Genomic DNA, 72,089 nt, shown 5'->3' on the forward strand with positions numbered 1-72,089 from the left:
CTATAGCATTTTGTTTCTCATGGTCTGAGAGTCCTTTAGGTGCCTTTTGGCAAACGCCAAGCAGGCTGTTTTTTATGTCAATTTGATTGAACCTTTACGTATTTAACTAGGCAAGTCAGTTAAGAACAAATTCTTATTTTATCATGACAGCCTACACAGGGCCAAACCATCCCCTAACCCGGACGACGCTGGGCCAATTGTGCGCCGCCCTATGGGACTCCCGATCACGGCCGGTTGTGATACAGCTTGGGATTGAACCAGGGTCTGTAGCAACGCCTCTACCACAGTGCCTTACACTGCTGCGCCACTTCGAAGCCTGTCATGTGCCTTTTACTAAGGAGTGGCTTCCGTCTGGCCACTCTACCATAAAAGCCTGACTGGTGTAGTGTTGCAGACATGGTTGTCCTTCTGGAAGGTTTTCCCATCGCCATAGAGGAACTATGAAGCTCTGTCAGAGTGAACAGCGGGTTCTTGGTCACCTCCTTGACCAAGGCCCTTCTCCCACGATTGCTCAGTTTGGCCGGGCGGCCAGCTCTAGGAAGTCTTGATGGTTATTGTATGTATTGTGATGAGTCTTTTTTATTTATTTAATCCATTTTAGAATAAGGCTGTAACGTTTAAAAAAATGTGGAAACAGTCTGAATACTTTCTGAATGCACCGTAGATACATATCTGTATGTGACTGTCATGTTACGGTAGATGAATGATGATGATTTTTAACAATGATTTTTAACACTTTTACTCATTCAATGTTAATGATTAAGATATTGCACAAAAGGCAGAACATCCACAGTAATTTCAGCGATTAGGGAATTCATTTATTTTTTATTGAACTGGCAACTTTTTGCGAGATGCTCAGGATTATTTCTACACCCATCCACAGCATCATGTTCTCATGGGCATTGTGCTTTGAACTAGCACAGAACACATTCATCAATTGTAATGTGAGAAACTAAACTACCTAGGCCTAATTGTCTACTCGTCATCGACTGCATGATAAACAGACATGAAGGGTCTAATGGTGTCCTATTGCATTGAATAACATCGTTATTTTCTTTCATAATGAATGGGTCCTTCATCCCACAGGCAATCTACTGTAGTAACACACAAATACACACACATACACTCTGCCGTCTAAATGCAAATTTACTATTCCATTTCTGGCAACAATTCTCATGAAATTTTGCCAAACAGAGTCCCCCCCCACACACACACACACACTACTAGACAATCCGTGCACCCTCTCTGAACTCCAATTCAACCAGGCAGGGCCCTTTGAACTGCCCAGAGAGATCAGTGATGAACACAGTCATTTTCCCTCTGAACAGCACGTTTTACCAGGAAACCCTCAATGAATAGGAAAGAAGCAATAGAGATCCTATAATTCTGTGAAAGAACCCCCACTAACTGTACAGGCAGGCAGATGGAATCTTACTTCTCATCTCCAGCTATGCTTGGCTGCTACCCTCATGGGCTGCATCTTTTGTCACATTATTGTTTTGAGCGTTCTTTAGGCGACTGAGCGAACATGTTAATGTTTCATCCAACGTGTGTACCTTTCTCGAGGGTGGATGGGGGAAGACCTTGTACATCCACTGCAAAGTCTACATAGTCTACTGCACTGAGTTAAATCCATTCCAGGCATTTCTTGAACACATCTGTTAATGCCATACCATTAGAATGAATGAATTATATCTCTATGCCCTGCCCTTCTGTTGAATGTGTTCATGCATGCAGAGTATCAGATGGTATCCGATGATATGAATGTCAGCAGGGATACAGGGATGCATACTTAAGCAATAAGGCACAAGGGGGTGTGGTATATGGCTAATATACCATGGCTAAGGGCTGTTCTGGATACAGCCCTTAGCTGTGGTATAATGGCCATATACCATAGCCAATCATCATTCAGGGCTCGAACCGCCCAGTTTATAAAATACTTTGTTTGAGTTGCGATGACAAGTGTACATCTCCAGCTACATTGACAATACAGGAAAGCTGATCGAGTATAGCTCTAGGCCTACTGAATAGAGCCCTCTAGTGACAATAGTTTGTTTCAGTGGTGTTTGTATATACCCCACTGCATCAGTCATATGATGCATTGTCACCTAGAGGGCTCTATTGAGAATGTCTAGACTAGAGCAATACTCTATCAGCTTTGGCTAATGTAGCTGGAGATGTACACTTGTCATCTCAACATTCGTAGCCTATCAGATTGTTTGACATCTTGTTTCAAAGCAGTTTTCTGTCATACTCTACACTTCAGGGAATGTCAACTCCTGTTAGCTTTTTGTAATAACATCCTCTCAGAACTGATAGCCCATTCAAAATATCATATAGTGCATAAGAAATGGCCTGTTATAAAACCACATAGATAGCGATAGTTTCCCAGGGTTGCTATATTGTAGCCTGTATCATTGATTCATATCATTCTAATCATTCCATTAGGCTTATACCTTGGTAATGAATGATCTATTCCAACTACTATTATCCACGCCACGCTCCTACTGGGATTTGGCAAATTCAAGAGTGCCTAGTTATAGGCTATAGGTAGGCTACAGTACATTATCAAGTCTTTATTGACATCTAGTGGACAAAATACCTTAGTACATTATGTTTTGAGCATGGTGGGACAGATCACGGGTTCTCTAATCTATCCCTTTTGTGATAGAAAATACATCAGGGACCCCCTCATAATCAGAACACAACTGGAGTTAGATTTGTTTTTTAAATAGCATACAAGGAGTTTTACTATGACTTCGGCAGTGAATGGCCAGACGAACCAAGTCTCTGATTACTGCATTGTAGGAAAAGAGCTTTTAACAAAGCCATTTCTCTGTACTTGTGCACATGACAATAACACTTGAAACTTGAAACTTCTGGTCCTGGGAAGGCCTGCCTATTGGCATCGGAGAGAACATTTTTGCCGTTTTCAAGCTAATTTCCTGCAATTCTACATATTTTGTCATGGGGCAGTAATCTTTTTTGCTGTTGTTGCAGTTTTAAAGCTAATATCCTGCAATTCTACACATTTTTTCATGAGGCAGAGAGAAAACCTTTTAACGTTTTAAATCTTCAATTACAGTGCATTTATGTATTCAGACCTTTTGCTATGTAACTCTAAATTGTGCTCAGGGGCATCCTGTTTCCATTGCTCATCCTTGATTGCAGTCCACCTGTGGTAAATTCAATTGATTGGACATGATTTGGAAAGGCACAGGGGTCTGAATACTTTCCGAATGCACTGTGTGTGTGTGTGTGTGTGTGTGTGTGTGTGTGTGTGTGTGTGTGTGTGTGTGTGTGTGTGTGTGTGTGTGTGTGTGTGTGTGTGTGTGTGTGTGTGTGTATATATAATTGGTGGAGTACTGTGGATACCAATATCTCTGGTAGCCTCGCAGGCCCATCTTGCCCAGAGTTAAGAACATAAATTGTAGATTCATAATATTACATTGTATTATATTACAACACAAAATTGTTTAATATATTCATTAATATTCATTAATATATATATATATATATATATTGAGATCTGACCGCAAACCTCCTGCAGTGAACCTCATCGGACCCCCTTTGAGAACCCCTGTGATAGATGACATGTACAATAAATAAACAGTAAAAAAAAAAACACTGATATTAGACTATTTTTGTTGTTGATTATTAGACTATTCGATCAATATTTATGGTTTAAAGTTCACGTATCCACGAGATGGCGCTTGGAAATCCCTTTTCAAAAATCCCTCCCTGAGTTTGACCTATCTTGACAATGATAATTTCCTGTTAGAAAAATGAGAAAGGGGCTGAGCCAGAGGGCTGAACCATGATCCTGTCTTGTGTGCGTGTAGAGGCGAAACATTCTGAAGCGGGATCTGGTGAAGTGTTACGTTGGAAGGACGTCATGCAGTGTACGGGACTGGTACATCCAATTTAAATAATTACGGATGTCGAATTGGGAAACGGGTGAGGAAAAATATCTGTAATATAACCGAAAACGAATAACGAAAGTGTGCTGTCATTTTGGTTCATTTGCAGCTCATTGGCCACTGAGCAGGTTGACAGGTCGACCAACTCAGGTGAGCCCTTTGCTCCGAACTATGATTCAATCAATCGAAATCTTTCCTCGGCCGCTGTGGTTGCAACATTTTGACAGTAGTAACATTGCAACTTTTCTCAGTGTGTTTGTATTACATTGTAGAAGATACAAACACAACGTAAGTGTGAAATGTTTGTCTGTCGCTTATTCTCTTCTCTCTATTCTGTGTAGAGTGGAAATGAGAAGAGCGGTGGCGGCAAAGAGTGGCGCTCAAGGAAAGGAGCCTGGAAAGACAACTTCCACAGGACCAGCAACGGCCAGGGAAAATGGACCGAGTTTACCAACAACCCCGATATCTCCAGTCAGCCCCACGACACCAATAATAGCCCCGGTGGATCTGAAAGATGATCCACAGTCTCCCGTCACAGATGCCACTCAGATGTTGATAAAATGTGCCAAGTCCTTCATCGTTATTTTCCCCATTTATGTGTTGGGATATTTTGATTTCAGTTTCAGTTGGGTTTTAGTAGGGCTTACCATCTTTTTCTGGTGGAGAAGACATCAAGGCCACAAAAACAACAGACTGACCCGTTCCCTGGCATTCTTGGAGCATGAAGATAAAACTGTCAAACAAAGTTTGGCGACCTCTGAGTTGCCACCATGGGTAAGAATGACATTATTTTGTTTTATTGAGTTGAACATTTTAACGGTTCTAACACGCCCAACTTATTCCTGGTCAGTTGTAACATATGATTAGGGTTATGAATGTTATTTACCCCACAGCTCAACTGTAATCAGTTGCACAGTATTTTTTTGTGTTGATAGGATAAGGTCATACAAAGGTTCTGGGGGAGTCATCGGCAATGTAACCTATAATTTTGTTCGGTAATGAGCCAATTTGAAAGTTGTGAAAATGGTGGTGTTTGATGCAAGAAACCACTTTACAAAATAGAATGCATTATTATTATTCCCATACCATTATTACAGAAAATCGGACAAATTATGCTACACTCTGCCTATTGGCTATTTAGGCCTGAATAAACTCTCAAAATACACCACTGCCCCTTTAAGACAAAAAAAGCTGATTACCTGACTTGCTTTTCAAAGATGTCTAGAAATGTACACATTTTGTGCTCTTGTAGGAAGCAATCACTACCCTATTGCTGACTACAAATGATCTATAACTGGGCTAATAACTCACTAACTAGTAAAGGATATTAACAAAATGTGCACATGTGGCTACATGCAGCTTTCGCTTTGATCTCAAAATAAGCAGGTCTACTCAAGACCACAGCTGTAAACACAGTCCATTTCAGAGTAAATGGCACAGATCCATATATGGCTATGGTCTATTTGCATATAGGCCTACTGCAGCTCTTTTTTTAAACGTATTTTATTTATTTCACCTTTATTTTTTATTGTATTTGTATTTCACCTTTATTGAACCAGGTAGGCAAGTTGAGAACACCTTTATTGAACCAGGTAGGCAAGTTGAGAACACCTTTATTGAACCAGGTAGGCAAGTTGAGAACACCTTTATTTAACCAGGTAGGCAAGTTGAGAACACCTTTATTTAACCAGCTAGGCAAGTTGAGAACACCTTTATTGAACCAGGTAGGCAAGTTGAGAACACCTTTATTGAACCAGGTAGGCAAGTTGAGAACAAGTTCTCATTTACAATTGCGACCTGGCCAAGATAAAGCAAAGCAGTTCGACAGATACAACAACACAGAGTTACACATGGAGTAAAACAAACATACAGTCGATAATACAGAAGAAACGTAAGTCTATATACAATGTGAGCAAGTGAGGTGAGATAAGGGAGGTAAAGGCAAAACAAAAGGCCGTGGTGGCAAAGTAAATACATTATAGCAAGTAAAACACTGGAATGGTAGATTTGCTGTGGAAGAATGTGCAAGGTAGAGATAGAAATAATGGGGTGCAAAGAAGCTAAATAAATACATACAGTAGGGGGAGAGGTAGTTGTTTGGGCTAAATTATAGATGGGCTTATGTACAGGTGCAGTAATCTGTGAGCTGCTCTGACAGCTGGTGCTTAAAGCTAGTGAGGGAGATAAGTGTTTCCAGTCTCAGAGATTTTTGTAGTTCGTTCCAGTCATTGGCAGCAGAGAACTGGAAGGAGAGGCGGCCAACGGAATAATTGGTTTTGGGGGTGACCAGAGAGATATACCTGCTGTAGCGCGTGCTACAGGTGGGTGCTGCTATGGTGACCAGCGAGCTGAGATAAGGGCGGACTTTACCTAGCAGGGTCTTGTAGATGACCTGGAGCCAGTGGGTTTGGCGAAGAGTATGAAGCGAGGGCCAGCCAACGAGAGTGTACAGGCCGCAGTGGTGGATAGTATATCGGGCTTTGGTGACAAAACGGATGGCACTGTGATAGACTGCATCCAATTTATTGAGTATGGTATTGGAGGCTATTTTGTAAACGACATCGCCAAAGTCGAGGATCCGTAGGATGGTCAGTTTTACAAGGGTATGTTTGGCAGCATGAGTGAAGGATGCTTTGTTGCGAAATAGGAAGCCAATTCTAGATTTAACTTTGGATTGGAGATGTTTGATGTGAGCCTGGAAGGAGAGTTTACAGTCTAACCAGACACCTAGGTATTTGTAGTTGTCCACATATTCTAAGTCAGAACCGTCAAGAGTAGTGATGCTAGTCGAGCGGGCGGGTGCGGGCAGCGAACGGTTGAAAAGCATGCATTTAGTTTTACTAGCGTTTAAGAGCAGTCGGAGGCCACGGAAAAAGTGTTGTATGGTTTGTTAACACAGTGATTGTTTATGCCATACGGGTCTGTGAAGAGGAAGGGCTGAGTCTTGCTTCTCAATGCAATAGAATCCTACTCCAATGTGTTCTGCCTACAACAAAATCTCTTGCATATTTCATTTTGTTATGTTGCATTAAAAGTGGTTAATATTTTGTTGTTTCGATCTACAGTAAACAGAAAAGTTGATGGTGATAACTAACAGGGGAAAATCCAGACAGTTGAGTGAAGTTCAATCTCGTGGTTATCTCCTTGGGCTGATATTTCTTCTGCGCAGCAGTCCTGGTGCTACCGCACTGATGCAGTTTAGAAGGAACATTGATCATCAGTCACCACCAGTCTCAGCTCACCTAATGCAAACTACTGCTTATCACTGAGGACTGGTCAAGTCCACTAAGGAGACAAGTGCCCAGTAACCAATTGTATTATTTTAGGCCCAGCTCTGTTGACATGATGTAATGATGACTGGAGACAGAGGTTACGTCCCAAATGGCAACCTATTGCCTATGTATTGCGCTACTTTTGATCAGAGCACTATGGGCCCTGGTCAAAAGTGGTGCACTATATAGGGAGGTAATGTGCCATTTGGAAAGCATCCCAGAGTATCCCTCCATTACATGATTTATGACTTCACACAGGCTCACAACAAATTAAGACCTAATCCTTGGTCTTTGGGTGAGGGTTTTCGATTATTCTGTTTGGGTGTGATGTACTCGCCCTTTCGTCTGCAGGGGTCGAGGTTGTTGGGTCTGTTTACTAGATGGCCATCTATGTCTTTCCAATTTTCACTTTTCTATTTCTACCCTGAATGCATGTTGTGGACAGCCTGAGGTTTCCTCCTTGAAATAGTGTTTTGGTGGAGGGTGTAGTCCTGTCACAGGTCTACATACTTGGCTGTTACGCTGTTGGGTGCAGTCTGTTGGGTTTTGTGTAGGGCTGTCAAACAATTAACATAATTAAGATGCAAGTAACATGACTAGCTAGCTAAAGAATGTTGTTAGTTATCAAACCAGAAAATAGCAGCTTGAGAGTATTTTAAAACGTCCTGCGACATGCGCATGAATTTGCAGCAGAACCCCCCCCCAGTAATATTGGGAACAACTTTACATGATTTGGGCTATAGGCACATGGTCATTGACTGTTAACTGGGTTCCATGTTGTGTTCTGCACTTAAAAGGGTCCGTGCAGAGAAACACGTTTGCTTAAAAGGATGAAGAAATGCTATGAAGAAATGGAGACCTGATGAACGGCGGCAAAAAAATGAACGCGATCAAAATGTCACGTGTTTAACGCGTAAACTTAGACGGCCCTAGTTTTGTGACGTAATATAAATTGTATTTTTGTGACATGAGATAAATAGCCTTAATTCAGAGTGAGAGTGTCGAGCAGTATGATGTAATGGGCTGTGAGTGGAACATCTTAATAGAGGTCGCCGATACCAATTATTGGAGGACCAAAAAAAGCCGATACCGATTAATCGGACGGTTTTTATTTATTATTTATTTATTTGTAATAATGACAATTACAACAAAACTGAATTAACACTTATTGTAACTTAATATAATACATCAATATAATCAATCTAGCCTCAAATAAATAATGAAACATGTTCAATTTGGTTTAAATAATGCAAAAACAAAGTGTTGGAGAAGAAAGTAAAAGTGCAATATGTGCCATGTAAAAAAAGCTAACATTTAAGTTCCTTGCTCAGAACATGAGAACATATGAAAGCTGGTGGTTCCAATATTCCCAGGTAAGAAGTTTTAGGTTGTAGTTATTATAGGAATTATAGGACTATTTCTCTCTATACCATTTGTATTTCATATACCTTTGACTATTGGATGTTCTTATATTGCCAGAGTAACAGTATAGCTTCCGTCCCCCTCCTCGCCCCTACCTGGGCTCAAACCAGGAACACATCGACAACAGCCACCCTCGAAGCATCGTTACCCATCACTCCACAAAAGCCGTGGCCCTTGCAGAGCAAGGGGAACAACTACTCCAAGTTTCAGAGCGAGTGACGTCACCGATTGAAACGCTATTAGTGCGCACCCTGCTAACTAGCTAGCCATTTCACATCAGTTACACCAGCCTAATCTCGGGAGTTGATAGGCTTGAAGTCATAAACAGCTCAATGCTTGAAGCATTGTGAAGAGCTGCTGGCAAAACACACGAAAGTGCTGTTTGAATGAATGCGTTTGAGCCTGCTGCTGCCTACCATCGCTCAGTCAGACTGCTCTATCAAATATCAAATCATAGACTTAATTATAACATAATAACACACAGAAATACAAGCCTTTGGTCATTAATATGGTTGAATCCGGAAACTATCATTTCGAAAACAAAACGTTTATTCTTTCAGTAAAATACGGAACCGTTCCGCATTTTATCTAACGGGTGGCAACCCTATGTCTAAATATTGCTGTTACATTGTACAACCTTCAATGTTATGTCAGAATTATGTACAATTCTGGCAAATTAATTACTGTCTTTGTTAGGAATAAATGGACTTGACACAGTTGAAATTCATGTTAATTCATATTAACTAAATATTCAGGTTTAAAAATATATCCTTGTGTATTGATTTTAAAGAAAGGCATTGATATTTATGGTTAGGTTTGGTGCAACGACAGGGCTAAATCATCACCCGTTTGGCGAAGTAGGCCGTGATTCGATGAGAAATTTTCAGGCACCGCTTCGATTATATGCAACGCAGGACATGCTAGATAAACTAGTAATATCATCAACCATGTGTAGTTAATTAGTGATTATGTGAAGATTGTTTGTTTTTTATACGTTTAATGCTAGCTAGCAACTTACCTTGGCTTCTTGCTGCCCTCGTGTAACAGGTAGTCAGCTTGCCACGCAGGTGGTTAGAGCGTTGGACTTGTAACCGGAAGGTTGCAAAAATGAATCCCTGAGCTGACAAGTTAAACATCTGTCATTCTGCCCTTGAACAAGGCAGTTAACCCACCGTTCCTAGGCCTTCATTGAAAATAAGAATGTGTTCTTAACTGAATCGCCTAGTTAAATTTCCGATTGTTATGATAACTTGAAATCGGCCCTAATTAATCGGCCATTCCGATTTAATCGGTTGACCTCTACATCTTAACTTTGCTTACTCAGACTTCAGCTGAAGATCATAGGGAGAGTTGTTACTGTATCTCGGAGGGATCAGGGAAGGGAAAAGTCCATTCACCTGATGAGAGGTAGTTGTCTGAACATTGTGACTGATTATCATTGTTCTTGGTTGGGATATAGTTGTTCCCACTTGTCATTCTTAGGGTGGATTTACATTTGATCTTACTAGACTTATTTTACTATCTCTCTTCAACCTCAGATTTGCAACTTTTCTGTTTACACTAGCCTTGGATGTGGTGTAGCCCAAGCCACATTCCTGCTTCATGTGTGAGTGCAGCTATTAGCATACCGTAAATACTAGGGCCGTGACTATCAGTATTGCGATACTCATTAGTATCGTGGCAAGGAAACAAAACATGAAGCGTAGTTAACTTCTTTAGTAAAACAGTCCTAATGTTGGAAACAAACATCCGTTTGTTGTCTTCCAGAGTCACATTTATTTATTTTCCAAACTATAGCACACACTATTTTACATACAGTAGGTTTTTAAAGGACCAAAGATTTAGGTTTCCTTCACGTTAAAATTTTTGCCTTTGAGAAATGATTGTGATACCTGCTATCTTCACAGCCCTAGTAAATACCATGGAATATAGACAAACAAATAAGGATAGCAATTCAAACTATACAGGAGCTTCTCATCTAAACCATATTGCATATAGTGTTGCACACTCGATTAATGCAATGATTCACAAATGTGTGGATATTTTAAAAGCCTTTCATTTTCAATTTGGCTAACAGAGCAACAATGGTGTCTACTGGTATTAAGGTAATTCTTGCATGGTGTGGGAGAGCCGTTGTCTTTGCACTATCACTCGGGGGGGTGTAGGTGGTATAGATGTCTACCTCCGGAGGCAGTGTCGGAGACATCTCTTAGAGAGATTTGTGTCTAGATCTGTCTCTTTAAACTACACAGGTATCACTACTGGACCTAGTTTGTGTTGTCAACAGGGGGGGGAAGTAGATTTAGGTATGGGCCTAATCAAATAATTACATATAGAATCTCTATTAATTCAATAGGATCTCAATGGGCCTAGTCATAAAGATTTTTCATTAACTTTTATAATGTGTTTTATTGTGGCATAAACACAACCAGTCGTGATGTTTTCATCTGATTTGTCAATCACTTCAAAGGGCTCCTGTACTAGGCTACCCGTGTACTAGGCTACCCGTGTACTAGGCTACCCGTGTACTAGGCTACCCGTGTACTAGGCTACCTGTGTACTAGGCTACCTGTGTACTAGGCTACCCGTGTACTAGGCTACCCGTGTACTAGGCTACCTGTGTACTAGGCTACCCGTGTACTAGGCTACCCGTGTACTAGGCTACCCGTGTACTAGGCTACCCGTGCACGTTCATCCGCTCACAACATATTACCAGCCTCCGATCAGTGGTGAAAGGGTAGACGTATTTTACAGCAAAAAGTGTAATCATATTTTGGCGATTGTCTTTAGGCCAGAAGTGATGTGTCCACTGCTGTCTATACACGCATCTCGGTGTCAGCCACTCATCTCTGCCTTGGCAAAATGGCAGTGTTCTCGTCGAACTACATCGCATTTTGAAGTGTAGGCTATACCACCTGTTTAGGTCCATTCGCAAATGTTTCATGCCTCTGACATGCGGTAATGATTCATAGCGGTGACATTTTGTTTTCATTATTGTGATGGGCTCATGTTTTACCGGTACGGCGTACCGACACTATTTATTTTGCCGGGACACCTCACTTTCACCCCTGGTCGGCGAAGCAGTGTAGTGTAAGGATGCCCTTATTTGTATGGGTACCCACTTAATCAGCCAGCTAGATCAATGCTGCTACTCAACATGTTTGTTTCTCAACTTCAAACAACAGTTCACTTTCCCCACATCACTGTGCTTGACAGTAGCTCTCTCTCATGGAGAGACTATGTAGGTCTATACTGGCCCCTATACCTATTAGGTCCTGCTGTGTCAGAGCAGCTCTGAAGGTCCTGGGGATGGGCTGATTTCCATTAGGTTAGGAGGGAGGGAGGAGAATACGGCTAAATTCTAGAAGACCGAGCTTCCTTCCGGTAATATATCGTCAGCGGAAGACCAACATGAATGCTGTTGGGATATTCCATCATTCTGACACTGTAGGGTGTGCAATAAAAAAAACACATGTTTTGAACAATGGGTAAAATTGCGTGTTAATTGTGTAGCTTGTCGTGTAAGAAACCAATAGTCCATACCTCATGTCTCCATCATAATCCGTTTTAAACTTCTTGGAGTTTTTACCCTTGTAGGATGGTCAGAATTAGGGCAGCTAATGTAAATCAATGGAGGCAAGAGAAAAAGTAGTCAAAAATCAGGAATATAGCGTCAGCTAGGCTGGATGCTGTGAGAGTTAAAGGCTACCTGACAGGCTGACCGTTGAACTTGTCATCTTTCTTGTCAAATCAGGAGGACATAATACAATATAGAGGTAAAATGGATTTCGATTTTGAGATATGACATGTAGAATTGCTTTATTCAGGTATTTATATGCCTTGTAATAGGTCCTTATTGTAGATCTGACAGGTTGACATTTCACTCTGACAGGTGGACAAGTCAGGGCAAGTACAGGCAGATTTGGTTAAGTAGCCTATACAGAACAATCAATTCCACACACAACTTGTCTTGGTTACTGTCAGAAACCTGCCCCTGTGTCTGACATTGAGAAAATCAGAAGTAAGCAGCAAGCACTCTGTCAGGAGGAGTGGCATTGATTGTGACGTGATCCACAATACAATAGTTTGAGCTTTATTTGAAAGAAATGCAGCAGGCCTTGCCCTCCTCTAGACTAGGACTGTATCCCAAATGGTACCCTATTCCCTAAATAGTGCACTACTTTTGGCCAGAGTCCTATAGGCCCTGTTCACTACAAAGGGAATTGGGTGCCATTTGCGACACAGCCAGACTAGGTCTCAGCAAATATGCCTGGAATCAGGCTTGAAACAGTGTGGGCTGCAACTCAGCCTGTTGAGCCAGTAATGTCTCATAGTGGATGGACAGTTTTTTTTTTACAGAAATGCACACTTACCAATAACTAGGCCTATTTCCTATATTTAAGGTGGCTTGCTATCTATATAGATGTCATGCCCGCATCTCTCTGATTCAGAGGGGTTGGGTTAAATGCTGAAGACACATTTTCAGTTGAATACATTCAGTTATACAACTGACTAGGTATCCCCTTTTTCATAGTCTATTCCTCTGAGCCAATATAAGCCTCCCTCTCTTTCTGTTTTGCACTTTCCAATGGTGTGTCATCATGGTGTGTCAAAAATGTGTTTGTTGAACAGAGAGCCTTGATTATTTCAAATGTGCAGACCCTGTGCTGTTTTTTATGACCGCCACTACCTTCACAGAGTCTCATGGGAGCGATGAGTGTTGAACACAGCCTTGTGCTGTCGAGTTTTGCCTCTGACTACAGGGAGAGGAGAATAGGCTTTGTTTGACTTTTGTTCAAACCTACAGTCATGGGATCAAAGTAATGTACTGCTGTTGCATATGACCCTAATCACCTCCACACACGGTCTCTTATAGGAGTGACAGGTCTCAGTGACCTGGAGAAGGAAAGACAATCCAGTCATCATCACAGTGATATGACTGACACATTTATGGGGAATCTAAGGACAACACACACAACCATGCAGGAGCTTTTACAAGGTGATTTTCCTCGTTATTATACCATGTGTACCACCACCCTGAGACACAATATATTTCCTGTGTTGCCTGTATAGTACAGAGCCGGTAGTAGTATAGAGCCGGATCCTGCTCTAGTTACTCTCGTGCATGTTTCCCCTATATACATTAAGCAGAGGTGCACCGCTTCCTAGTGGATGACCTGCTCATGGCATGGCAGATACTGTAGCTCATGTGCCACAAAGGCCTGTGAAGGTCTGTGATTTGATACTCCCCCGCAATGGCTCTCTCTGGTTCCTGTGGTGATTTATACGTCCCTCTCCACCCTACCATAGAGGCTGAAATATATGTGGGAACAACTGTCTTGTCATATAGTATGTCCTGTCCTGCAACATTTACCTCCCACCATTGATATAAACTCAGCAACAAAAAAAAAGAAACGTCCCTTTTTCAGGACCCTGTCTCTCAAAGATCATTTGTAAAAATCCAAATAACTTCACAGATCTTCATAGGAAAGGGTTTAAACACTGTTTCCCATGTTTGTTCAATGAACCATAAACAATTAATGAACATGCACTAGTGGAACGGTCATTAAGACACTAACAGCTTACAGACGGTAGGCAATTAAAGTCACAGTTATGGAAACTTGGAACACTAAAAAGGCCTTTCTACTGACTCTGAAAGACACCAAAAGAAAGACGCCCAGGGTCCCTGATCATCTGCGTGAACGTGCCTTAGGCATGCTGCAAGGAGGCATGAGGACTGCAGATGTGGCCAGGGCAATAAATTGCCATGTCCATACTGTGAGACCCCTAAGACAGCGCTACAGGGAGACAGGACGGACAGCTCATCGTCCCCGCAGTGGCAGACCACGTGTAGCAACACCTGCAACACAGGATCGGTACATCTGAACATCACACCTGCGGGACAGGTACAGGATGGCAACAACAACTGCCTGAGTTACACCAGGAATGCACAATCCCTCCATCAGTGCTCAGACTGTCCGCAATAGGCTGAGAGAGGCTGGACTGAGGGCTTGTAGTCCTGTTGTAAGGCAGGTCCTCACCAGACATTAACAACGTTGCCTATGGGCACAAACCCACTGTCGCTGGACCAGACAGGACTGGCAAAAAAAGTGCTCTTCACTGACAGGTCGTAGTTTTGTCTCACCAGGCGTGGTGGTCGGCTTTGCGTTTATCGTCTAAGGAATGAGCGTTACACCGAGGCCTGTACTCTAGAGGTGGAGGGTCTGTCATGGTCTGAGGCGGTGTGTCACAGCATCATCGGACTGAGCTTGTTGTCATTGCAGGCAATCTCAACGTTGTGCGTTACAGGGAAGACATCCTCCTCCCTCCTGACATGACCCTCCAGCATGACAATGCCACCAGCCATACTGCTCGTTCTGTGCGGGATTTCCTGCAAGACAGGAACGTCAGTGTTCTGCCATTGCCAGCGAAGAGCCCGGATCTCAATCCCATTGAGCACGTCTGGGACCTGTTAGATTGGAGGGTAAGGGCTAGGGCCATTCCCCCAGAAATGTCGGGGAACTTGCAGGTGCCTTGGTGAAAGAGTGGGGTAGCATCTCACAGCAAGAACTGGCAAATCTGGTGCAGTCTATGAGGAGGAGATGCACTGCAGTACTTAATGCAGCTGGTGGCCACACCAGATACTGACTGTTACTTTTGATTTTGACCCCTCCCTTTGTTCAGGGACACATTATTCAATTTCTGTTAGTCACATGTCTGTGGAACTTGTTCAGTTTATGTCTCAGTTGTTGAATCTTGTTATGTTCACAAACATATTTACACATGTTAAGTTTGCTGAAAATAAACACAGTTGATAGTGAGGGCGTTTCTTTTTTTGCTGAGTTTATTGCTTTCTGACTACTGACCTGACTACTTTCCACAGTAGCAGAAAGGGCTAAACCTGCAACCTCTGGTTGAGTTGGAAGTTGGAGCAGTCGCTTTTGACCCGTTGCTCTGTAATGCCTCAGACAGTTACTGCTACTGACTTTTGACCTAGTAAGCAAACAGAAGATCTGTGTGTGATCGTTTCATGGCACTAGGACCTTTTTCTTTTTTTACTGTAATAATACTGACATCTGTCACAAATGCACTATTCTGAAGGCAACACTAGTCACGTCCTAAACAACAAAATGTAAACAGCTGGTGAGAGCAAGACGACCAGTGTAAATCCATGTCTAGGCCTATACAGTATATTACAATTTCATTTTTTGTTATTATAGTGTTTCTCTCTCTCTTCATAGATAATCCCACAGAACACAAATCTCGTAAATTGTTCCTGTGACTGTATGTGTCCACTGATAGCACTTTAGTGTGTGTGTGTGCTACCCAAGAGGAAATGCTTGCATTAGAGGCAAGAGAGGGGGTATCCTGGCGAGGTTAAGGTGAAGGGAGAACCAGCCACCTCTTCCCTCCATTCTACTGGCCAATATACAGTCACTTGATAATGATAGATGACCTCTGATCGCAGGTTTGCTACCAATGGGACTCTCAACTGCAATATTCTCAGCTTTTCTGAAACATTGCTCACGGACAAGATACCCCCCCCATGGCTGTCCAACTGTCTCATCAACAACAACTGGTGTGCTGACTCGAGCGCAGTGGAAGTATCAACTCATTGATCACAGTCTTGGAATACCTAATGGTCAAATGCCGACCCTTCTACCTCCCGAGGGAGTTTTCAGCTGTTATCGTCATTGTTTTATATATACCACCTTAGTATAAGAAAAATAACAATCTGAACAGTTATTGTGCTGACATTACTTCCAGAGGCAGTTTGGAACTTGGTAGTGAGTGTTGCAACCGAGAACAGATGATTTCTACGTGCGTCAGCACACGGCGGTCCCGTTCTGTGAGCTTGTCTCGTCTGCCACTTCGGGGCCGAACCGTTATTTCTCCTAGACATTTCCACTTCACAATAACGCACTTACAGTTGATTGGGGCAGCTTAAGCAGGGCATAAATTTGACGAACTGACTTGTTGGAAAGGTGGCATCCTATGATGTTGCAACATTGAAAGTCACTGAGCTCTTCAGTAAGGCTGTCAGAAACGGGTGTGGCTGAAATAGCCAAATCCACTCATTTGAAGGCGTGTCTACATACATTTGGTGATGTACTATATCTACCTCTATCACTCCAGTATCCCTGCATATAGTAAATATGGTACTGGAACTGACCCTGTATATAGTATGCTTGCTTACTTGATCATGTTCATCTTGTTTTTGTCCTATCTTGTTATTTTTAGTACTACATTGATATTGATTACTGCATTGCTGGCTTTAGAGCTTGTAAGAAAGGCCTTTCACTATGCATGTGACATTAAAACTATATAGGGATTAGGGTGCCATTTGGGGCGTATTCCCTCACGACTCTCCCATGAGCTGTCATAAGATGAGATGACCACAATGCTCCACCTCACATGAGATAGGCCCTCTACATTGGTTTATATTTACATACTGTACTAAGATACGCCATAACACCATGAACTATAAGCCTATCGCCATACAGACAAATGACAATAAGGCTGGAAGGAGCTTTCTAAATAACCTATAATAACATGTTTCTTTTATTATTAACAAGAGTTCCCCCTTCAATGGGCACTCTGAGTCTGTTGGTTGGAAACCAGACCGTCCACCAGACTGACAAGTTCAGTCAAACCAGGAAATTACTTCTCCTGTGAGGAATTACAACAAACTTTTGCTTTTATTTTCCACTTGTGACTTGGCGTTTTCCATGTAATTTACCCAGGATCAGTGTTTACAGGCATCTTCACCCTACACCCATTCAAACCATACTTGTCCAGTTTCTTTACTTCATTGATAGAGCAATACTACTTTAACACTCCACCACTACTTTGACATAGTTCCTTTCATCATTGAACTGATCTAATCTGTATTTGAGTACATCCCAATTACCCTGCTCAGTGCCTATAGAATTGAGTTACTCTCTGTCTCAATATGAGCCCAGGATTGCTCTCTGAACAGTCAAGCTTGTGTATGAGGCGTGACTGTTGCACGTTCCAAGTTGCACCCGATTCCCTATATAGTGCACTACTTTAAAAGCGTTGCGCTATGTAGTGTATAGGGTGCCATTTGGGATGCTGCCGGCCTGCAGAAGCTCTGTCTGTGCAACTGCATGTCTGTCATATTCGACTCCCTGCCTCAGCAATCTCAAAGTGGCTTGGTGCTGCTGTTCTCACGCTGTCAGCCTTAGACAGCAATACTGCAGCATTGTCTCTGAATGCACAGAATCAGCACTTCCTTCCTCTCTAAGCTTTACATTTGGTGCTTTTAAACCACACCGTCGTCATCATTTTCATCTTCTCCTTCCTCATCATTCCTAGACAGCCACAGATATCAAAGCTCTATAATAAGAGGATTTAATGTTGAGGGATTGTTCTGGAGAAGAAGTGGGATTGCTGTTTTGTATCGGTTCTGTGTGTGTGGACTGTTGATAGAACTGCAGATGCCAGGGAGTCCTCGTTGTTTGGAGTGTTCTGTGTACTGTAACAGTGTCTGGTTTGTCTTGAACAGATATAGGGAGTGTACAGGGAGATGACTATAGAGCTTGGCCTGGATAGCTGCATAAAACACTATTTAACAAAAGGGATGTGCTGTGTGTATGTGTTGGTGTATTAGTAGAATACCAGCATCATACAACAGACACTACAGTATCCTGTCAAACGTGTCAGTTGGGTCACTGTCTATTGGTTTACTGAAAGTCTGTAATCATTTCACACACGTTTTTGACTAACTACGAATGAGACATGACATGTTGCATCTACCCAGCTATATCTCTGATCAGACAGGAATATGAACTGATCAATGTTATTCTCTTTCATTCCAGGTTCATTATCCAGACGTGGAGAGGGTGGAATGGCTCAACAAGGTACTGAACATCTTCACTGCAGTGTCCTACAGTATACTGACCAGACCTGGATTCAAATTCTATTGGAGATCTTTCAAATATTTTGAGTGTTTGCTCTAGCCTGCCTAACAGATGGGTGGGTTTTGCAGTTTTGGGACTATCCTATTGGTCTTTCAACCCAGGCAAGCTCAATCAAGAACAGATGATAAAGTATTTAAAATAATATTTGAAATAATATTTGAACCCAGGTCTGATACCAACTTCCCCTGCTGCAGCACTTCCCCTGCTGCAGCACTTCCCCTGTTGCAGCACTTCCCCTGCTGCAGGCGTGCTGGGAGGCAGGCAGGGCTGAGAGGCGGGGAGGCTGGCTGAGAGGCGGGGAGGCTGGCTGAGAGGCGGGGAGGCTGGCTGAGAGGCGGGGAGGCTGGCTGAGAGGCGGGGAGGCTGGCTGAGAGGCGGGGAGGCTGGCTGAGAGGCGGGGAGGCTGGCTGAGAGGCCAGGCAGGCAGGCAGGGCTGGGAGGCGGGTGGGTTGGGGAGCTGGGGAGCGGCCAGGCAGGCAGGCAGGCAGGCAGGGCTGGGAGGCGGGCGGGCTGGGGAGCGGCCAGGCAGGCAGGCAGGGCTGGGAGGCGGGCGGGCTGGGGAGCGGCCAGGCAGGCAGGCAGGGCTGGGAGGCGGGCGAGCTGGGGAGCGGGCATGGCGGGCGGGCTGGAGAGCTGGGAGGTGGGTGGGCTGGGGAGCGGGCAGGCAGGCATGGCTGGGTGGCGGGCGGCATGGGGAGCGGACGGGCAGGCAGGGCTGGGAGGCGGGCGGGGGGGCTGGGGAGTGGGCAGGCGGGCGGGCAGGCAGGCTAGGGAGCAGGTGGGCTAGGGACTAAGCAGGCAGGGCTGGGGGAGCAGACTGGCAGGGCTGGGAGGCAGGCGGGCTGGGAGGCAGGCAGGCAGGCTGGGGAGCAGGGAGGCAGGCAGGCAGGCAGGCTGGGGAGCAGGGAGGCAGGCAGGCAGGCTGGGGAGCAGGGAGGCAGGCAGGCAGACTGGGGAGCAGGCAGGCAGGCAGGCAGGGCTGGGGAGCAGGCACGCAGGGCTGGGGAGTGGGCAGGCGGGCTAGGGACTAGGCAGGCGGGCTAGGGACTAGGCAGGCAGGGCTGGGGGGCGGGCAGGCAGGCAGGCTGGGGGGGACGGGCGGGCTGGGAGGCTGGCAGGCAGCAGCCTGATATAAATCGTCCCGTATCTGGAGCTCTGCTAACACAGCTCCAGTACCAGCCTCCTTGGAGACCCTTCTCACTTCCAGAACTCACTGGAGAGGGAGGTGTTACTGTGACAAACAGACGTCTAGGGATTTAGTCCATGTTTCTAAGATGCAGTAGATAATAAAAAGAGCAACATTTTGTTTTCTTGACCTCTATTGGTTATTCAACAGTGTTAGAAGCTGTTGTTTTTATGGTAGACTCAAAATGTGGTAAGGAACATCACTAAAACAAAGACGAGACAATAAACTGTAGCAGGGCCACACCCAAACAAAGAAAATGCGGCAGTTGAGATAATGGTAGGCAATTATGAGGCCATTTCCTACCTGTTAGCTATGACGCAGTAATGCTCCTAATTTGCCTTTTGAGGATTAAAGTATTTATCTTCAATTGAACTGTTTAATATTTAGTCCTATTAAATAAAACCATACAGAGAACAGGGCCGTTACCTGTGTGGTGTGTCGGACAGACATTGAGCTATGAGAATATGGCCCGTCTAACCCTGAGTCTTCCTCGTTGTCTCCCTCCCCAGACAGTGAAACAGATGTGGCCGTACATCTGTCAGTTTGTTGACAAGCTGTTCAGAGAGACCATCGAGCCGGCTGTGAAGGGGGCTAACGCTCACCTCAGCTCATTCTGCTTCACCAAGATCGACATGGGGGACAAGGTGAGACTGGGGCATTTAGATACATGTATGTTTGTGATGAGTTCTGGGGTCAATGTTACTGTTGGTTAGGTTCCCACTGTTATGTCAAGCCGTATGGAAAGCGTTCTATATCCTGTTTATATAGGTGTTTGGTCTGTGTAATCTAGTTAATAGGTGTTTACAGTCATTAGCCATATATCAACAATGTCCAGTTATGTTTCCTGCATGTACATTTTCATATTTGTTTTCATATTTGTTAACCTTGACGTGTGGTTGGACCAGCGCAGTTAGGGAGTTTTCCCTTGTTTGAGCACACAGAGGCACTTGTCAACCAGTGGGTCCTGCTTTGTCATCTCTCTCTCTCTCTCTTTCTCTCTTTCTCTTTCTCTTTCTCTCTCTCTTTCTCTCTCTCTTTCTGCAGCCACTAAGGGTGAACGGGGTCAAAGTGTACACTGAGAATGTGGACAAACGACAGATTATCATGGACCTGGAGATTAGGTATAGTCACATGCACTGTGGTTCAATTTGAAGAGGTTTCTGATTTGATGTAATTGTGCATCATAACACATTGGTTTTGTTTTATCTTTTCAGCTTTATTGGAAATACAGAGATTGATGTTGACATCAAGAAATACTACTGCAGAGCTGGTATAAAAAGTATACAGGTAGTCATGATTTTAATATCATACACATGAATACACTACATAATATTCTGAAATGTGACTTTCTCCCGCTATTGAAGAGTTGATATACCAGACCTGAGTTTGGAGAGGATCTGTCTGGTGCATTAGACTAACCATTAGCCACCGCCATATTTGGCTATGCATTATGTAAACTGCAGTTTTTCTCTCCACACAATATGTTGACACATATAGATAAGGATGAAAGGTGATTATACAATATTGGCAGAGGTTGCCCTTGCAAACCACCAGCATATTTGCTGTTCCGAGATCAGAGAGAGACAGTTATATTCAGAGTAGCCTACAGTAAAGATTGCAAACCCGTTGTCTATGGCTAGATTAAAGACTGTCATCTCAGGTGGTCTATGCGTCTACTCTGAAAGGCTGTTTAGGTATCAGTCCAGATTTCAGACTGTTTTGTTGGCTCCTAATAGGTGGCTGGCTTTTCACTGTAATCATTTGTGAACGTGAGAATAAGTCCACATAGAGTATGGTTATCGAAAATGTCCTCTTAAATTAGAGTGATCACTTATTTAAATATAAAGGTCAAATATTGCCATTACATGTTAATGGATGACTTTGTGTTTAATTGCAACCACATTTGGAGCTCTAGACAGTGTGGCAACATTTCTGAGAAGAGTCATTTCAGTCCTGATGGATATTTAATGGAATCAGTGTAAAGCTAGTCAGACTTTTCCTTGAAAAGGAAGTGATATTTTCACAACAAGGCCCATTACCTATACAGACAGTGATAGTGAAGCTGTGGATAATAAGAATTGTTTATCATACCACTGTTACATATGTTGTAAGACTGATACCCCATGCTCTGCTTCTGAAAAGCCACTGATTTGGCCTGTTTTCTGCAGCTTCAAGGTGTCTTGAGGGTCGTCATGGAGCCCTTGCTCGGAGACATGCCATTGATCGGAGCCCTAGCTGTCTTTTTCCTGAAGAAGCCTGTAAGTACTGGCAGCCATTTGGACTAATTCTACAACTCTTGTAGGGGTTTTAAACCTCTGCAGACAACTGGATGTGAAGGACATTTTGTTGAGCTCCAGTTTCAGAAAGCCCAAGTCTAATTATAATTGGTCTGCATCCCAAATGAATACCAATTCCCTATATGGTGCACAACTTTTGATGGGCTCTGGTCAAAGTAGTGCACTATGTAGGGAATAGGGTGCAATTTGGGACGCACACTTAGTCCATCCCCTGCTCCTTGACTACTGTCTTCATGTGTGTCAGCATCTGTTATAGATTGAGGGTTTGATAGGGGATCCCTGAGGAGAATGAGACATGCCATCAAAAGGACAAGAAGGGCACTGTAACTACTTCCTTTTGGATGTATTTTCTTCAGACATCACAACTGAAGTGATAATAGGTACAATAGCTTGGATATATTTCCTAGCTAGTCAATAATACTCTGGCCTTATTTTCACCAGACTCAGTTTCAGGTGACGTTGATTACCAGTAGCCACTCACCATTTGTCTCTGTGGTCTATGTTCTAATTTTAGTGGTGTGACGTTATGGGACTGAATTAGCATTGCTGTGTTTATCCGTAAGATATGGGTCTTATCGCCTCGGTGTCGGGGTGGGGAGAGCAAATGAGCTTTATTTGGAGTCTCCTCTGTGCTGTTATGCAGTCGAGGCAGCGTCTCTCACATTGGGTAGGATTTATGCTTACTCCTCATATTGATTTACCTCTACGACGAACTATGCTGCTTATCGCCTGTTATTACTCATTAAAGGTCTATGGTAAATCAGCTGGACATCCAATCTATAGCATCTCATACAACAACCCTCCCCTCTTGGCCGAAGACATATTAACCCCTAAAGCAACTAAAATCAGTTAGTGTTGGACCGGTGCTGTGAGCAGATCGTTCCAGGGCAGCTGAGATGAATCATTTCTCGCCAGTTAAACTCGATAATCATCACACAGAACCAACCTTTACAGTCCAGTCCTGATTACAATAGCATGCCACATGTATTTTCCTAGCCTGTCTAGAACTACGCTCATTGTAAAACGTAATCCTAACCACTTTTAGTGAAGTCCTTAAGAGCGACAAACAGCCGTCTGTCTAAGCCTTATTTTAATCTCTGGAGCTCTGCTATTTCTCTTGAACTGGACTCTTTTTAGCCTGGTCCCACATCTGTCTCTTCTGTCTTGACAGATCTGGGACCAGGCTAGACTGCTATAGAGCCCATGGTGCCTATACACGTTCACCTCTGACCTGTAGTGCAGTCATAGAGACTTTTAAAAGAATGAGTGAAAAGTCTACCCCTCTAACCAGTCTATCATTTCCATTGGATTTACCGCCCCTCGACGACGGCATTACCTGTAAAGCGCTGGTCCTTCATAATCCTCCTGCCCCTCTACCCTGACAGACAGTCTATCTATCCCCTAAGTTGTGTTGTTTGGTCTCAAAGCTACCGTCAGTGAGGTATCTGACATCCTTTAGGACTGGCTGGTAACCTGTGCCCGACTGAGCTGGGGGCGAGGGAGGTGGAAATGTGAGTGGCGCTGCTGAGGCTGCGTAGTGGAGCCACTGTGTGTTTGAATGTAGAGCAGTGCAGCCAGCCAGGATAAAAGGCCTCCCCAGGACTGTTTGATGCTGCAGCATTCTGCCATGCAGTCATAACCAAAGAGGAAACCACCTTTTCTTTCCACTGACTAACAGAGGGCATTTGTTTAACCCAACGTCATTACATTGAGACCCTTGTCATGTGCTCTCCATCTATAAACAGCGCTGATTGTTGTTGTTTAAAACAATTTACCTTGGATATAATCAATGCATTTTACTGGTAGGTTGCTGTCTAAAGTCATGGCTTAGTTAGCAGGGCTATGACGATAGCAGCATCACTTTTTTTCAAGGCAAAAATGAAAACACGAAGCAGACAAACTCTTTGGTCCTTTAAAAACCTGTTGTAATATCAAATATTGTGTGCTATTGCTTGGGAAATAAATAAATATCACTCTAGATTAGAACATAATGATGTTTGTTTCCAACATTAGGGCGGTTTTCCTGAATAAGTTAAATCCACTTTGTGAAGGCTAAGTGGGTGCATGCCGTCCGCCGTCCTGCCTCGCCAGATAAAAGCCAGACAGCGGTTTGGACTGCTCTGCAGCCTGCCTGCCAGTCAACCAGTCGCTGCTCTTTATGGTTCCTTCCAAAATGGCACTCTATTCCCTATGTAGTGCACTACTTTTGACCAGGGCCCATAGGACTCTGATAATAAGTAGTGTACTATGTAGGGATTGGGGAACAGGGTTTCATTTGGGATGCAGCAATGTCTTCTTTGTATCCCCACTGCAGTCAGAACATGGGAGCAGGCTGTGAAACATATGTGTCAACATCAGGAGAGACAGGAAAATCATCATAAACGCCCAGCCCAGGCCTTAGACATGTGTTGAAAGCGTCATCATCACCTGATCACTGTCAGCTGTTCCTTCTTGTGTCCTGTATTCTGTTATGCATTTTGGGTAAGGCATCACGTGTCACTCCTTGCCTGACAATACATTAAAATCCAGGTGAGAATTGGATTAGGTGAGAGATGTACTCATTCTGTTGCCAGAATTCAGAAGTTCCTAATTTTGCTGGAATGTGTTATAGTTGAATAAGAAAAATGAAGGAACACTGTCATGATCACACAAGAGCACAGCATGTTGTTTACCTTGTAGGCCTTTAGGTCATTAGAGCTGTTCGTTATGGGAAAGAATGCTGCTGTGTTGTGGTCAGAATCCTGTCAAAGCTTGTGCCTGCAGCACTTTACTTGTTAGGATGTGGGAGAATAGATGTCATGTTTCCTGGTTTAAAATGTCATCTCTGGTCTCTTTTGACAATTGACCAAACATAAATGATTGACAAGCTTGAATTTAGCCTGAAATGTTCCGTAGACAAAACATTTATACAGTAGAGTTTTAATCTGTTCTGTAACAGCTTTATGCTTTGCACTAATGTCTGCTTACTGTATGTACGCTACAAGTCAAGTCCTCGTCTTAAATCACCCAGATGTTGATTTTCTGAGCTGCTTAATAGCATGTTTCTCAGCTTTGCAGACATTGTTAAATGAGCAGTTTAAATGTGAACAAAGTTAGAAACATAATCTCACCTTGCCCCCCTGTCCTCGACCTTCACACACTGTTGCAGACCCACAGTTCAGAGACATGGCACCTTATTCCTTATAGTGCACTAATATGGGCTCTGGTCTACAGTAGACATATCACCCCATGTTTGGTTGACTTTATTTGGTAACCATGACAACCGGTAGACTAATGCCAGTCCTTTTATGGTAAGAAGTGTGCTAATGTGGTAGGAACTACTTAGAGAAAACGATAATGCCAGGATTCGGGAAGAGGCTTGATTCTTATCTACAATTGATTTAGGCCTCCCCTTCTCGTTATTTCAAACACTGTTTCAGTCAATGTTTTGAGAAACCCTTGAACCGTAAGTGTCTGAAAATAACGTGAATTTGATGGGAGAGGTAATGTGCCTAGACTGCTTTGCTGTCATCTGAGTTTTCTTGATGGCATGTATGACTCATAAACTGAGAGGAGCCGACATAGAGCATTCTCTTGCTTTTGGGGAGTGGCACACAGGCAGTGTTCTATGATTCAGTGGGCAGAACTTCTGGCTTGGGTACTGGAACAGAGAAAGACATGGCTTGCATCCCAAATGGCACCCTATTACCCATGTAGTGCACAAAAGTAATGCACTATATTGGAAAGGGTGGAATTTGATATGCACCCATGGCTCTTTCACCATACTGGTCAGACTAACCCAGTAACATAGCTAGCCAGGTCACAAGGCTGTGTTCCCCTAGAGACTGTCACAACACAGCATTCTCAGAAAGTTTGATTCCTTCAGCTATGACCCTGGAACACTGTCTAGGCCTACGTTCATTCCTGAGCCTACTAAATGTTTGGTGTTGTTCTAAGTCGTTTTGCAGTCGTGCACTATTGTGAAGCTACAGTGCACCGTTGCTGCACACATTCTGGCATTGTCCTGAAAACTTCGAGTTGGCGTTAAAGTATTTGTTTGGAATCTTATCCACACTAAGGATGCGTCCCAAATGGCACTTTATTCCCTGGTCAAAAGCCCTGGTTAAAAGTAATTCAAAGTACTGCAGTCTCATAGCAAAACACATTATATGTTACTTTTCGTTAGGCCTACTATTTGTAATAGCGGTTGTACAATATAATACATTATCCTACATCTTGGTCGCATTTGACCCGTTTAGTATGATATACTGTATTACGTTAGACTACTTCAGTATGATATGCTACGTTCAACTGCTTGAGTATGATATGCTGCGTTAGGTTAGGGGTTAGGGTTAGGAGTAAGGTCGAAGGGTTAAGGTTAGGGTTTGGGGAAGGGTTAGCTAACATGCTAAGTAGTTAAAAAGTAGCTAAAAATATAGTAGGTGCTACTTAGCTGAAATGCTAAAGTTGTCCATGATGAGATTCGGGACGGATTTTAGTCAAATATAATACGTTTGGCTCTCTGAGACCAGGCTGGGGTGCCATTTGACATACCACATACTGTACAACCTACAGTCCTCTCTTCCATGAAACCAGTACAGAACGTACAGTTACTGTAGATACGGTATAGTTTGCCCTGTAGTGAGAATCTTGTAAGCATTCAATCTGTCTCCCTATACGGTGTTTCAACCTTTTCGACAGTTTCCTCAAGAAAATTGCTTTCCGCTCTAGATACCGCTTTTAAAGTTAATGTCCGTGTTCACTGTTCAGGTCAAAGTAATAACCATTTACCAGATACTGTAGCAGTCATTTGTAGCTGTCTTCAAAGATATGACAAGATGAAAGTGGATAACATCTTTCATTATAAAGTATCAATTATTGCCTTGCTCTGGAAATGTCAGTTAGAACCAGTTCAAAAGAATGTCTTTTGGCGAGTTTTTTTATGCTGCTGTGAATGAGTGCGCTGTTGTGTTTTACTAGGAAACTGTACTCCTCATGGACAAGCTTTTATTAGCTGTTGAGTAGCTTCCAATTTGCTGCTTTTTAGCCATTGGAAATTCCTCTTCTGCTGATAATATCTGAGTCACTGAGATAGATTCACTGTTTGTCAACTCTCTCTATAGACTTCTTTATTAAAACACAACTCTCATCAATCTTAAATACAAATTGGTAATTATTTTCTTAGCAAGTGTTTATGCTTAGTTAAACTCTTAGAAAACAACTTGAACTATTGATATTATACTAACTGTGTCTGTCATTTTCTACTCATTTTATTACAATGAAAAGCTGAATGAGAGTATTAGCTAGATGAGAACACTTGATTAAAACGTTAAGTTGTTTGCGCTTCAGTAGCCGTACTATTCAGTGCTTAGTTAACTAGGGTTGGCAGGAAACACACAAAGCTAAAGCCTACCCCACAATATGCATGTCCTCTCTGCATTAGTGTACAGAAATGGCTAGTCTTATTGTTTACCAGTGCAATGGAGCAGGCTGATGCCCTCCTAGTGAGAATGATCTCCATAAGCTTAGAAGACAAGGAGCTGTTTTTTGCTTGACTTCCTAAATGAGATGAGTTTAAATGAAATGACTGTGTTTGTGGTGCACTCAGTAGTAGTTCCACTCTTTTTGGGCTCATCACGCCCTATAGATTTCCTAGAGTTCCTCGGAGTTCTGCTTAGTTTTTTTTCTTCTCTGTTACTCAAAGGTATGTTTTCTTTTTCCTTTTAGTTTCTGGACATAAACTGGACAGGCCTCACAAATATGCTGGACATTCCAGGCTTGAAGTAAGTGACAACTGCACAACTGCAAACCCTGCTTCTTATTATTGTTGTGGTGTGGAACTGGCCTGGCCTATAATATAAGTGTTTTTAGGGAAATCAAGTCTTGGTATTGGTCTATTCAGAGGGCATGGACTACAGTTACAGGACATATTAATTGTATCCTTGGCCCGCATCCCAAATGGCAACCTCTACAAGTATTGCGCTATGTACAGTGCCTTCATAAAGTATTCACACCTTGACTTATTCCACAGTTTGTTGTTACAGCCTGAATTTAAAATGTTGTGTCCCTAGCCTACACACAATACCCCATCATGTCAAAGTGGAATCATGTATTTAGACATTTTTACAAATTGAATTAAAAATAAAAAGCTGAAATGTCTTGAGTCAATAATTATTCAACCCTTTTGTTATGGTATGCCTACATGCCTACCAGGAGTAAAAATGTGCCTAACAAGTCGCATAAGTTGCAGACGTGATTTTTGAATGACTACCTCATCTCTGTACCCCACACATACCCCACACATACAATTATCTAAGTTCCCTCAGTTGAGCAGTGAATTTCAAACATTTATTTATTAATTACACTTTGGATGACGTATCAATACACCCAGTCAGTACAAAGATACAGGCATCCTTCCTAACTCAGTTGCCAAAGAGTAAGGAAACCGCTCAGGGATTTCACCATGAGGCCAATGGTGACTTTAAACAATTAGAGTTTAATGGCTGTTATCAGAGAACTGAGGATGGATCAACAACGGTCGTGTCTTTACTATCATTAACTGAAGACTTATAGTTTTTTTAACAAAGATTCTCTGTAATTAGTATTACGCGATTAGACTGATTAAACATGTAAATGTAATTAACTAGGAAGTTGGGGCACCAAGGAAAAATCTGACCAATTAGTCTTCGAATTAATGAATTATTTACTTAACCTCACGTTAGTCTCGTTCCAAACGAACCCAGTCTTCACTATGAGTCATCCATACATCAATTGTCTTAAATTATTTATTTATTACTAACTAAGTAATTCACAGAAAGGCATAAACAAACCAGTAAATATGGTTACATGAAATGATAGGAGAATGTGCCCTAGTGGGCTAAACTGGCATGGCGGCTTGTTAGACAAAAGGGGAAGTGGGGGGCGACTAAGTCACTACAGAGTGATAATTATAACAATTGGAATGCTAATCCTTTACACATGAACGCTCACTCATTCGGGAACAATTGCAATCAATATATATATTTACGCTCAGTGTGTCGTCTTGATCACTGGTGAAAGGTTTGTTTCTTTTGTGGAATTGTCCATCTCTCTCCCTCTTGGTTGTGGTTAGAGGGGATAGTTCAGAGTATCATTCATTAGTTTCGTTATAGAATAGATGTTTCGGCGGTTGTCATTCTTCGTGTTCAATGATACTGAATTCCTAGCTGCAGACTAGTAATTAATATCAAAGACTTGTTCTTATTCTGTCGGTATCGATAGTCTACGAGTTTAACCACGTGGTATGGTTAAAAGATTCAGCAATGGTCTACAACTTTTGTCCTCCTGATGGAGAAAAACATGGTCTGCAACCTGTAGCCATCTCGTAATTGAGGTAAGCTTGGTCTGCTGATCGAAAACCCGAGTGGGGTTTTTATTCGGAAGGGCAGAAAAGGGCTGTCCCAGGATGTCTGACGCTAACTGGGCTCAGGGGCAGTCCTCGGATTTAGTTCAAATCAAAAGGGAATTGTATTTTTCTTCATTAAACAGTCCAAAATCATTTTACACAATTATACAAACAGTATCATACTCACTCATTCATCTTATACAACAATTAGATGTAAACCTATATCTGAGGCTATTATATAAACAGTGTTATGGTAATGTGGCCACACCGTCTCCCATGAGCTTCCCCAAGTTGTGACAAATGGACCAGTTCGTAGCTGGATTCTTCATCGATATTTTATACTTAATCCGGAACATGAAATTTGTTCGTACCTCAAGTTCTGTTTTGTTCTCCATGAAAATCTACTCTCTCTCTATAGTGTGTGTCCATGAAGAGATCCTCAGGAATTTACGATGTCTCTCTGACCACAGCAACCTAGTTGAAGGAGGCAGGGAGAGGGGGATGGGGCTTGCTATACACAGAGGCCAAAGTCATGACACAACATTGTAGTTACTCCACACTACTAACCTAAATGACAGAGTGAAAAGAAAAAAGCATAAAGAGAATAAAACTATTCCAAAACATACATCCTGTTTGCAACAAGGCACTAAAACTGCAAAAATGTGGCAAAGAAATTAACTTTATGTCCAGAATACAGTTATGTTTGTGGCCAACACATCACTGAGTACCACTCTTCATATTTTTAAGCATGGTAAAAGAAAGGTCATATCTACTCAGTTTGCACAAAATTTGTCTTCCGCATTTAACTAACCCCTCTGAATCGGAGAGGTGTGGGGGGCTGCCTCAATCAACGTCCACGTCCTCGATGCCCGGGGAGCAGTTGTTGGGAGGGGTAAACTGCCTTGCTCAAGGATAGAACGGCATATTTTCCCATCTTACTGCCACAAGGATTCGAACAAGCAACCTTTCGGTTACTGTCCCAATGCTCTAAGCGCCAGGCTACCTGCCACATCATGTTTTGGATATGCTTGTCATCACCAAGGACTATAAGAGTTTTTTTTTTAGGATGAAAAGAAACAGAATAGAGCTAAGCACAGGCTAAATTCTAGAGGGAAACCTGGTTCAGTCTGCTTTCCAACAGACAGTGGGAGACATTCACCTGTCAGTAGGACAATAAAAAACACAAGGCCAAAAATACTGCTCCCGAGTGGCGCAGTGGCCTAAGGCACTGCATCTTTGTTCAAGAGGCATCACTACCGCCCCTGGTTTGATTCCAGGTTGTATCACATCCGGCTGTGATTGGGAGTCCCTTAGGTCGGCGCACTATTGGCCCAGTGTCGTCCGGGTTTGGCCGGGGTAGGCCGTCATTGTAAATATGAATTTGTTCTTAACTGACTTGCCTAGTTAAATAAAGGTTACACAAGTTTTTTTTAATACACTGGAGTTGCTTACCAAGACGACATTGAATGTTCCTGAGTAGCCTAGTTACAGTTTTGTACAAATATTGTACAATCCTGGTGTGCAAAGGTTGTGTCTACACCTGACACATACATGTGACTTCTGCTATCAGAATAAAAAGATTGCATTGAAAAGACGGGTCTAGATGCACAAAAGTCACATTGTGGTCTGATTGTGTTCAGATCTGGCTGACCACTTCAGGAGGTGGTCAGGGATGCATTGTGTGCAGATTTCTCCTCAGTTTGGACACAATCAGGCTACCGAACGCGCGTACTGTGGGCGACGTCATCAGCACTCCTCCCACAAGTCTCCAGAAAACATGTGTTTTGGGACCGAGAGACACCTTTTCGTTCTAACGTTGGAGTAAGTACATTCCTAGTATGTGGGGACCTGTTTGCTGGCCTCATAAATGCTAGCCAGATAGCTAATATTTCGAAAAACAATTTTTAGTTGTGTTATCATATTTAGCCTATTCCACCGTTTTGTGGAATGCATACTGGCATTTGAATATAGGGAACGGACACAATGTGGACACGAATGTAAATGTAGATGCAGGACATGTTCGGAATTCCATGATCAGAACATCAGAATACAATAGCTGCATGACCTTTCAAGTCTAGACACACAGCCTCATAGACTTACTCACTGCTGTATTCGCTGCTGAATGTGATTTTAACATGTATTGACTCAGGGGTGTGAATACCTAATGTAAATGAGATTTCTGTATTTCAACTTTCACAAAATTCTAAGAACATGTTTCCACTTTGTCATTATAGGGTATTGTGTGTAGATGGGTAAAAAATATATTAGAGGCAACCATTTTTAATGTGTTCACCACTTACCAGGGATGAAGGGAGGAGGAGGGGAAGGTATCTATATCTATCATGTAGTTCATTGTGCCAGTGAAAGGCTAAAAGCTGATTTGGCTTAATAGGCTGTTTTGATTCAGCACGGGGCTGGCTCCTGTGCCAGGCATGAAAATAGCTCTGTCCCTCCTGTGACGACAACCAGGGTTGCGTCTCAAATGACAGCCTATATCCTTATATATTGCACTACTTTTAACCGGGGCCTGGAATAGGGTAGCATTTGGGACACAAACAAGGCAAGACAAACAGACAGGAGGAAACATGAACATGAAGGCCTAATTGCTGTGGAGAGAGGGCCAGGTGGCAGCTTTTAGGGCCGGGAGGGAGGGAGGGAGGGAGTGATGGTGGTGCTGGTGAGGTATGAATGTCAACACTCTCTCACCATTTTGAGGAAGTGTGTGTGTGTGTGTGATAATAGCCATTTATACCTACCATGGTTTAACACAGGCTGATCCACTCTTTCAGACCGAGCTGAAATCTGTGGGAGATGTGGAGGGGGAATGGTCATCATGGCTCTCTCTGGGTGTGTTCCAAATTATTCCCTATATACAGTAGAGCACTACTTTTGACCAGGACCCATAGAGAATAGGGTACCATTTGGGATGTATGTATCCCCTGTTGCTGTGTGTTAGAAGTAGTCGTACGCCACTGTGAGGTCACAGCGCCATGAGGTCATGCATTAGCAGCTCTACGCAAGGCAGCCATGTGGTAGATGGTGTGCTACTAGAGGAAAAGTAGCTATCACATAAAGTCCCTTCCAAATGTATTTGGACAGTAAAGCTAACATGTTTAATTGTGTGCAAGGGATATGGGACCAAATACTTGAATACTTGAATGGTGGGACTAGATGCATGCATAAAGTGCTTTAATTTCTAAATGGTAAAACCAATATGTATGAACATACTCATTACCCTAAAATGAAACCTGTACTGTCACCTAAAATGAAACATTCTATCTCAAATCTAAAATGCTGGAGTATACAGTCGTGGCCAAAAGTTTTGAGAATGACACAAATATAAATTTTCACAAAGTCTGCTGCCTCAGTTTGTATGATGGCAATTTGCATATACTCCATGTTATGAAGAGTGATCAGATGAATTGAAATTAATTGCAAAGTCCCTCTTTGCCATGCAAATGGACTGAATCCCCCCAAAACATTTCCACTGCATTTCAGCCCTGCCACAAAAGGGGGCATGGCCAGGAAACTCCCCAGACCTTAATCCCATTGAGAACTTGTGGTCAACCCTCAAGAGGTAGGTGGGCAAACAAAAACCCACAAACTCCAAGAATTGATTATCCAAGAATGGGCTGCCATCAATCATGATGTGGCCCAGAAGTTAATTGACAGAATGCCAGGGCGGATTGCAGAGGTCTTGAAAAAGAAGGGTCAAAAATGCAAATATTGACTCTTTGCATCAACTTAATTTAATTGTCAATAAAAGCCTTTGACACTTATGAAATGCTTGTAATTATACTTCAGTATTCCATAGTAACATCTGACAAAAATATCTAAAGACACTGAAGCAGCAAACTTTGTGAAAATTAATATTTGTGTCATTCACGACTGTAGAGCCAAATACTGTATACAATTTTAGCTTCCCTGTCCAAATACACATGGAGGGGAGTGTACTGTACATCCACTACTATACCCCAGAGCTAGCTTGTTTCAACATTTCACAACTCTAGTTCTGTTCAATAGCCTTCTCATTTGGGGGTGTTTTAACCCGTTACACTCGTGGGGATTGACCTGTATGGATAGGGCTAAATGGAAATGTTTCCAACAGTAGAAATATGAACAGCGTAAGCATGGTAGCAGTTGAAAAGAAACAGTTTGGAGGTTATGGGAAAATGATTAGACCAACGTTGAGGTCACAACAGTTCACCTGACACAAGACTGAATCCAAACACGACAATGTTGATTTTATGTGCATTTTACGTTTACTGTACTTTTCGCCGCATTTGTTGATAACGAAATCAGAAAATACTCTGGATACATTCAGTAGCATGATAAGAAAATTCCTGGAAAATTTGGTAGCTGCAATCCAAAACTGGCCCATTTATTATAAATTGCAATATGGGTCATTTGAAAGCTTGTTCTATTGCCAAAATGACTAGCTAAGTTATAAATGAGTGCATTCAGGTGTGCCGCGGTGAATTCTCTTCACAATAGACAAACAGGCTCATTCTGTTCAGAACAGCCCAGGGTTTGACACCATGTCATCTTGTAACTGTACATCACACATAGTACAGTATTAATGTTTATGATCACTATGAGTTTCATGATATGGAAATGTGAAATGCACATTTTAAATCACGTGTGTTTGGCTTGTATGACGTCAAAGCTGTATTTATTACAATTGCCATCTTTCAAAATACATAGATTCCTTTTTAATTTACAGCATTTCCCTCACTTGGACAATTTGGCAAAAGTTGCCCCATTAGCAGGATGAATGGGGGCAACTTCTTGACCCGTGCGGTGCTCAAGTTCAGAACGGTTCAGAACAGCTGTCAGTCAAAACCCATACAGCACTGTGAAGCGCAGATCCTGAACGCTGACATCATTCATAGAATGTTACTGTACAGCCACTGCGTTTCAATTTAGGCGCGTGTCAATGCCATTTTCAACCAGTATACATACGGGTACAGGTGTAAATGGCTACCTATAAAACTTATCTGCAAGTGATATATATATATATTTTTGTAACCTTTATTTAACTAGGCAAGTCAGTTAAGAACAAATTCTTATTTTCAATGGTGGCCTAGGAACAGTGGGTTAACTTCCTTGTTCAGGGGCAGAACAACATATTTTTTACCTTGTCAGCTCGGGGAGATTTGATCTTGCAACCTTTCGGTTACTGGCCCAACGCTCTAACCACAAGGCTACCTGCCGCTCCAATGCTCACTTATGCCAAACAAAATTGGGGTCAAATAAAAACAAAGACCAGTCGGAAACGTCAATACAGTTGTCCAGGTCATTCTCCCTGGAACATACTGTTAGAAGTGACCAACACGCCACACATACAGGATTGTCATTGTAGTGCAGTGGGCCATCCAGAAATTTGAATGGGGCCATTTGAATATACTTCATTCAATGAAGAGACATGTATAGGCCTGCATGGCTGTGGTGGTTTGGTAGATAATGTGCCCTGATCAAGGTCCACAACTAAACAAATGAGTATGGTGTCTGGTGTGTCATTTTTGTTTTGGTATGAGACACTGTGGGTTTGAGAGACTCCGCCCTGTGAAATGTAGCCTTCCTCGTTTTACAGGTTTGAAGGAAACACCAGTGTGTGGGTGTTGAACCTGAAACCTGCCCAACCCTGCCTTACTCCGAGCTTTTCGTGTGGGTGGGTGTGTGTGTGTGTGTGTGTGTGTGTGTGTGTGTATGGTGTGTACAGACAGAGAGAGGGGGTTCTGTGTACAGGGCTCAGGTTTCCTCTGGTGGGATTTGCATCTCCTTCTAAAACAGCAGGTACCTCCGGTCACCCGAGTGTTTGTGTAGTGTGTGTTTTGCTTTCTGGGAATGGAAGTTGTTGCTCCCACTCCCTCAGCACACACACACGCTCGGCGTCTAAAAAGTTCAATTGTAGTTTTGCTGAGCTTTTCCTACAAACGGACGAAAAAGAAAGGACTGAGCGCAAAATGCATAGTCACTTACATTTGTTACTAATAAGCTTTGTTGAAAAAGTATAGCAGCTGAACACCAGCAATGAATGAATTCCTTCTGCAGATAAACTCAGACGTGAAGGCTGGCCTCCACATATTTCCGATACACACGTTCTCACCAAAAACAACCTTTTATAGACGTAACAGAATATTGTAACCTAAGAGGAGTTTTGAGGAAGGGATGGGGGAGGCTCTGCTGAACAATTCAACCCAGCTCTGAGGGACTAACACCCAACTGAGAGAATTCTCCATTCACTACAATGCTGCCATCTAGTGGGCATTAGAGAAACTGAACATTGAGTCTGGTTTGGATTCATCCTTTATAATCAGCTTCATCTTGGCTCTGGTTGAAATACATGTAGGCCTTGTTTAACTTGTGGTTGGGCTGCTCTCTAGAGTTCAGAGTGACAGTGCCCTTGGCTTCTGCTGTCACACATCGACTGAATCCCAAATGGCACCCTTTATCCTATATAGCGCATTAATTTTGATCCAGCCCCACAGGGCTCTGGTCAAAAGTAGTGCACTATAGGGAATAGGGTGCCAGTTGGGACACTGACATAGTGACCCCTCCCCCTACTCTCCACCTGCCAATGGAAGACCAGAATTGAATTGTATTTGCCTGAACCCCATAAACCATCCAACACCCCCCAATCTGCTGACAGAACTGTGGTGATCCCTGTGATGGCCTGTACACTGCTGTGTAGCCTCTTCTGCTTGGCTATCAGTCTCGAAAGTCACCAGATCACTGTTAAGTGTCAGCGCTACAGGGCTACAAGACACTGAGTAGTGCACTATATAGGGAATAGATTGCTTTTTGGTTGAAACGGGATGGAGGTATAATGAGCCTAACTAGATGGTTTTTTTCTATCTGTGTCTCCTGTCCTGTGTGTGTTATAGCCTGTGTCTCTTTATCCCCCGTTAGTGGCCTGTGTGATAACCTGATCCAGGACATCATCTACAGCTACCTGGTCCTGCCTAACCGCATTACCATTCCTCTGGTGGGAGAGGCTCAGCTCTCTCAGCTTCGCTTCCCAATACCTAAGGTAGGGAGGGACGGACGGACGATTCCCACTAATCACACACACTACACTGAGTCTGAAAGCAAGACACACATTCCACTGTATGAAGCCAAACCTGATTAACGAATTGACAAATTTCCCACTGTTGTTTTGCTATGTTGAAATGCAATCCATCCCAAATGGCATTATTGAATTCCAATGTTGTTAATGTAATATATTAAATCACTATGAGATATGTATGAACTCAGTGATGTTGATCTCGCTCTCCTCCCAGGGCGTCCTGAGGATTCACTTCCTAGAGGCCCAGGACCTGTTAGCTAAGGATGTGTTCCTGGGAGGGATAATAAAGGGCAAGTCAGACCCATACGGGGTCCTTCACATCGGCAACCAGCTGTTTCGGAGCAAGGTGATCAAGAAGACCGTCAATCCCAAGTGGCACGAAGTCTATGAGGTAGAGACAACATTTTTAAACATCCACAAAGTGGTTCAGGAAGATTTCTTAAGATAATTATGTTGGGAAAGATTTATTTGGTCTTTGAACGTGTGAATGTGACCTTCAGGCTATGGTGTATGAAAACTCAGGACCACAGAACCTGGAGATAGAGCTGTTTGATGAGGACACTGACCAGGATGATTTCTTAGGAAGGTAAGTGATACATCCTAATCCTTTAGGATCCTTCCTGAGCCATCAAAATCACTTGAACGTCATGCATGATTTCTGCTGTAGCACATAAAGCGATCGTGTATCAGCCACTCTCTCCAATGAACTCACAGCATGTGTATATTTGCCTTGCAGGTTATTGGTAGATATCGCTGAACTTCAGAAGGAACAGAAAGTTGATGAGGCAATGTGTATTTTGTTTTGACTCCTTTCTCAATAGAAACACTCAATTGTAAATATATGTGATCATCCAGCACACTGAATTCCTTCTGTTCCGTTCCAGTGGTTTGTCTTGGAGGAAGGGGATACCGGAAAGCTGCACTTAAAACTGGAGTGGCTGTCTCTGCTTCCCACTCGTGAAAATCTTGATCAGGTACCGCTTTTCATCTACTTAGCACCCCATTCCCTATATAGTGCAATACTTCTGACCAGGACCCATAGGGAGTAGGGTGCCATTTGGGACACAGGTAGATCAGTCTGTATGTTAATGAGTTTTCAGGCCTTCAGCTATAAGACACTTAACATGAATAGGTCTACATATTCCTCCATCCACTGGAGAGAGAGTAGATTAAACATGTAGATTAGAGGGATAGATCAGGGAATCCACGAGGGACTGCTCACCCTGTTTGAGCTCTGTAGTTCTTATTCTTATTGAGCTCTGTAGTTCCATCCGTCCACTCCACAGGAGGTTGGTGGCACCTTAATTGGGGAGAACGGGCTCGTGGTAATAGCTGGAGTGGTATTGGTGGAATGGCATCAAATCCATCAAACGCATGGTTTCCAAGTGTTTGGTGCCTTCCATTTGCTCCGTTCCAGACATTATTATGTCCACTCATAGATCCCTGTAACACCAAATGGTACCCTGTTCCCTATATAGTGAATTACTTCAGACCAGTGCCTATAGGGTTTTAGTCAAAAGTAGTGCACCAAATAGGGAATCGTGTACCATTTGGCACACAAACTTCTCCAGTTTCTCCAGTCCATTATGTCAGTGCTGATGAGACACATCGTTCTGAGACACATCATTCTATGTTTGACCAACAGAACAGATTGCTCTTAATACAGTATATTGGACTAGTGTTCTGTCTAGGGGGAGTACATCAAGCTGTCTCACACTACAGTAACTACTGTGCTGACTATTTACTCTGTCCGTGTCCTCTCCCGCTCTCTCCCAGGTGCTGACCAGCAACAAGGTTGATAAAGGACAGGCTAATGCTGACCTGTCGTCTGCCCTGCTGGTGGTCTTCCTGGACTCGGCAAGGAGCCTCCCTGTAAGTCACTCCACCTGTGGTAAAGTCACTAGAAGAATAGGAAAAAGCACAAGAGCTACTGTATGCTTAAGATTGATGAGCCGTTCTGCTTGGGCTAATGTGTAGCAGAGAAAAACATCATGCATTGGGACCGTTATAATTAGAACTCGGATGGGGAAACACACTACATTGCCTTACTGTATCTCCGCACAACTTATTTGACCTGATAGTTATGAGATGGCCATGTCAAGTTTTCTGCTGGCCACAAAACATAATACTTTATTGTGCCAGTCTACCAGTCATGAGATGGTATGAACCACCCAGTTCACCCCAGCTTCTCCCACCTGCCTCCTCTGACTGCTCTCCTGTTTGATCTCCTTCCCTTCCCCTCTCATGATCATGTTAATATCCTCTACCTCTCTTCCCTCAGTCTGGTCACTCACACTAATAGTCTGCCAAAGTGATACATTATTGTACCTCAAGTTGTCTTTCTATTACACCTGTGAAATAACATCATTAGTTTTGGCTCTATTTGCATAAATGCATCGCATAGGCAAACCCTGCTTCACACGTCTCTTTTTAGACTCCTTCTCTTTGCTTTCTTCTCTCCTTTTCCCCCCTTCTCTGAAGAGTGTGTTCAAGGGGAACTTGGGTTCTGGCTACTTTAAAAGAGCGGAGAGCTTCGGGCCTAGTCTTTAGTGAGAATACTGCCTCTCTCTATAGGACCTTTATATGTGAGTCCTCTGGCATATTGCATCCTAGTTTTATTTTGCCACAGTGGGATGTTTTTGGTACTGACGATTGAAACACAGTAACTACTTGTGGCCAATAAGCATGTTGATTGTCATATGATTGATTTATGCATGAATGAAGAAAAAAGTATATTTTGACAGTTGTTAGGTTCTAATTTTTCAGAGTAAATAACCCACGGACACTAGAGAAGCATTAACCAAGTTTATTCTTCCAAAAGGTTCTGTTCAGCTGAAAACAGACAGCTAAAGACTTCAGACGGTTTATATACATCCTACTTAAAACACTCCCTCTCTCCAATCATTAGTTTATGCCCAAGAGAAAGAAGGTAACCAGATACTAACCCTGATTACTCCCTTAAGGGGAACTGACCTCCCCCGTCACTTCCTAATCCACAGATATCCATCTGTCTTCCCTATATCAACACATCGCTCTCCTCTCCTCCATCAAACACATTCCAAAGCCTTCTGGCTTTTTACAGATTCTTTCTATTCAAGGCTTTGTCTCTATCATTTATTTAATATCTCAATGTTCAAAGTTTAGCCGATTCCAACACAGTAATGCTGTCAGTCATGATTATGGGCATGCCTTGTATAAGATATCTAAACAAAAGAAAGGGGCTTGTTAGCGAGACCTCTCTGTGGATTGCTTTCCCTCCATCCCGCTCACCCAGCCATTCCTAGCCCGTTGGTGAGTTGTTGCCTCGGCAACAAACACTCTCACTAGAGGGCAGCATTTGATCGTCTCCACAGTTTACATGGGACTCTCACCCTGCCCAGTCCAGACATAATTGATCTCAGAGCAGCTCCCGACTCCAATATCCTCTAACGCACACCTCCCAAATCAAATAAAACCACAGTTCTTAGTCTAAAATCCTTTAAACTCAGCCTGTCATCATTGACATGACTTGTCAAGACCAGTGGTGGCTGGTACCACTTTAAATCGGAGGATGATCTCATTGTAATGGATGGAATGGAATAAATGGAATGTTACCGAACACTTCGAACACATTACTATGAGCCGTCCTCACCTCACCAGCCACCATTGATGCTAACTATGTAGTCAACAACAAGAATGTAATTTGTAACAACAACACAGAATGAATAGGTAATATTATACAGAATGCAAGGATATTATGCAAAGTACAGAATGTAATGCTTCACTCTGGATAAACATTTCATTTGTACTGTGGATTAATTTGTTGCTAGAAATTATATCTGTGTTCTATGAAAGTACTCATCAAGAGATTGACTCTATTCCATTTACCCATCGAGATAATACAGTATCTGGAATGACTTAGATGTACACTAAACAAAAGTAAACGCACCATGTGTTACAGTTCATATAAAGGATATCCATCAATTGAAATAAATAAATGAGGCCCTTTTCTATGGATTTCACATGACCTGGGAATTCAGATACGGGATGTGGATCAGAAAACCAGTCAGTATCTGGTGTGACCACTATTTGCCTCATGCAGCGCGACACATCTCCTTCGCATAATGTTGATCAAGCTTTTGATTATGGCCGGTGGGATGTTGTCCCACTTCTCTTCAAAGCCTTTTGCCAAGTTGCTGGATATTGACAGGAACTGGAACACACTGTTGTACACGTCGATCCAGAGCATCACAAACTTGCTCAATGAGTGACATGGTGAGTATGCAGGCCATTGAAGAACTGGGACATTTTCAGCTTCCAGGAATTGTGTGCAGATCTTTGCGATATAGGGCTGTGCATTATCATGCTGAAACATGAGGTTATGGTAGTGGATGAATGGCAGGACAATGGGCCTCAGGGTCTTATCACAGTATCTGTGATATCTGTGCATTCAATTTGCCATCGACACAATTGTGTCCGTTGTCCATAGCTTATGCCTGCCCATACCATAGCCCCGCCTCCAAACTCTTGTCACAACATTGACAGTAAACCGCTCAAGGATACCGCTCAAGACCCTGGTGAGGATGTAGATGAGCTTCCCTGAAACGGTTTCTGACAGTTTCATCAGATGTTTGGGTGGCTGGTCTCAAGACGATTCCACAAGTGAAGAAGCCTGATTTGAAGTTCCTGGATTGGGATGGTGTCACGTGGTCTGCTGTTGAGAGGCCGGTTTTATGGTAGAGAAATGAGCGTTAAATGATCTTGCAACAGCTCTGCTGGACATTCCTGCAGTCAGCAGGCCAATTTCACGTGCCCTCAAAACCTGAGACATCTGTGGCATTGTGTTGTGTGACAAAACTGCAAATTTTTAGATTGGCCTTTTTATTGTCCCCAGCACAAGACGCAGCTGTGTGATGATCATGCTGTTTAATCAGCTTCTTGATATGCCACACCTGTTTAGGTGGATGGATTATTTTAGAGAAGGAGAAATGCTCAACATAGGGGTGTAACAATTTGGTGCACCATACCACTTTATATGTTGTATTCATATTTTGCGCAATCCTTTAGAATTCAACCATGACGGTTTGAAGAAGGCCTCAGTCAGTAAGGCCATCTAGGTAATGTAACAACCATGCATGCAGAGCCAGACAGACAGTGAGGAGGACTAGAGGCCCTGTTTGAGTATCTTAGAAAGCACCATTCCCGTAGCACAGTAAGACTGGTGAAAGCCATGGAGTCGAAGCTATGTTTTCATCTGTCCACTCACTTACAGATGCATTCTTAAGGTATTGTAACAGGGCCTAGACACACACTGCAGTTGGCCCTGTGACCAGAGAATAACACTTTAGTAGTGGAACCAAATACAGTACCATTTTGTTTGGCTGGGTGTGTTATCTGTTAGGACATGGATTTGTATTGATCCGTTTCCTGAGTACCAATCGGTTGATTATTATGAAGTAATAAGCAATTTGTAAAAGTGGAAAGCAATTCAGTTGATTAGACTAGCATAGACTGTATTGATTGTTTATATCCCAGTGAGTAATATTGCTTACAAGTTGTTTCCCACCCATATATTCCTACAGGAGCATTCAAAATGCCTTGCATGTTGTTTTGGGTTCCTTGTTTTGTGTTATTAATTAACAAACCCCAAACTGTTTGGACTTAAACTGCCTTCCATGCACCGTATTCTAATATTCTGATGATGTACGAGATAATTAACACACCAAGAACATCTACCTTTATATAAGTGTTTCCTCGCTTCCAATTTCAACTATATTTCCTGCTGTTACGGGTTTTCTATAGACAATTATGTAACTACTCTACTTCCTGATCTCCAGTTTGAAGGCTTCGATATTTCGCCAATAAGGGATGAATATGGGGCCTTAAATCAGGCCACTTTTTTGATTTTTATTAACAGAATCTTTATTTCAGAAAAATAGAACAGTTTTATAATACAACCATTCTAAATTTGGGATGCTCCATAATTTAAGTTAACCAATATTTCTATGTGTGTATATTAAATCTGATTAGACAAGGATAGGGCGATTTTAAAGTAATACCGATGAAGTTAACATCTCACAGTTCAAGAGGTTGTGTGTGTTTACACCTGTTCTTTCCGTTTCAGTCTGGTAAAAAAGTGGGCAGCATCCCGAATCCTTTTGTCCATTTCACAGTCGGGCACAAAACGTACGACAGCAAGGTAAGCCAACAGGCCATGTTTCCTACTCTATAGTTCCCATAGATTTGTATAATTATATAAACAACACTGCAATGCCATGTGAATAGCATATTCCTGGTCGTTTTCACTGCCTCTAACATGGACCTTTTTCCCCAACCAGACGAGGTATAAGACCAACGAGCCTGTATGGGAGGAGGCCTTCCCTTTCCTCATCCACAACCCAAAATGCCAAGAGCTGAAGATTGAGGTATGGGTTGTAGGCATGCTTTTCCTACTGAGTGACCTCATTGCTTACCATTTAGTTTGACCTCTATGGCTATACGTTTAACATTTATCATTTATCCGACACTCTTATTCAGAGCGACTTAGTTTGTGCATTCCTCCTAAGATAGCTAGGTAGGAACATAGAAAGTGCAGGTTCAGGTTTTTTTTGGGGGGGGGGTGGGGGTTAGTCGAGTTGAAGAGGAGGATTATTTAAGACACTTTGAAGATAGGGTTTGAGGTTTTCGGAAGATGAGCAGGGACTCTGCTGTCCTAGCTTCAGGGGGAAGCTGGTTCCACCATTGGGGTGCCAGTACAGAGATGAGCTTGGACTGGGCTGAGAGGAAAGTGCCCTCCTATGGTGCCCCCCCAGGTCTCTTGGGAGGGCCAAGAGACCTGGGGTGGCAGAATGTGTGCTCGGATTGGGGTGTAGGGTTTGAGCATAGTGTAAAGGTAGAGAGGGGAAGTTCCTCTCGCTGTTCTGTAGGTAAGCATCATGCTCTTGTAGTGGCTGCACCTTCAACTGGAAGCCAGTGGAGTGTGCGGAGGAGCGGGGTAACATGGAAAAGTGAGTTTCAGTAGTCCAGATAAGATGACAAGTGCCTGGATTAGGACCTGCACCACTTCCTGTGTGAGGTAGGGTCATACTCTACGGATGTTGTAGAGCATGAACCTGCAGGAGCGGGTCACTGCTTTGATGTTTGCAGAGAACAACCGAGTGCTGTCCAGGGTCAAGTCAAGGTTCTTTGCACTCTGGCACTCTCTTTGCACTCCACACTGTGGAGTTGTCGACCGTGATGGAGAGGTCTTTGAGTGGGCAGGCCTTCCCCGGAAGCAAGATGAGCTCCATCTTGTTGAGCTTGAGGTGGTGGCCCGACATCCAAGTTGAGATCTGCCAGGCAGGCAGAGATGCGTGTTGCCACCTGGGTGTCAGAAGGTGCCAAGTAGTTGAGTGTCGGCTGCATAACAATGATTGGCGAGACCATGTGAGGATATGACTGAGCCAAGTGACTTGGTGTATAGATTGAAGAGGGCCTAGAACCAAGCCCTGGGGGACACCAGGAGTGATAGTATGTGGTGCAGACACAGATAGCGGCCTGCCAGGGAGGATGCAATCCAAGAGTGTGCAGAGCTTGAAACGCCCAGCCCTGAGGGTGGAAAGGAGGATCTGATGGTTCACGGTGTTGAAGGCAGCGGATAGATCTAGGAGGATGAGAACAGAGGAAAGAGAGTCAGCTTTGGCAATGCAGAGAGCCTCTGTGGCACAGAGAAGCGCTCTTCTCTGTTGAGTGACCCGTTTTGAAGACAGACTGGTTAGGGTCAAGAAGATTGTTCAGAGAGATAATGAGAAAGTTGATCAGAGACAGCACACTCAATTGTTTTGGAAAGAAAACAAGGGATACAGGTCTATAGTTTTTGATGTCAGATGAGGGGAGCGACTCGGGCCATTTTGAAGTCAAGAGGGGACGCAGCCAGTGATGAGAGGAATGGGAAAAGGTCTCCAGAGATTGCCTGGAGGAGGGGATAAGGTCGAGAGGGCAGGTTGTCGGGTAGCCAGTCATCTGGAGAGAGGGGAGAAAGAGGTCAAGGGTAGTTCTCTGTGAGTGAGACCAGTGGACTCAATAGGCTGAGTGAGTAGCGGATGTCGTCAACCTTCTTTTTAAAGTGGTTGACAAAGTCGTCCACAAAGAGTGAGGGAAAAGGATTAGGGAGGGGGATGGGATGGAGGAGAAGGTAGAATAGTTTTTTCTAGTGTTCGAGGCAGAAGCTTGAAATTTAGAGTGATAGAAAGTGGCTTTAGCAGTGGAGACAGAGGACGAGAAGGTAGAGAGGAAGGAGTGAAAAGATGATAGGACCTCCAGAAGAGTCGTTGCCCGCAGCCCTGTTCTGTAAGCTCACAATGCCACGCAGCAAGAAGGGAGGGCCAAGCCGGCCTGAAGGAATGCGAGTCAGGATGGGGAAAGTGAGTAGAATAGGGTCGACGAGGCAAAATCAGGAGACCGGAGGAAGAAGGATTTAGGATGAGGGAGAAATGATAGGAGAGAGAGCAAAGATTGCGACGGCACATGAGCATGGGTAGGGGCTTAGGGGTTAGGGTTGGAGACAAAAGGAAACACAAAGTAGTGATCAGAGATCTGGAGGGGATGTAGCAGTGAGATAAGTAGGCGAGCAGCCTCTAGTAAAGATGAAGTCAAGCGTATTGCCTGCCTTGTGAGTTGAAAGGGGGAGGTCAAAAGAGGAGAAAGAAATTAATAGAAGGCAGATGTCAGGAGGTTGAAGTCGCCAAGTACGAAGAGCGGTGAGCCATCGTCAGGAAATGACCTTATCAAAGTGTCAAGCTCATTGAGGAACTCTCCAAAGGCACCTGGTGGGTGATAGATGACAATTTTAAGCTTGAGTGGAGAAGTGACAGTGACGGCATGGAATTCAAATGAGGAGATGGACAGGTGAGAGGGAGAAAATATAAAATCTCCACTTAGGAGTAATTAGTAGGTCTGTGCCACCACCGTAGTCAGATGATGAAAGAACAGCTGGAGTAACAGTGTTCTCTGGGGTGATCCATGTCTCCGTCAGGGACTAAAGGGCAGCAGAGGCTGTGATGAACTCTGTGTTCTTGACCGCAGATCGGCAGTTTCAAATGCTGCCAGTGACCCGGAATTCCACATAGGTTGTGCGCCAGGGTACACTAAATTAGAAGGGTTGCAGCCAAGGGGTGGGGAGCGTCTGTAAAGCCTACAGGGAGAGGAGCGAACAGGTATAGAAAACACACATCGTTGCCAAAGCGACAAAAGGGCAAAATGAGATCATCAGAAAATAACTGGGTAAAATATTAAAGTGAGAGAGTGGGGTGGAGCCTTCCTCTTTCCTTCTTCAAAGAACCTGGCAGAACAGTCTTTGTTTCGGCGATGGTCTGACAGCTGCCGCTGAGAAACCAGGGGGAGACTGAAGTACTAACACTAATTGTCTAGCAGCGGTGGAGAGCATACCTCCCTCTACTAATTGCTGATTGCCTAGGAGAGGTGAAACCACTTTTCCTCCAATACAGCCACTTACTAAAACAAGTCACAAATTGCCCTGCTCCTTAATCCTGGTTGATGTGTCAACAGCTTTCTGCAAAAGTCAGCAGTTCACACACCAAGTAGGCTACTGGGAAGACGGGTGTGACCTTACAGTTGATTTTGACAAAGGTGGGATTACGGTGGGATTCTAGTGTGAGACTGAGCCAATTATTATTATTATTATTATTATTTATTTTTTAAAGAGTGGGTGTCCCAAATTCCACCTTATTCCATATTTAGTGCACTCTATACCAATAGGGCTCTTGTCAAAAGTTACTGCACCAAATAGAGTATTAGAGTATTTGTGACACACACTATGGCTACTGTATGGCCTTACAGATGATTTAGTGTGATTATGGTGTGGGATTTAGCTGATTTTTGTCTGCTCGTTTACAAAACTCAGCATGTCTGTGAAATTCGGTGTGCACGGAGCATGAGAGGGAATTTCGGGTCTGTAAATTCCAGCTACTGTAGTACCTGTGCACTGCCTATTTGTAAGTGCACTAGAATTTACAGTAACTTGACACAAACTTCTGCTTTCATATAAAAAAACCACGTGCCCCCCTTTCAGGTAAAGGATGAGAAACATGATTGTTCCCTGGGGATTCTGAGCCTGCCCCTAACCCGTCTCCTAGAGGCTGAGGACATGACGCTGCACCAGCGCTTCGATCTCAAGAGCTCTGGGACTAGCTCCACCATCAAGATGAAGATGGCACTGAGGGTAAGGGTCCATGAGGGTTCGAATAGGGCTCTTATAGTCATGCACATGTGTCTGCATCCCAAATAGCACCCTATTCCCTATGTACAGTGGTTCCTCAATTAAAAGTTGCGTAATACTGCGGTATAGCGTGGTACGGTGTGTTACTGTGCTTGCCGTTAATGCTCGTTTGAACCACCAGAGAGCAGCTTTGAGCACATCTACGCTTGAGGAAAGATCATCATGGCATGCAATTGTGAATACACTTCATGGTTAAAATGTAAATCTATATATAATTGTATGCACACATCTGTTAATACAATCAGTGTTTGCTTCTTTGCTCACATCATTTGACCACTGCAGTTTGAGATGATATTACAAAAAGAAAATTCATTTTACAGTAGCCTATGTTGGCCTATAGCCTACTGCACCTAAAACATCCGTTAATACAAGTCCTTCAAAAGTGGAAATATGTGCAGAATATTGTATGAAATATGAGGATGTTTGGTTGTTTTAATTCAATTGGGTCATTTCAATTCAAATGTGACTTGCCATTCTCTTGTTGATATCGTATCCTAGCCTTTATTTAAGATTATTTTCATTTTAAAGAATGCATTTTCTTCCTGTAGAACAACAACCTCACCAACATCTGCCACTTGAATGGCTCATCAAGGCGTGAACTGTGACCAATGTCCATCACTGTAAGCCTAGAGTGGGATTCTAATCCTAAAAACACAGCTTCTACAGTAGTAGAAATATATGATCAATTTCGATTTGTAAAATGGCTCATATCAACGACATTATCCCAGAAACCCTAGACCCACTCCAATTTGCATACCGCCCCAACAGATCCACAGATGATGAAATCTCTATTGCACTCCACACTGCCCTTTCCCACCTGGACAAAGGAACACCTATTTGAGAATGCAATTCATTGACTACAGCTCAGCGTTCAACACCATATTGCCCGCAAAGCTCATCAATAAACTAAGGACCCTGGGACTAAACGCCTCCCTCCGAAACTGGATCCTGGACTTCCTGACGGGCCGCCCCCAGGTGGTAAGGGTAGATAACAACACATCCGCCACGTTGATCCTCAACATAGGGGCCCCTCGGGTGCGTGCTCAGTCCCCCAAATCTATTCCCCCTCAGGAGACTGAAAGGATTTGGCATGGATCCTCAGATCCTCAAAAGGTTCTACAGCTGCACCATCGAGAGCATCCTGGTTGCATCACTGTCTGGTATGGTAACTGCCTAACCTCCGACCGCAAGGTTCTAGAGGGTTGTGTGACCGGCCCAGTACATCACTGGGGCCAAGCTTCCTGCCATCCAGGACCTCTATATCAGGCAGTGTCAGAGGAAGGCCCTAAAAATTGTCAGACTCCAGCCACCCTAGTCATAGACTGTTCTCTCCGCTACCGCACGGCAAGCGGTACCGGAGCGCCAAGTCTAGGTCCAAGAGGCTTCTTACCCCCAAGCCATAATACTCCTGAACATCTAATCAAATGGCTTCCCAGACTATTTGCATTGACCCCCCCCCCCCCCCTTCTTTTGCACCCCTGCATGTACATATTACCTTAGCTAACCGGTGCCCCCGCACATTGACTCTGTACCGGTACCCCCCTGTATATAGTCTCGCTATTGTTATTTTACTGCTGCTCTTTAATTTCTTGTTACATTTATTTCTTATACATTTATTTTTTTTAACGCATTGTTGGTTAGGAGCTCGTAAGTAAGCATTTCACTGTAAGGTCTACTACACCTGTTGTATTTGGTGCATGTGCATGTCATTTTGATTAGGTTATTAGAAGGCTCTTTTAAAGCGATTTTAAGTTGGCGATGTGCCTCATTGCATTGTGAAAATAAAATGTATATAGTAGTTATTAATTCATGGCATGGTTTATTTTATCCAAATGTTGAATATACATGCAGACAAATTGATTCATACAGAGGAATAATAGCCTACTGTCTGGAGTCATAAAAACTATTCGGCTAAATAAATCGCAGTTATTTTGTTGGGTAACTGGTTGGCTTTTGGAACTCCTAAGAGGCGGCGCCTTTCTTCAATATAATCATTCATTCGCAACACGTATCAGATTATTCATAATGAATAGGATTTATTTGTTTAAATTTGTTTACATTCTTCATTGTAACCAAAAAGTCACAAATGATTAAACACACACACACACACACACATGAGCAGATTGGTCAAAAATATTATTTATTTAAGACAATCAGAAAGAATGTGTTGGTACTTATTTATTTTGAACCAAAGACTTGAATGAGTGAGTCACTTAAATGAGTGAGCTTTATGCTGACAAATGTAGCTTTATGCTGTAAAATGTCCTGCTAAATACGCCAAGCCTAAAGGAAATTCCATTTAAAAAATGTAAACGTAATAGAAAAATGTAAATGTAATAAATTAATTAAATGGAGCAGGTCTTGAAAATATGTACAAACTTTTCCCCCTCTGTGTCCAAAATGTGCAATTTTATGGAAATCTATTACAGTAAGGTACTTTAATTGTTACCCAGAAATGCATTTGATATTAAAATAAATAAAGGGTTGCATTGGGCCTTTAACCTGAATGCAATTACAGAAATGTTGCTTTTGATTCAATTATACTACACATTCTTCAAGTGTTCTTGTGCACTGTCTCATATAAAACTTTTTTATCCTCGCCAACCTCTATGTCCCACTTGTGCAGGTTCTGTGTCAGGAGAACTTGCAGCTTCGTAAGACCAGCACCAGTAACCCCATCACCGTGAAGAGCCCGCCCGTCCCCGAACCCCCCAACCCTGTCCCTATCTCAGACCTCTCACGATCTGTGGCCGCCTCGACCCAGGAGCTCCACAGGAGAGGGGGGGATGGCGAGCCCTACTCAGGGGGCCCGGTAGGCATCGGCCTAGCCGACGCAGGCAGGAGCACCTCCAACCTGGCCATCTCTGGCTCTCACAAACACCTGGCCCACTTTGGGTCAACTGTCAGTATCGCCTCGGACATCTCCAACCCGTACGCCACACAGGAGCTCCAGCAGAGGCTGAGCGAGTTGCAGAAGTAAGCATGTATGAACGCAAGCGCACACACAAACACATTGATACATGCACATACATGTCATATACTGTTCTCTCTGCTACCGCATGGCAAGCAGTACCAATGCACCAAGTCTGGAGCCAACAGCACCCTGAACAGCTTCGACCCCCAATCCATAAGACTGCTAAATTGTTAGTCCGGGTAGCTATTTGGTTATCTGCATTGACTCTCTTTTGACACATCATATACAGTACGCTGCTGATACTGTTTATTGTCTAATCTGTCACACCTAGTCACTTTACCCCTACCTATATGTACAGCTGTATTATCTCAATTACCTCATACCCGTGCACATCGACTCGGTGGTGGTACCCCTTGTATATAGTCAAGTTATCAAGTTAGGCCCCTTACTTTTTTTCTATCTTTACTTATTGACATGCCACTGGCTTTGAGTCACTGAAATGACTGCAGCACTTAACAAAGAGCTGCAGTTAGTTTCAGAATGGGTGGCAAGAAATAAGATAGTCCTACATATTTTGAAAACTAATGCATTGTATTTGGGACAAATCACTCAATAAACCCTAAACCTCAATAAAATCTAATGAATAATGTGGAAATTGAGCAAGTTGAGGTGTACTTGGAGTAACCGTGGATTGTGAACTGTTATGGTCAAAACATGTTGATACAACAATAGCTAAGATGGGGAGAAGTCTGTCCATAATAAAGCGCTGCTCTGCCTTAATAACACTATCAACAAGGCAGGTCCTACAGGACCTAGTTTTGTCACACCTGGACTACTGTTCAGTAGTGTGGTCAGGTGCCCAAAGAGAGATTTGTGGCATACACCACAAGACATGCCACCAGAGGTCTCTTCACAATCCACAAGTCCAGAACAGTCTAGAGGTGCACAGTACTACATAGAGCCATGACTACATGGAGCTATATTCCACATCAGGTAACTGAGGCAAGCAGTAGAATCAGATACAAAAATGAATAAAAATGCACCTTATGGGACTGTGAAGAGACACATACACACACAGGTACAGATGCATGCATACGCACACGGGCAATAGCACACGCACTTTACACACACATATTGTTGTATGGTGGTATCATACATTTTGTGTTGTGGATATGTGGTGGTGTGACAGTGTTATATGATGTACTGTTTTATCTTTAGTTGTATGTGTAATGTAAGTGTCTTAGTGTGTTTGGACCCCAGGCAGAGTAGCAGCAGCTAATGGGGATCCCTAATAAAATACAAAATACAAGTACCACATTGTGACACAATACAAAGGAACACAACGACATTGACTAACCTGCAGATTATATTACAGACTTAATGTGAATGATTGTTTTGTTACAGAACAATGTGACTAATGTGTGTGTCTCTGTCTACAGTGGATCAGCTGGTCATTTGCCCCTGGGTGAGGTGCAATTGACTGTCAGACACAGCCCTCAGAGGAACAAGCTCATTGTGGTTTTGCATGCCTGCCGGTAAGAGACATGGCGGGAGACTTAGGTCCCGCGTCCCAAAGGCCATTTAGGATGCATCCATACTGTAGTTTCCACATGTTACTCTATTACACTAACTATTGGAGAATGTATCATATTCTGTTATCAGCTTTATCCACTCATTTTTATTCAATTTACAAGCCTTTTTCTTTGACCACAGACTTGATGCGCAATAATATAATCATTTTGGATAATTTTATTTTAACCGATTACACATTATTAGCCTATATGGACAGAGCTAAATGTAAATGTTTTTTTTTTTTACAGACAATATGAAAAGCGTAACCATGGTAGCAATTGAAAGGGAACAGTTTGGAGATTATGAGAAAATGATGAGACCAAAGTTGAGGACACAACAGTTCACCTGACACAAGACTGAATCCAAACACTACAATGTTGATTTTATGTGCATGTTACATTTGCTGTACTTTTCACCTCATGTGTTGATAATGAAATCTGAATATCTGGCCACACTCCCTAAGCAATTTCAATGCACTTTTATGACTCAAAGAAGAGTCATCAACTATAAGGTGCAATTTTTTTACTTTCCTAGCTTTGCCATTGAGGAACTAGAGCAAGAACACAACCCAGCATCCCCTCCAACTGACAATTACTGTTGTTTATGCAATCCAGAAATTGACCATTATAAATTGCAATATGGTCAGTTGGGCATCATTTGAAAGCTTGTTCTATTGCCAAAATGACTAGCTAAGTAATAAAATATGATCTTACAGTGTTTGGCTTTCAGAAGGCAATTCAGAGAAAAATATTGTAATTATTTGGTGCGCATAGAAAGGAGTCATAAGTGCATTCAGGTGTGCCGTGTTGAATTTTCTTCACAACAGACAAACAGGCTGTAACGGTTCTCTTGTGGTGAAGGAGAGTCGGACCAAAATGCAGCGTGTAGATTGCCATCCATGTTTAATGAACGAACGTAAAACACGAATCAATATTAAACACTACAAAACAAAGAACATAACGAAAACCGAAACAGCCTATACTAGTGTAAACTAACACAGAGACAGGAACAAGGACAATCACCCACCCCACACTCAAAGAATATGGCTGCCTAAATATGGTTCCCAATCAGAGACAACGATAAACACCTGCCTCTGATTGAGAACCACTTCAGACAGCCATAGACCTAACTAGAACACCCCACTAAGCTACAATCCCAATACATACACACCACATACAAAAACCCATGCCACACCCTGGCCTGACCAAATAAATGAAGATAAACACAAAATACATTGACCAGGGCATGACACAGGCTCATTCTGATCAGAACAACCGAGGGTTTCACGCCATACAGTGCTGTGAAGCACAGAGCCTGAGCTCTGATATCATTTATAGTGTGTTACTGTACAGCCACTGCGTTCCAATTTAGGCAAAATCTGTCATTTTCAACCTGTGTACAAGTGTAAAGGGCTACCCCAAATGATGTGATACAGTGTGTTCTTTTTTTATCTATCTCTCTACCTCCACTCTCTGTCTTTCTCTCTCCCACTCTCCACAGAAACCTGATTGCGTTCACAGATCATGGGTCGGATCCGTATGTGCGGCTCTATCTTCTACCTGACAAGCGAAGGTCTGGGAGGAGGAAAACCCACACGCACAAGAAGGACCTGAACCCTGTTTACGATGAGATGTAAGTTTCAACATTCCTCTTTGTTCCTCTTACCATCAAACACCAGTGGATTTACTGCTCGTCTACTGGTAGTCATTGTATAATTGAATTGTTTGTGTGCATGTGTTGTCAGATTTGAGTTCGGCGTGTCGGTCGTGGAGTTGCACAGGAGGACTCTGGATGTGGCGGTAAAGAACGGAGGAAATATATTTTCCAAACACAAAGGGCTGCTGGGGAAGGTGAGACTGGACCTCTCCTCCTACTGCAGAACTGTGTCTATCCATGCATGCCCCTTCTGTTATTCGATAACATACAGTAAATGTGAATACACATTATTACCTGTCCAAAGCTCACTTTTCCTCCTTCATATCGTGTCATCTTGACAGGTGCTGGTGGATTTGACTCACGAGGATATCGTCAAGGGATGGACACAATGGTCAGTGAAATAATTCCTTTGTTTATTTATTTATTTTGTACAATTATTAGTACGATTAAGTCCAGTCGTGTTCACACACATATTTGGGGACTTCTTAGAAGAATTTAATAAGAACTTTCATCATAAGATCTGAATATCAAGGAATCAAGCATAGAATAAGACTGAGTGTTTGTTATTCTAGATTTTTTATTTATTTTTATTTACAATGTGTCTCCTCTCTTTGCTACTAGGTATGAGTTGAGTGAGGATGGTCTGAGAAAAACTCTCCAGCAGCTGTAGACTACACTGTGAGAGGTAGAGGAGGACCTAACCAAGTCTTCACCAACGTGGCATTGCCACTAGGGCCCTACTGTAAGTGTCAAGCAGTGTCTATAGAATAGTGCTGTTTTAGGATAAGTTTTGCTTTTTGGATAACAATGAATACAATTACATAGTTAGGTGTGAAATTATCCTAGATCAGCACTCCTACTCGGAGACACTTGGCATATACGGCCCCTGAGCAAACGTATTTGCCTTTTTCATACAATTGCTTTTAAATCCATGAACAACTTTTTGGGGGGTTTTCCCTTTTTTAAATTATCGTTTATTTACATGACTTGCAATTGTAAAAAAAAATATATACATTTTGATATTCATTTATTCACATCAGTTGCATCGTTATCTCTCCCCACTTAGAAATGATCCAGTGCAATAGTAAGAAAGGGAGTATGTGTTCAAACTAATTCTACATTTTTTAAATCCATTTTAAAATAAAATGATTGAGGACTGTAACAAAATATATATTTTCTTGCTACGGCTGTTACAGCAGGTTTTGCTGCCTTGTTTTATGTCGGGAATGTACAACATATGAATATGTAAATATGTACAATGACAATGAGGACTAAAGAGAAGGTTTATTATAATGTTTGTAGTGGAGGGTTTTGCTTGGTCACAATGACTATTTTATAATTCAACAAACTACATGCAAACTATATCAGAGCTAAGTTGAACTACGACCCGTCTATCCTCTAAGGGAAATAGTATATAAATGTATATGTATATTACTTCACCACCAAAGAGACAATGAAATGAAATACTTGTCTGTGGGGTTTTAACTAAAGCAAATATGTTTGCACACTATTCGTTTATGCATGTTTAAATCTTTCAAAGCATCAGCATAGTGTTACCAGTAATAATAACAGAACTTGGCTGAGTTCACCTCACAGTGATATTCCAGCCTTCTTCAAATCATTGTGGTTTATGATAATTGATTTCCCAACTCTGAAATCACGACAGATGAAATATATTTATCATGGTTGTTGTCAATAAATGCACCAGTCTTCATGTTTTTGTTCTACGAACACATTTCAGCATGCACATCTTATTCAACACTTCTCTTTACTGCAATCGCTTGCAAAAAACAATGTTTTGGTTTACGTTATAGCTGTGAAATGATCCTAGATCAGCACTCCTACTCGGAGACACTTGGCATATACGGCCCCCTCACCTTTATTGATTATGTCACCTGTACCTGGATATCTGTAACACATGTAAACACTCTGTTATGACTTTATTGATCTGGTTACCATAGTAATGATGTATCATAAAGAAAGCATTTTAGATTGTACCATGTTTAAGCTGTAACATAGTGGCTTGTAGCCTAATGTATCAGTTCTGATGTGTTCTCATATTTCTGCAACCTCTGTCCTTTTTTAAAAGTAGTTGTATGCGTACCTACAGGTAACTGCCAAAATAAAGAAACCGCCAACATAGTGTCTTCATAGGGCTTTGGGCCACCACGACCCAGAACAGCTTCAATGCACCTTGGAGGGATGCGACACCATTCTTCCATGGAAAAATTCCATCATTTGGTGTTTTGTTGATGGTGGTGGAGAACACTCAGAATCTCCCATAAGTGTACACTTGGGTTGAGATCTGGTGAGTGAGAGACGCGCGCGCGTGCAAACACACACAGGGGTGGACTGGGAAGTAAATTCAGCCATGGCATTTTAGCCACGCCATCCTACATCCCTGTGTCAGCGCGTCTCTCTCTCTGTTTTTATTTCTCCTAGCTCTATTGTACTTGACTCTGGTGCTGCTAAGGGTAGCATCACTGGGACCAGAAGACCAGGCGGCCACACTGCCTGTGCTGAGCCCAGCAACATCCTAGTTGTGAAATAATAAAAACACATTTGTCAGGCGAAGACAATTGCTGAATAAATGTCTAATAGATGACCATTGACTCACAATTCCTAGGGCCCTCTGTTTTGGCAGAACATGCAACATTACTTGGATTTGAACCTTTATTTGAAGCCTTTTCCAGAAATGAGAATTAAAACATAAATGAAAGCAATTGTCTGAGGATGGTGCTGCACCATCTGAAATAATAATACACAGGGGAAGTTTGATTTAATAAGCTTTAAATAAAGGTTCAAATCCAGGTCATGGCCTCCCAAGTGGTGCAGTTGCAGTGCTAACTGCCACTAGAGATCCTGGTTCGAGTCCAGGCTCTGTCACAGCCAGTCGCGACCGGGAGACCCATGTGGCGGCGCACAATTGGCCCAGCGTCTTCCGGGTTAGGGGAGGGTTTTGCCGGCAGGGATGTTCTTGTCCAATCACGCACTAGTGTCTCCTATGGCGGGCCGGTCGCAATGCACTCTGACACGGTCGCCAGGTGTACGGTGTTTCCTCCGTCACATTGGTGCGGCTGGCTTCCAGGTTAAGCGGGCATTGTGTCAAGAACAGTGTCCGTACGGGAGTTGCAGTGATGGGAAACGACTTTAACTACCAATTGGATACAACGAAAAAGGGTAGAAATTAAAAATCCAGGTCATGTGACATGATGAACCAAAACACAGGGCCCTATCTAACATTAAGAGCACCTTCCTAATATTGAGTTGCACTCCCCCACCCCATTCGCCCTCAGAACAGCCACAATTCGTCGGGGCATGGATTGTTAAGGTGTTAAGCGTTCGGTAGGGATTCTGGCCGACGTTGACTCCAATGCTTCCCACAGTCATGTCAAGTTGGCTTGATGTCCTTTGGGTGGTGGACAATTATTGATACATACAGGAAACTGTTGTGCTTGAAAACCCAGCAGTGCTGCATTTCTTGACACAAACCCGTGCGCCAGGCACCTGCTATCATACCTTGCCAAATACATTTAAACTCAGATTTCACAATTCCTGACATTTAATCCTAGTAGAAAATCCCAGTCTTAGGTCAGCTTGGATCACCACTTTATTTTAAGAATGTGAAATGACAGAATAATAGTAGAGTGATTTATTTCAGCTTTTATTTCTTTCATCACATTCCCAGTGGTTTAGAAGTTTACATTCACTCAATTAGTATTTGGTAGCATTGCTTTTAAAATGTTTAACTTGGGTCAAACGTCTCGGGTAGCCTTCCACAAGCTTCCCACAATAAGTTGGGTGAATTTTGGCCCATTCTTGCTGACAGAGCTGGTGTAACTGAATCAGGTTTGTAGGCCTCCTTGCTTGCTCACACTTTTTCAGTTCTGCCCACAAATGTTCTGTAGGATAGAGGTCAGGGCTTTGTGATGGCCACTCCAATACCTTGACTTTGTTGTCCAAGCCATTTTGCCACAACTTTGGAAGTATGCTTCGTGTCATTGTCCATTTGGAAGACCCATTTGCGACCAAGCTTCAACTTCCTGACTGATGTTGCTTCGATATATCCACATGCTTTTCCTTCCTCATGACGCCATCTATTTTGTGTAGTGCACCAGTCCCTCCTGCAGCAAAGCACCCCCCATAGCATGATGCTGCCACCCCCGTGCTTCACGGTTGGGATGGTGTTCTTCGGCTTGCAAGCTTCCCCCTCTTCCTCAAAACATAACGACGGTCATTATTGCCAAACAGTTCCATTTTTGTTTCATCAGACCAGAGGACATTTCTCCAAAAGTACGATCTTTGTCCCCATGTGCAGTTGCAAACCGTAGTCTGGCTTTTTTATGGCGGTTTTGGAGCAGTGGCTTCTTCCTTGCTGAGCGGCCTTTCAGGTTATGTCGATATAGGACTTTTTTTTACTGGGGATATAGATACTTTTGTACCTGTTTCCTCCAGCATCTTCACAAGGTCCTTTGCTGTTCTGGGATTGATTTGCACTTTTCTCACCAAAGTACGTTCATCTCTAGGAGACAGAACGAATATCCTTCCTGAGTGATATGACGGCTGCGTGGTGCCATGGTGTTTATACTTGCGTGCTATTGTTTGTACAGATGAACATGGTACCTTCAGACGTTTTTCTGAGGTCTTGACTGATTTCTTTTGATTTTCCCATGATGTCAAGCAAAGAGGCACAGAGTTTGAAGGTAGGCCTTGAAATACATCCACAGGTACACCTCCAATTCACTCAAATGATGTCAATTAGCCTATCAGAAGCTTCTAAAGCCATGACATCATTTTCTGGAATTGTCCAAGCTGTTTAAAGGCACAGTCAACTTGTATGTAAACTTCTGACCCACTGGAATTGTGATACAGTGAATTATAAGTGAAATAATCTGTAAACAATTGTTGGAAAATTATTTGTCATTCATAAAGTAGATGTCCTAACCGACTTGCCAAAACTACAATTTGTTAACAAGAAATTTGCGGAGTGGTTGAAAAACAAGTTTTAATGACTTCAACAGAAAATAGTTTGTCTTGCCCAATCACACTCTGAATGGCACACAATCCATGTCTCAATTCTTTCAGGGCTTAAAAATCATTAACCTGTCTCCTCCCCTTCATCTACATTTACATTTTAGTCGTGTAGTAAATGCTCTTATCCTGAGCGACTTACAGTAGTGAGTGCATACATTTGAATACTGGCACTGGGGATCAAAGCTTTCAACTTGGATTCACATGGTCAGTCTGTCATGGAAAGAGTTCATAATGTTTTGTACACTCAGTGTATATACATAATATAGAGCCAAACTATTAAGGAACTGGCAGTACATCTGTTTGTATATAGTTAGGTTTCCATCCGATTGGTGATGGATTTTCATGCAAATTTTTTTTTTTTTAAATGCATAAAAACAATATGAGCATTTTCCCACCAGAGATGTTTTCATCAAATTGACTTACAAAATACATTTTTGCCATTAAATTCCCATGTACCGAAATATTAAATACAAGTGAATTGGGTTTCCATTGCATTTTCAACTCTACTGATGGTTTTCTCACAAAAACAATTGCATTACAGTGCCTTCAAAGTATTCATACCCCTTGATTTACAGTATTCCACATTTTGTTGTTACAGCCTGAATTTAAAATGTATTATTCATTTTTTATCCATCTACACACAATACCCTGTAATGACAAAGTGAAAGCATGCTTAAAAAATGTTTGCACATTTAATAAAAATTAAATCCAAAAATACCACATTCACTTGTGTTCACACCCATCTACACACAATACCCTATAATGACAGTGAAAACATGCTTACTTGTTTGTGTGCAAATGTATTGAAAATGAATGCAGAAATATCTCATTCGAATAAGTATTCACACCCCTGAATCTGTACTTAGCACCTTTGGCAATGATTACAACTGTGAGTATTTCTGTGTAAGTCTATAAGAGCTTTCCACACCTGGATTTTGCAACATTTGCCCATTTATCTTTTCAAAATTCTTCAAGCTCTGTCAAATTGGTTGTTGATCATTGCTAGACAACCATTTTCAGGTCTAGCCATAGATTTTTAAGTAGATTTGTCAAAACTGTAACTCAACCACTCACCTCTAATGTAGATTTAGCCTTGTGTTTTAGGTGATTGTCCTGCTGTTATTTCCTGTGCTTAGCTCCATTTCTTTTTTATCCTGAAAACTCTCCAGTCCTTAATTATTACAAGCATACCCATAACCTGATGCAGCCACCACTATGCTTTAAAATATGGAGAGGGTTTTCAGTAATGTGTTGTATTGGATTTGTCCCAAACAAAACACTTTCTATTGAGGACAAACATATAATTGCTTGCCACATTTTTGCAGTATTACTTTAGTGCCTTGTTGCAAACAGGTTGCATGTTTTGTAATATTGTTATTCTGGAGAGGCTTCCTTTTCACTCTGTCAATTAGGTTAGTATTGTGGAGTAACTATAATGTTGTTGATCCACCCTCAGGAGAAAACTATCACAACCATTAAACTCTGTAACTGTTTAAAGTCACCATTGGCCTCATGGTGAAATCCCTGAGCGATTTCCTTCCTCTCCGGCCACTAAGTTAGGAAGGACACCTGTATCTTTGTAGTGACTGGGTGTATTTATACACCATCCAAAGCGTAATTGACAACTTAACCATGCTCAAAAGGATGATCACTGTCAGATTTTTTTTTTACCCATCTACCAATAAGTGCCCTTCTTTATGAGGCATTGGAAAACCTCCCTGGTCTTTGTGGTTGAATCTGTGTAGAATTCGCTGCTCGACTGAGAGACCATACAAACTGTATGTGTGTGGTACAGAGATGAGGTAGTCATTAAAAATCATGTTAAACACTGTAATTGCACACAGAGTGAGTCCATGTAACTTATGTGATTTAATAAGCCCTTTGTACTCCCAAACTTATTTAAGCTTAAACTTATTGACTAAAGACATTACAGCTTTTATTTTTGTATTAATTAGTAAAAATGACAAAATATAAATTCACGTTATGGGGTATAGTGTGTGCCAGTGACGACAAAAATCTCAATTTAAGCTCATCACCTTGCACTTTCACCACCCTGTGATGTTCATCATCATTTACTTTATCTGGAGCCTAATAAACTGCATGCTTTTCCCAACCAGTCATAATGGGAGGACCACACAACATGTGTGACTCCATGCGTAACTCCATGTTTACTTCCATATGATGGTTATTATATCCATATTTGCTCATAAAAGCATTTCCACAGACATTTCTGGCATAATTAATTTTACCACCACAAAAAGATCCCACCTTGTCTATCGTATTTTGTTTTGTCGACATTTGAAAAGTTGACCTAAATTGTTCTGTTTCGGGCCTCTCCCCCCACTCTCCCTCCCCCCGGATTACCAGCACCATCTGGCAAGTGTCTTCACTGACATTTTCAACCTCTTCCTGACTGAGTCTGTAATACCTACATGTTTCAAACAGACTACTATAGTCCCTGTGCACAAAAAAGCGAAGGTAACCTTCCTAAATGATTACCGCCCAATAGCACTCACGTCAGTAGCCATGAAATGCTTTGAAAGGCTGGTCAAGGCTCACGGAAACCCTAGATCCACTCCAATGTTATTGTTCATTTTTTATAAAAAAAAAAAACTTTATTTAGTAAATATTTTCTTAACTCTTCTTGAACTGCACTGTTGGTTAAGGGCTTGTAAGTAAGCATTTCACGGTAAGGTCTACACTTGTTGTATTTGGTGCATGTGACAAAGTTTGATTTCATTTGAATTCGCATACCGCCCCAACAGATCCACAGATGACGCAATCTCAATCATGCTCCACATTGCCCTCACCAATGTGAGAATGCTGTTCATTGACTACAGCTCAGTGTTCAACACCACAGAACCCACAAAGCTCATCACTAAGCTAAGAACCCTGGGACTTAACACTTCCGTCTGCAACTGGACTTCCTGACGGGCCGCCCCCAGGTGGTAAGGGTAGGCAACAGCCCATCTGCCACGCTGATCCTCAACACAGGGGCCCCAACACAGGGGCCCCTCAGGGGTGCATGCTTAGTCCTCTCCTGTACTCCCTGTTCACCCACGACTGCATGGCCAAGCATGACTCCAACACCATCATTAAGTTTGGTGACAACACAACAGTGGTAGGCCTGATCACCGACAATGATGAGACATCCTATAGGGAGGAGGTCAGAGTGCCAGGACAACAACCTCTCCCTCATTGTGAGCAAGAGGAGCTGATCATGGACTATTGGAAAAGGAGGACCGAACAGGCTCCCATTAACATCGACGGGGCTGAAGTGGAGTGGGTCGAGAGTTTCAAGTTCCTTGGTGTCCACATCACCAACAAACTATCATTTTCCAAACACACAAAGACAGTCATGAAGAGGGCACGACACCATCTTCTCCCCCCTCAGGAGACTGAAAAGATTTGGCACAGGTTTCACCGGACTGATGACACTCTCCTCAAAACGCCTGCGCTGCAGCATACTCCTAGCCAACATCTCTCTCCAATATCCCTCCTCAAACTGTTCCATCGACTCCCAGACGGTCTCTGGCTCTCTCCTCGGCTCGGCCCCCCCCCCCCCCCCAAAAAAACCGTGGGGTTGCCCTTGGTCTGTTTGTGGCAGCGGACCCCGGCGTCGTCGCTGTCCTCCTTTACTCCTCGGAGACTTCCGCCATGGAAGGGTCTCGCATCCACCTAGTATCTCTGCCCATGACCAACTCTCCTTCACCTCCTGGGCACGCTGCTTGGTCCTGACTAGGGGGGATATTCTGTCACGACCGTCGTATGAATAATTGGACCAAGGTGCAGCGTGAGTAGAGTTCCACATTTTATTGATAGTGACATTCCAAAACAACAAAGATATATAATGATTGTGAAATACGTAGCGCACATAGGCACTCATACAAAACAATATGCCACATAGCTGGTAGGAAAATTGCACTAAGTATGATCCCCAATTAGAGGTAACGATTATCAGCTGCCTCCAATTGGGAACCATAGACACACACCAACATAGAAATATAATACCTAGAAACCCCCCTAGTATATAGGCGTGACAGACCTATATACTAGGTGGTGTCAGAGGAAGGCCCCCAATTTTTTAAAAGACTACACCTGTTGTATTTGGTGCATGTGACAAATAAAATTTGATTTGTCAATACCTAAGCCTAGCATCACTGAGACCAGGAGACCACACTGTCTGTGCTGAGCCCAGCAACATCCTAGTTGTGAATGAATAAACACATATTAGACAAAGAGAAAAATCACTGAATAAATGCCTTATATATTAGCATTGGCTTATAATACCTTAAAACAGCCTAACTACAAATTAGTGCCTGTCAAGTGTGTGTATAGGTAGCTATTGACTTATGTGTACTAAAAGCCAATCTAAGGACTTTTTAGGCTATGGCAAGTTAGTACCTGTCACATTTGTTCCTCGAATCCCCCCTTCCCTGATTAAGTGGTAATAGCCCGCTATTTCATACGATATAGAGCAAAAATATTAACTCTTAACAAAAAAAGCGAGTTTAATTGACTCGAACCTTGAAACTTTCGACTTCAACTGTTTCTATAATTTCGACCAGCCCACCCTTTGAGGCCTCCTTTGAGGCCCCTCTTTTAATGTCACTGAGGTCTCTTCTTCTTCTTCTTGGGAGATAAACTAATGGGCAACTTGGCATTGTTATACGTAACCCTAAGTATAATGGGATGTTAATCGTGTAATTAACTCAAGAACCACACCCGTGTGGAAACACCTGCTTTTCAATATACTTTGTACCCCTCAAGTGGTTCCTTGATTTTGTCAGTTGTGTGTAAGACATCAAATGAAAACTGTCTCTGGAGTGAGGCTCCTATCCTCCTCTTGTTCCGAATTGGTTTGCCATCTCTATGTACTTGTTTATCTTATGCCTTATGTCCACAAATATTCAGATATTTAAAAGTACAATCTTTTTACAATTACCATGTTTGAGAATGTCTCCTTATGTCTTTTAAATGATAAAGAGTGTTTGCTGTATACACAGCAACAAGCTGTATATTACTTTGGCTCCTTGGACTTTATTCTAATGTCCCACTGTTATCAAACTTTTATTGGTAGAACTTGCTCTGAATTTGAACTAATGCTTATTTTTTAATTTGTGTGTCATATTGTTTTCATTCATTTGAATGTCTTACTGTTTTCATTTACTTGAGCTATATCACTGCAAATGAGTCACATGAGATGCCATTTGAGGGATGGTTTTGTAAATGGTGTATGTGTCAGTGTGATCACGATGATTGACTCACCTGATCTGAGATTGTTTTACCATTTGTATTACCTTGGTTGAGTTTTATTTATCTGGTCATTAGTTTCAGAGAGAGGGAGGGATGTCAGTCAACTCAAACCACCTTAATGTTCTCAATTCCCACCTTTCTCAGCTGTTTCTTCAAAGTCTGTACATTAGGTCTTCTACATATTAAAGGTTCTCTATCTGAAGATCACACCAAAGCAGGATGCTGCAATAACAGATGTGATTATGTATTATTGCATGAGAGAGAGAACCTGTGCCACAGAATGATGTGGAGAGACTGAGAGAGCGAGAGCGATGGAATGAGAGAGAGAGCGATGGAATGAGAGAGAGAGCGATGGAATGAGAGAGAGAGCGATGGAATGAGAGAGAGAGCGATGGAATGAGAGAGAGAGCGATGGAATGAGAGAGAGAGCGATGGAATGAGAGAGAGAGCGATGGAATGAGAGAGAGAGCGATGGAATGAGAGAGAGAGCGATGGAATGAGAGAGAGAGCGATGGAATGAGAGAGGGAGCGATGGAATGAGAGAGAGAGCGATGGAATGAGAGAGAGAGCGATGGAATGAGAGAGAGAGCGATAGAACGAGAGAGAGAGCGATGGAATGAGAGAGAGCGATGGAATGAGAGAGAGGGAAAGATGGAATGAGAGAGTGATTCATGCTAGAAAGGTAGATCTAATGTTTGGGATTTCCTGGAACAAATGCTGTCAGTTGGAATTTTCTGTAAATGTCCTCATAGTATACATGCAGTAGGCCTACTGTTATTACTTCCTAAATTATAACAGAAGGCATATATTGGGATTTCATTTGGCACATTCATTCTGCTGTTCATTGCTTTTCAAGGCTTAAAAATCCTCCTTTATCCTATCTCCTCCCCTTCATTTACACTGATTGAAGTGGATTTAACAAGTGACATCAATAAGGGATCATAGCTTTCACCTGGATTTACCAAGTCAGTGCATTTGGAAAGTATTCAGACCCCTTGACTTTTTCCACATTTTGTTAGGTTAAAGCCATTATTACAGCCTTATTCTAAAATGTATTAAATAGTTTTCCCCCCTCATCAATCTATACACAAATCCCATAATGACAAAGCAAAAACTGGATTTAGAAGTTTTAGCAAATGTATATATAAAAAAAACTGACATCACATTTACATAAGTATTCAAATCCTTTATCAGTACTTTGTTGAAGCACCTTTGGCAGCGATTACAGCCTTGATTCTTCTTGGGTATGACATTACACATCCCAACAGCATGAGGCTGCCACCACCGTACCAGGTTTCCTCCAGGCATTCAGGCCAAAGTTCAATCGTGGTTTCATCAGATGCAAGAATCTTGTTTCCCATGGTCTGAGAGTCCTTTAGGTGCCTTTAAGCAAACTCCGATCAGACTGTCATGTGCCTTTCACTGAGGAGGGGTTTCTGTCTGGCCACTCTACCATAAAGGCCTGATTTGTTGAGTGCTGCGGAGATGGTTGTCCTTCTGGAAGGTTCTCCCATCTCCACAGAGGAACTCCGGAGCTCTGCCAGAGTGACCATCGGGTCCTTGGTAATCTCTCTGACCAAGACCCTTCTCCCAATTGCTCAGTTTCCCGGGTGGCCAGCTCTAGGAAGCGTCTTTGTGGTTCCAAACTTCTTCCACAGGTGGACCCCAATCAAGTTGAAGAAATATCTCAAGGATGATCAATGGAAACAGGATGCACCTGAGCTCAATGTTGAGTCTCATAGCAAAGGGCCTGAATACTTATGTAAATACATTTGCAAAACATCTAAAAACCTGTTTTTGCTTCTTCATTATGGGGTATTGTGTGTAGATTGATGTGGAAACAAATTAATTTAATACATTTTAGAATAAGGCTGTAACGTAACAAAATGTAGGAAAAGTCAAGAGGTCTGAATACTTTGCGAATGCACTGTATGTCATGGAAAGAGCAGTGGTTCTTAATGTTTTGTATACTCAGTGGGTATTGTTGTGTGCGCTCAATGATGTGCTGGCTGCGCACTCTGCACGTGCGCTTCTCCTTGACGTCAGCTAGGAGGGGCCAAAGCGGTTTCTGTTGTGTCCTTAGTGCTGATCATCGTAGTGAGGCTGACTGCAGGAGCTGAGACCCAAGGAGCTACTGCCTGAAACGCCCTGCATCCTCCCCTACCTTCCATCTCCATCTCTCTCTCTATCCTGCATGTGAAGCATGGATTCGAGTTACATTTTTCTCGTCCTACTTGTTTCCCAAACCTATTTTCTAGCCTCTGCAGACAGGAAATTCGGTGAGTAGCCTACATCTATTAATCTGTGATTATGAAGGATCATAATGTTCCCACAGCTGCGAGGAGACGCACATATGGTTATTTTGGGTCTCTGTCAATATTTTATTAGGCAGTCTGGAAAGGCACTGAAGAGCCTACGACTGCAGCTCTTGTTTGTTGGAAGATATAACGGCTATATCTATAATGGGGGCAATTCGGTGTAATAAAGCCTAATGACAAGAAAAATGTGCAAGGAATATAGGCCTATATTATTGTTTACACCTGTTGTTTACATATACGTTTTTAACATGTGCAGGCCAGCACACCTAAAGTGTTACTACTTATTACTATTGTAATAGCCAATGGGTAGCCTAACAGTTTTCTTACTGGAATAAATGGCATTATTTAGGATACAGTATAACCCTTTTTTTGCAGGGAGAAATCGCAGAGAATCACTGTAGGCCATCAGGATGTTTGATGTCTTTCTCTCACTAAAATGGTGAGGGTCAGGGAAAAGTATTTTTCAATGTTGGGTGCGGGACAAATTCGCTTTATATTTTATATAATGTGGATATTCGGTTTTCTCTTGTCAATAGCTATTGAACCAAGCATTCCATCACTTTGAAGATGCTATATTCTGAATCAGGGGTGGATGGAGAGCAATCCACACTTTATTATTTATTTGTAAAAGATTTTGGATTACAATCGTCAACAGCTTTTACACAAAGTGCGCATGACTATGAAAATGATATCATCTGAATCAAGGGAGAATGGAGAATAACCATAGGTTTTTTGTTCATTGAAATTTCAATATACATTTTTTTTCTTCCGGCTTTCAAACTTCAATAGCTCTTACACGAAGTGTGCTGTGACTATGAAAATGCCATATTCTGAATCAGGGGAGGACGGAGAAAAATACACGTTTTTGTTGAAGTAAAAAAATACAATTTAAAAGCCATGTGTTTTTCTCCGAATATATCATTTTCAATGTCATGTCACGCTTTGTGTAAGAGTTATTGAATATTTAAATATTTTATTAGGTGTGGATTGTTCTCCATCCACCCATGATTCAGAATATACCATCTTCATGTTCATGCATGCTTGGTTCAATAGCTATTGACAAGAGAGAACCCTAGTTCCAGTACGAAACAAATTATACCTCTAAGAGAGCGGGCCACTTTATTATGTAACCTTGATAAGTGGCGGCAGCGCTGCTATGGTGACCAGGAAAATGGTAGCTATGCTGCTCATTGGGAGGAAAAGCAAAACATTATTACTGTCTAAACCTTCCAAAACCTATTTGTTTGTAGCCATATCTATTATTATAAAGATAAGCATTTTAAGAAGAGAGATGAAAATGAATCACATTGTAGAACACTTCCTCCTTTTAGTATTATATATGGGTATAGACTAATTGTTATCTATATTAAAGGCTATGTAATACAATACTCATCCCATGGAAACCATGTTTTTCATATCAAACAGTATCTAATGATTATTCCGTGAGCATATTTGATAGTGATGTGGAAAAGTTCATCTAAGGCCTCTGTGTGGTGATGAGTTCCATTTACTTCAGTTTTCAGTCGTTTGCTGTTCAATGTGATGTTGTAGCCTCATAACGTTTTCTAATTGCATTTGCGATAACTCCATCATTCAGGTGAAGGTCAATTAGCTGCCATTAATGCCGTGTGTGTTTTCCCATCGACTTCACTGACTTACCCTTGTTTGACGCACACCAGAATTGAGGGAACTGTTCTGCATGCTAAAAGTACAGCAATAGCATACGGTGCACAGTGTCCGAACAGGTGTCAAGACATGTACACAATGCCATGGACTAATGTGTAACACGTACCATGACGCTGCTTTTACCCCTGTGCAGTACCTCTCTTATTACTCTAGTAATGTTGTATAAACATGTTGTCGCCATGGAGCATAGTAATTACTGTATTACTACACAGGGATAAGAGCAAGTTACATGAAGTGTCACCAGCTCACTCTGACTGTTCTACCTCCTCAATAGCATTTTCTCTATATTATGTACTATATTGTACAATACGCTGCCTTGCCTGTCTCACTCAGCTTTGACCTTATTGATATTGGATGTACTGTAGGGCCGGTATCCCAGACACAGATTAGGTCTAGTCCTGGACTAAAAATCCCTTTCAATGGACAATCTCTATTGAAGTGTGCCTTTTTAGTCTGGGACTAGGCTTAATCTGTGTCTGGGGAAACCCTCCTGTAATGTTCAGGACAAGCAGAATGTTATTCTTGGTTGCAGTTAGTGGAGTGTTTTGATGGTCTACCACCACATTCAGAAGTGATGCTGTCAAGGTTTAACGTTTCATTTTCCTCTGTTGTGTCTTGGCACAGCATACAGGCTTGTGTAAATTGTAGATTTGTAGATTATTGGTAAGGTGAGGGACAATATTACCCTTTCTAATGAGGCGACTAAGATGTCTAGATCTTTCCTGACCCATATGAGGATGTAGATAGGGCATTAGCTTTGATTCCCCTGTAGCTACTAGCTAGTATCATTTGACAACAGTAAAATCTGTTACGCTCTTGTTTTTGCTGCAACTGAGCCTTACTATGACTATATACTCGTGCCCACGTTGCCTGTGTCAGATTTTGTATCATGTGGTTGAGTGACTGCTGTCACTAACAGCTGGTGAAGCTTCATTCACTGACTGCAACCCCAATCACCTGTGTGCCATCTTTAAGTTCACATGAACTTCAGTGTAGGCTTCAGATAGTATCCCTCTGTTTTCTTCAGTTTCATGCCAAATGAACACGACCTTGCTGTAAGAACACAGTCACCTTGTTCTTGTTGTGCTGCTACACACAATGTTATCTCACTGTGTTGTGTTCACTTCCTCTGAAGCCAGACAGACGACTCAATTTGAAGGCAGCTAGCTATGGGCTCAGAGAGGAAAGAACAACGCGTTATTTACAAGCTCGTGGGTTTATTTTTGGATGCCTGGCCTCGACTGTCTGAGTCACTTTTACTTCCTGTGTCAGTTGATCAAAAGCATTTCTACATTGGCTGTAGTGTCACTTGGGTGCGGCTGCTGATTTACAATCAGATGAAGAGGCCTAGTGGCGAACTAAAGAGCCACATTGCACTTAAGTTGTTGTGTTGCTTTTTTAAGTCATTTGTTTCTTCCTGGGTTGGTTGCTCAAGTTGAAAGCATACTTGGATCCATTCCCCAACGACAGCAGGGAGAAAGAAGAGCCAGCGTTATCATCCCCACTGTGTCCATAGTGACTGGGAACAAACAGCCTATAGAGATTGAACTTGTCTGATAATTTACAGGATTAAACTGTGAGGTGAAAAACAATCAAGTTGACAGTGTGTAACTTTCAAAGTGTCAATTTAGAGGAGGGCACAGATAGTGGTTTGGAATTGCAGTCCCAATATTTGCTTCATTGTTTGTGGACCTTGCCAGAACTACCCTGGAAATAACAGTTTCAATCAGGTGTGCTCACACACAGCTCCTTAAATTGATAGTAATCTCTCTGTTTGTGCTGCCTGACTAACTGCCCCCTGTTACTCTCATCCCCTCCTCTCACTTCCTGAGACTGACTGCCTGACTCAAAGCTCCAGCATTGATTCACGAGACTGAAGCATGGACACGATACGCAACGCTTCACTCAATCCTCTGAAGTCTCAGCCAAAGCCTGTATTCAATGTTCACTGCTCTTGCTATACACCACTACTCTAGCAGGTCTATTGCAATAGGTAAGGACATTTTCACATTGCTCAGATTGTTCTGCAGCTTCAGTATTTCATGAGGAGAGGCTGTTGACATGTTGTGACGGGGTCATGTCAGGCTATGTCCTCCTGTCCATGTAGTTTCCCTGTATACACTGCATCCAGGTGATGTCAGCCTCGATAGTCATCAGTCATGCCCCAATGCAACTGAACAATCAGCATGAATTAAAGATGTTAATACCTGTTGCTATGGAAACCGGCGCACAGGCATGTGTGAGATGACCTTTTCCGAGTGCCAGGCGGGCTAGTGATTGCAATATTTGATTTCGTTTTCCTGTTTAGTAAGTGTTTCTAGTCAGGCCGCTGGCTTACAGAGCAGAGAGATACTGACCCTCAACCAAACTATAAACCTACTGGGAGATGACTAACTGCTGGCTTTTTGTGGCTTGTTGAAGTCTAAAAGTTATTTGGGGTGACTGACTCAATTTCCTTAAAGTTAAGAACTAAAGAATGTCTAACAGTTACTGAGAGGAATGTGTTGTGTGACCAAGTTGAATGTAGGCTACTGTCATTCAAAAAGCATGGCTGCAGCCATCATTGGAATGTTTCCAACAGGCATGACACTAAGGTATGACTTTTCATAAAGTAACCTCTGAACATGTCTCGTTTTTAGTTTTCCGTTGCAAAACGTTTTGCTACGGTGTACCGGTGCCGTAATGAATACATCCCTGAGCTCTGTCCTTCAGTAACAGCTATCTGGTCGGAACATGCAGATTGTAGCGTGGAAAATGGCATGTGTCCCAAATGGCACCCTATTCCCTATGATATAGTGCACTACTTTTGACCAAAGTAGTGCACTTTAAAGGGAGTAGGGTGCCATTTGGGAAGTGGACTTGGACTCTTGTTTGTTAGAGAGATAACAGATTAAAATTGTTATGCTGCTTGGCAGCACTAAATCCAGGGTAACGACAGTGCTCTTTGCACACAGGGTGGAGTTGATTTGAAAAATCCATTCCCATGTCCAGTTCTTATTTGTCTCATGTGCCACCCACCACCTATTTAAGACTGCATTCATAATGGCCATGAAACCCACAGAGTAAGGCTTAGAGGTACACAAATGACAAATCAGGTTCAAAATCCCATTCAGAAGATGAAAACCCATTCAGCTGTTGATTTCAAAATGACTCAAAAATAGGATGAAACATGACTGTCTCTGAAATATTGTACAGTAACATCTTACTGTACGTCTTCAGAGCCAAAATAGGGCCATGTTGAATACAAGAGAAAATGTTAGAGGAACATGGTTTGTAAACAAGGGCACACCTCAGGGAAAAGGATGGCCACTATTATTCATTCACTTTACAATAAGGGGTGGACAAGAATGACTCAAACTAAATGTCTAGTGACAAATATGGAGAAGGGTAGGGTGTTGTTCAGTGGTGTAATTTTGCAATTAATGGATCCCCATTAGCTAACGCCGTAACGCTAGCCAATCTTCCTGGGGTCCAACACCAATTAACAAGACATTACAAACAACCACAATCAAGACTTCAAACATTCAACAAGTAGAAAGTACAGATAATTAAAATACCTGACAGGAAACACATTTAACATTCAGTTGATGCTTTCTATTTCCTGTCCAGTCATATGGTCTATCACATTAGATGTTCTTTCTATTTCCTGTCCAGTCATATGGTCTATCACATTAATGTTCTTTCTATTTATTGTCCAGTCATATGGTCTATCACATTAGATGTTCTTTCTATTTCCTGTCCAGTCATATGGTCTATCACATTAGATGTTCTTTCTATTTGTTGTCCAGTCATATGGTCTATCACATTAGATGTACTTTCTATTTCCTGTCCAGTCATATGGTCTATCACATTAGATGTTCTTTCTATTTGTTGTCCAGTCATATGGTCTATCACATTAGATGTTCTTTCTATTTATTGTCCAGTCATATGGTCTATCACATTAGATGTTCTTTCTATTTCCTGTCCAGTCATATGGTCTATCACATTAGATGTTCTTTCTATTTGTTGTCCAGTCATATGGTCTATCACATTAGATGTTCTTTAAAAAAATTATTGAAGGTGGATTTACTTTTTGCCTGAAAAATATGGATTGGTAAAAAGTTCCATTCAGCTATAGCTCTATATAATACTGTAGATTTAAGTCGATTTGTCCTTGGATTGAGTTGTTTTAGCTGCCCTGAATTTGCCTGTCTGGTTTGGTGGTTATGCGTGTTGCAAAGTATGTACTAGTTGGACTGAAAAATACCGTTTTTTAATTTTATTTTTTAAATATAACATTCCTAAAGAGAACCAGAAGACTGGATAGTCATTTGTTTTTAACGTGAAGCCATGAGAGATTCTGATGCATTTGATTAATATCCATTCAGTTAGTGTAGTGGATGGAATACTCAGGTATATGTCAGATACCCACTTATTTTTCAGAGGGCATTGCCTATTCTCACTTCTTAATCCCCACGATGAGTGTCAAAGTAGTGTAGTGGAGATATACACTGTATCAATTAATAAGGCTGATGGAACAGATCTTCCCAATTTAGGCGCAGGTAGGACCTACGGCAATATTTGGAAGTCTTTAGAAAATAATTGCCTCCACATTTCTATAGTGAGATTTTGGCTATAAGCAACTTTGAAGCAAGGTAAGACATGCCTCATAATAAGAATGAAAAAGACCAGGGTTCAAACAATTAAAGAACAGGACATATAGAGTGATTCTAATGAAAGGTCTAACTGTTGTATTCTGGTAGATGGAAAGGCTCTCAAAAATTCTCTATTAAATGTTAACTAGCTACATCTAATGATGTACGGTGAGAGTCGAGAAGCCAGTTCAGGGAGTGAATACCTTTTAATAAATAAACGAACACAACAAGAAACGCGAACAGCTCACCAACATGACACAGAAACAGGGAAAATGATGACTGGGGAAGAAA

General features: G+C 42.4%; 2 protein-coding genes across 5 annotated transcripts in view; both read left to right on the forward strand.

Moving 5' to 3' along the window:
• The first annotated feature begins 3,819 nt into the window (after positions 1-3,819).
• Positions 3,820-55,010, forward strand: LOC109875184 (extended synaptotagmin-2). Of its 2 annotated transcripts, none has more exons than XM_031809919.1 (23): positions 3,820-4,070; positions 4,262-4,694; positions 18,457-18,498; positions 20,254-20,388; positions 20,789-20,865; positions 20,959-21,031; positions 21,913-22,002; positions 27,748-27,803; positions 36,317-36,437; positions 36,688-36,864; positions 36,974-37,059; positions 37,210-37,258; positions 37,358-37,447; positions 38,250-38,345; positions 42,577-42,651; positions 42,791-42,877; positions 46,522-46,671; positions 49,355-49,704; positions 51,082-51,177; positions 52,715-52,846; positions 52,959-53,064; positions 53,212-53,261; positions 53,492-55,010. In XM_031809919.1, exons 2-23 carry the CDS (start codon positions 4,269-4,271, stop codon positions 53,538-53,540), a joined length of 2,613 nt encoding a protein of 870 aa, XP_031665779.1. In that variant the 5' UTR covers positions 3,820-4,070; positions 4,262-4,268; the 3' UTR covers positions 53,541-55,010. The 2 variants fall into 2 exon arrangements, with proteins under 2 accessions (XP_031665779.1, XP_020323000.1); XM_020467411.2 differs by having other exon boundaries at positions 3,820-3,957.
• Positions 55,011-65,254: 10,244 nt separating this feature from the next.
• LOC109875289 (receptor-type tyrosine-protein phosphatase N2-like) overlaps positions 65,255-72,089 on the forward strand; it is a 144,708-nt gene continuing 137,873 nt past the window's right edge. For 2 of the 3 annotated variants that reach the window (XM_031809922.1, XM_031809921.1), the window contains exon 1: positions 65,270-65,439. Coding sequence is in view for 1 of the 3 variants with exons in the window: in XM_020467592.2 (XP_020323181.1) it covers positions 65,364-65,439 (76 nt within the window). In the remaining 2 variants the exon portion in view is untranslated. Of the gene's footprint in view, positions 65,440-72,089 lie in introns of all 3 variants that reach the window. The other variant, XM_020467592.2, reaches the window with a different exon arrangement.

Source organism: Oncorhynchus kisutch, linkage group LG30 (assembly GCF_002021735.2).
Source record: "Oncorhynchus kisutch isolate 150728-3 linkage group LG30, Okis_V2, whole genome shotgun sequence".
In the NCBI taxonomy this organism is placed as follows: Eukaryota; Metazoa; Chordata; class Actinopteri; order Salmoniformes; family Salmonidae; genus Oncorhynchus; species Oncorhynchus kisutch.

Bases quoted from the DNA above. Each gene is read 5' to 3' on its own strand.
- LOC109875184 (XM_031809919.1), top strand. From the start codon at position 4,269: ATGAGAAGAGCGGTGGCGGCAAAGAGTGGCGCTCAAGGAAAGGAGCCT. The intron at 22,003-27,747 runs GTAAGTACTGGC...TTTTCCTTTTAG, and splicing joins TCTTTTTCCTGAAGAAGCCT to TTTCTGGACATAAACTGGAC. The intron at 53,262-53,491 runs GTCAGTGAAATA...CTTTGCTACTAG, and splicing joins GTCAAGGGATGGACACAATG to GTATGAGTTGAGTGAGGATG.